The sequence below is a fragment of the Primulina tabacum genome, chromosome 2 (genome assembly GCF_025594145.1).
Source record: "Primulina tabacum isolate GXHZ01 chromosome 2, ASM2559414v2, whole genome shotgun sequence".
Taxonomy (NCBI): domain Eukaryota; kingdom Viridiplantae; phylum Streptophyta; class Magnoliopsida; order Lamiales; family Gesneriaceae; genus Primulina; species Primulina tabacum.
In genome coordinates this window covers 22033010-22105098 of record NC_134551.1, presented here as the reverse complement: position 1 = coordinate 22105098, position 72089 = coordinate 22033010, and positions in this window count along the sequence as shown.

The following is a 72089-nucleotide window of genomic DNA, read 5'->3' as shown; positions in this document are numbered from 1 at the left end:
TGCACTCCTGAGGAATTGCAGACTTACAAGGAATGGTGTGACCATGACTTGAAAGCCAGGTGTTATATGCAGGCTTCTATGAATGATGAGTTGCAGAGGCGTTTTGAGGATGCAAAGAGTGCTGCTGACATTCATTTGCACCTCAAGGAGCTCTTTGGTGAGCAGACTCGGCCTCTTAGGCATGCTACTGTCAAGGAGCTGATCACTTTACGCATGCGAGATGGGGCCTCGGTCCATGAGCATGGCTTAAAGAATATTGGGCTCATGGACAAGCTCGTTGGCATGGATTTGATGTTGCCTTCGGAGTTGACCACTGACGTGTTACTGTTGTCATTGCCTAGCTCATTTGATCCTTTTGTGGTGAACTTCAACATGAACAAGATGGAGCCGACCCTTGAGGAGTTGGTGAACATGCTTGTGACCTTTGAGTCCACCATCAAGAAAGAGAAGCCGGTTCTTTTTGTGGGCTCTTCATCTGGTACAAAGACCGGTCCACCTGGGAAAGGAAAGAAGCGTTCTTTCCAACGTCCCAAGAAGAACGTGCCCTTGAAGAGTCAGACTCCGTGTCCCATTGTGGCAGCCACACCAGTGAAGGCTGACAAGACTGTTAACATCTGTCATCACTGCAAGAACCCTGGACATTGGAGGCGTAACTGCAGGGAATATCTTGCCCAAAAGAGTTCTGGAGACAGTATGTTCTATATTGAAGTAAACATTTCAATTAACTCTACTTCTTGGGTATTGGATATCGGTTGTGGCTCACATCTCGGTAATGATTTGCAGGTGATGGGAAGAAGTAGGAGGCTCAGAGAAGGTGAGACCTTCTTGAGGATGGGTAATGGAGCAAGGGTTGCTGCCAAGGCCGTAGGAGATGTTTATTTGCATTTGAACAATGATTTTAAGTTTGTTTTGAGAGATGTTTTGTTTGTACCAGACTTGGTGAAAAACATTATTTCCATTTCTATGCTTGATAAAGATGGATTTTCTTGTTTATTTAGCAAAGGTGTTTGCAATATTTACAAGAATGAATGTTTAATTGGTACTGGAGAACTTGAAAACGATCTCTACAGCTTAAAATTGAAAGATATTCCACTTAACAATGTCCAAACAATGACAACAACAAACAAGCGAAAACAAGATACTCTAAATTCGGCACAATTATGTCATGCTCGATTAGGACATATTTCCCTAAGAAGGATGAACAAGCTAGTGGGAGTGGGCATGTTTGATATGTGTGATATTAATGCTCTCACGACTTTTGAATCCTGTCTGAAAGGAAAGCTGACCAAAATTCCCTTTAAGGGCCATGTGGAGCGAGCCAAAGGGTTATTAGATTTGATCCATACCGATGTGTGCGGTCCGCTTAGCATCACCACTAAGCATGGACATGCCTACTTCATCACCTTTACCGATGACTTTTCGAGGTATGGGTATGTTTATTTGATGAAATACAAGTCTGAAGCCTTTGAAAGGTTCAAAGAATTCAGAAGTGAAGTAGAGAAACATTTGGAACGAAGCATCAAGACACTTCGATCGGATCGAGGTGATGAGTACTTCAGTGCCGAGTTCCAAGAGTATCTTAGGGAGAATGGGATTCTCTCGCAGTGGAATCCGCCCGCTACACCACAGTTGAATGGTGTTTCGGAGCGTCGTAAGAGGACTTTGATGGACATGGTTCGGTCTATGATGGGGTTCACGGAGTTGCCGCCATCCTTTTGGGGATATGCGCTTGAGACAGCGGCACTGTTGTTGAACAATGTCCATTCAAAGGCAGTTGATAAGACACCATATGAGATATGGATGGGTAAGCCTCCCAAATATTCTTATCTTAGAATATGGGGATGCTCTGCTTATGTGAAGAAGATAGTGGGAGATAAATTGGTTAGTCGATCCATTTTTTATGTTATTTTGTGGGATATCCAAAGAATTCGGTTGGATACTACTTCTATCATCCCCAAGAAACAAAAGTGTTTGTTTCTAGGAATGCAACCTTTTTAGAAAAGAAATTTCTATTAGATAGTAAAGGCGAGATGATAGAACTCGAAGAGGTTCGAGAGACACCCACGATTGTAGAACCCACACCCGAAGAGCCAAGAGAGGAGACCCAAGCTCCTGGAAGATCCGACAGAGTCTCGAGACCACCTATGAGGTATGGTCTGCTTCTTGAAGAGGGCCATGATGAGCCTAACCATGGATGTGATCCGAGGACCTTCAAGAAAGCGTTATCTGATGCCGATTCATCAAAGTGGCTTGAAGCGATGGAATTTGAGATGAATTCCATGCATTCAAACCAAGTGTGGAATCTCGTGGATCCGCTTGAGGGAATTGTTCCCATAGGATGTAAATGGATTTACAAGAGGAAACTTGGGGCGGATGAGAAGGTATTGACCTTCAATGCGCGATTTGTGGCAATAGGATATATTCAAAGACAAGGAGTTGACTTTGAGGAAACCTTTTCTCCAGTTGCAATGTTCAAGTCCATAAGGATATTGCTAGACATAGCTGCATGGTATGACTATAAGATATGGCAGATGGATGTCAAGACAGCATTTCTTAATGGGGATATTTAGGAAGAGATTTACATGTCTCAACCTGAAGGGTTTACATCTGTCGGAAGTGAGCATATGGTATGCAAACTTCAAAGATCTATTTATGGTCTAAAGCAGGTATCTAGGAGTTGGAACCTTAGATTCGATAGTACAATCAAAGAGTTTGGTTTTACTAAGAATCCTGAGGAACCCTGTGTTATGAAGGTCAGTGGGAGTGCTGTGACATTCCTGGTGCTGTATGTTGATGACATTCTACTCATTGGGAATGATGTAGGAATGTTGCAATCAACTAAGATATGGTTAGCGAGTAAGTTCTCGATGCAGGACTTGGGTGAAGCATCTTTTGTATTGGGAATACAGATCTATAGAGATAGATCAAAAAGATTGCTTGGTCTCACCCAGTCCACATACATTGATACCATCGTGAAGCGGTTCTCAATGGATGAGTCCAAGAGAGGACATCTACCAATGTGTCATAGCTTGTCCCTATCGAAGTCTATGTCTCCCAAGACTGATGCACAGATAAAGGCGATGACACGCATTCCGTATGCATCTGCGATTGGTAGCATCATGTATGGGATGATATCTACACGTCATGACGTGGCTTTCGCACTAAGTGTAGTGAGTAGATATCAATCGAACCTTGGTCTTCCACATTGGAAAGCTGTGAAAGACATCATCAAGTATTTGAGAAGGACCAATAAATTGTTCTTGGTCTATGGGGGTGGAGAACTGAAATTGGAAGGCTATACCGACTCTAGCTTCCAAAGCGATATCGATGACTCGAAGTCAACCTCTGGATTCATATTCTCATGCTCAATGGTGCTGCTGTCTCTTGGAAGAATTCTAAGCAAGACAGTACAGCGGATTCCACCACTGAGGCAGAGTATATTGCTGCATCAGCTGCAGCAAAGGAGGCTGTTTGGATAAGGAATTTCGTCCAAGAGTTGGGCGTCATTCCTAATGGAGTTGCTTTTGTCCCGGTGTTTTGTGACAACACGGGAGCCATTGCTCAAGCAAAGGAGCCATGGTCTCATCAGAAGTTCAAACATATACTGAGAAAGTACCACATCCTCCTAGTCGATTCAGCCGCCGCTAAGAAGGATATAGGCCGCTCGAGTTCGAGACTAGTATCTGCGATGTGAGTACCATGTTTCATTGGTAGGGGATATTGTTGTGAGGCCCGGGGCCGAAGAGGGCAGGGGGTGATCGCCGGTGCCATCAGTAGTTGCACGGACAATGAGCGGCTCCTGGCAGGCTTCTAGGTGAAGGGAACATGAATGAACCGAACCCACACGGGAATGAGAGGGATTCCGAGACTGTTCAATGTAATGGACTGTACAGTTGAAGAGGGCTTAAAAGATTTGATTTGTACTACTCATATCACGAAGGTGCATCTTCTTTTCGGTAGCTCATCACATAAGAACTCCAAAGTTAAGCGTGCTTGACTTGGGGCAATTTTGGGATGGGTGACCTCCTGGGAAGTTTCCAGGGTGCGTGTGAGTGAGGACATAAGCACGCTGGAAAGACTCGTCTTGATACAGTGAGGACAGTCGTCGAATCTGGGGCGTTACAAGTGGTATCAGAGCCGACCTCTCTTAGTACGGTGTGGTTCGGGGACGAACCAAGCGGAAGCTGGTGGGCATGTGAGGCCCGGGGCCGAAGAGGGCGGGGGGTGATCGCCGGTGCCATCAGTAGTTGCACGGACAATGAGCGGCTCCTGGCAGGCTTCTAGGTGAAGGGAACATGAATGAACCGAACCCACACGGGAATGAGAGGGATTCCGAGACTGTTCAATGTAATGGACTGTACAGTTGAAGAGGGCTTAAAAGATTTGATTTGTACTACTCATATCACGAAGGTGCATCTTCTTTTCGGTAGCTCATCACATAAGAACTCCAAAGTTAAGCGTGCTTGACTTGGGGCAATTTTGGGATGGGTGACCTCCTGGGAAGTTTCCCAGGGTGCGTGTGAGTGAGGACATAAGCACGCTGGAAAGACTCGTCTTGATACAGTGAGGACAGTCGTCGAATCTGGGGCGTTACAAGTGGTATCAGAGCCGACCTCTCTTAGTACGGTGTGGTTCGGGGACGAACCAAGCGGAAGCTGGTGGGCATGTGAGGCCCGGGGCCGAAGAGGGCGGGGGGTGATCGCCGGTGCCATCAGTAGTTGCACGGACAATGAGCGGCTCCTGGCAGGCTTCTAGGTGAAGGGAACATGAATGAACCGAACCCACACGGGAATGAGAGGGATTCCGAGACTGTTCAATGTAATGGACTGTACAGTTGAAGAGGGCTTAAAAGATTTGATTTGTACTACTCATATCACGAAGGTGCATCTTCTTTTCGGTAGCTCATCACATAAGAACTCCAAAGTTAAGCGTGCTTGACTTGGGGCAATTTTGGGATGGGTGACCTCCTGGGAAGTTTCCCATGGTGCGTGTGAGTGAGGACATAAGCACGCTGGAAAGACTCGTCTTGATACAGTGAGGACAGTCGTCGAATCTGGGGCGTTACAATTGTGATGTCCGAGCATCCAGATAGGTGCTCCTTGTAGAGTACACTGAACAACCCTCCATAAAGGACTTTCCAAGTGGTTCTCACTTATCGAGTGGAAAAGTCCTAGTTTATGGTTGTACACCATTAGTCCTTATGACCCGGGACAACGTTGAGACTCTATGTGCTAGAATTACACTTTGACTTGTTTACCGACTCTCATGGGGTCATCAGGTGGCAAGGTTGGGTGTTCTGTTGAAAAATATAGGAGTCGATGCATTGTAGCCGGGGATTCACCGCTTACCTTCGGGTTTGGATATCTTATGTGTTCTCATGTATGTGTAGTATGAAATATCTGATCAGAGTATGGTGGTAATTATGAAAGGGGTTTCATGGATTACACCATCGATGCAACTACAACATGACACATATTATTGATTCATTGACAACTCTCGATATCCTAATGGTTGTCGAATCTGTCGGGATATATATGATGCAAATGTGGTTGATCAAGCACCAAAGAAAGCATGGGAGTCGTTGGAGTTGCCTGAAGGACCTATAACGAGGGGACGAAGCAAGAAGTTTAAAGATGCACTTCAAGGACTCATGATGTGCTTTCAAGGAAGTCCTACAAGTTGGATGTCTAAATTAGAGGAGGTTGCGAATCATGGGAATCATATTGGAGGTTTTTGGAATGTTATTCAAGTGCAATTTGCCGAAGGTGGAGCGCACCCGCGCCAGTTCAGGGACTGCACTCGCGGTCCATGATAATCAAATTTAAGAGAATATTGCCGAAGCTATACCGCACCCGCGGTCAAGCAAGGATCGCACCCACGGACAGCAAGCGCACCCGCGCTCCTACAATGACCGCACCCGCGGTCCTTTTATTTGAACTTAGCCGAAGCCACACCGCACCCGCGGTCCAGTATGCAGCGCACCCGCGGTCTATTGTCAACTTCCGTGTCAAAGTTGCTAGTTATCTTCTTTAATGCTTTCTACACTACTTTTTATGGGTTTTATTAATTATATAATGCATTGTATTGACCAAAAACGATATAATTGAAGATTGATATCAAATACATTGAGTTCTCTCAATTTTCAAAGCTTTTAGCTTTGTTCTTCACAAGAAGAAAACCGAATCAAACTTATCAAAGATTTTCATCTTTGTGGCGTTTGTAGATTGTTCTTCGTACGGATTGTCAAAACAAGTTCTTTGAAGGTTCGTTTGAAATTCAATTGTTTTATCGTTGATATTTGTTGCTAAGTTATAATCGTTTAGAGGTGAATATCATAAAATCGTTACTTGTTTCAAAAGATCGGAACAATATAATCGTTCCTTGTTTGTTATTGAATTGGGGGTGCGATTTCTATATTCGTGCTTGCCTTTCATTCGTACGAGAATTCGTATCATTTGGTATCAGAGCTTTGGCTCATTGAATTCAAGTAAGTATCGTTGTTGTTATTTTTCAGATCTGTCTCAAATTTCATTCTGTTTTCAGATCTGTGGTATTCTTTTGTTTCTATTGTCATATCTACCAAAAACAAAAGCAAAAATTTTTTCTGTTTCAAGTTTTGTGTTATCCTTTGTTCTATTTTAAGATCTGCGTTTTTTTCTATCATCTTTTAATAATCCATAATTCGCGAAAAAAATTGTTCTGTGTTACTCTGTCGTTCTTGTTTTTGTGCAATCCATGTGAAACAGTTGCAAGTGTTCACAAGTTGAATCTTGTTAGTTTGATAAAAAAAAATAATATATATATAAATATTGAGCACACCTTTGAGAGAACTATCAAATTCTAGTGAAAAAACATTTGAGTGCGAGTGTTATTTCTTTGGAGTGATAGTGAGAATTTGGGTGAGGAAAATCTTTTATTTCTACTAACATTTTATTGCAGGTACAAAATCTGAAATTAAAATGGAGAGGGAAGTAGGAGAGAGTTCGATCCAAGGGTTATCTAAGGTTCAAATGGAGGCGTTATTTGGGCATTTTAGTAGAATGTTGAGGGCCGAGTTGGATCCTTTATATGAGAGGTTGGATAGGCTTGAAGTTAGTACGAGTGAAAATAAATCTAAGCCTAAAGGTTTGGGTAGAGTGGATGAAGAAGAGAATGATTATGATTTGGAAGGAGAAGAGGAGAGCCAAAACGAGAATTGGGATAGAAGCGGAAGAGGTAGAGGATTTGGTAGGGGAAGAAGAGAAGCCTTACGTGGTAGGTACGATGATGGGAATAAGGAAGATAATAACATAGGCAGCATTAAGATGAAAATTCCGTCGTTCCATGGTAAGTCGGATCCAGAGGCTTATTTAGAATGGGAAAAGCGAGTTGAATTTGTGTTTGATTGTCACCATTATTCCGAACAAAAGAATGTTAGGTTGGCCGTGGTTGAATTTGTTGATTATGCACTTATTTGGTGGGATCAATTAGTGACCACTAAGAGAAGATGCAATGAGAGGCCTATAGAAACTTGGGCGGAGATGAAAAGCGTAATGAGGAAGAGGTTTGTACCAAATCACTACTATAGAGAAATGTTTAAGAAATTACAAACTTTGAGACAAGGTGTGAAGATTGTTGAGGACTACTATAAAGAATTAGAAGCAGTCACGATTAGAGCAAACATAGATGAGGATAGTGAGGCTACTATGGCTCGTTTTTTGTGTGGTTTGAACAGGGAAATTCAAGACCAAGTGGAGCTTAGACATTACTTGGATCTAGATGAAATGGTGCAAATGGCGATAAAAGTGGAGCAACAACTCAAGAGGAAAGGAGTTGGTCGTACCACACAAACTAGGAATACATCAACACCTTGGCGTTCCAACGTTGTTAAATGTGAAGAAAGTAAGGTAGTGGTCAAGCCCAAAGTTGACATTAAACAGGAGGCGTCTAAGCAGGGAATGCAAGGTAAACCTGAAACTCCTATTAATCGTTCTAGAGATATTAAATGTTTTAGGTGTCAAGGAATTGGACATATTGCTAGCCAATGTCCCAATAAAAGGGTGATGGTGTTGAATAATTATGGGGAGTATGAATCTCATAGTGAGGGAGATGATGGAGAGGATGAAGATGAGATGCCTGCATTAGAGGATCCTGATGAGGGATATGAAGCAGTTGTGGGTGAGGCATTAGTGACTAGGCGTATCATGAGTGCCCAAGTCAAAGAAGAGAAGACGAATCAGCGGGAAAACTTGTTCCATACTAGATGTTTTGTCAGTGGCAAAGTTTGCAACGTTATTATAGATGGAGGAAGTTGTACCAATGTTGCTAGTCTTGAGATGGTTGAAAAATTGAGCTTGCCTGCTTTGAAACATCCTCAACCATATAGGCTACAGTGGTTGAACGACTGTGCTGAAGTGAAGGTGAACAAACAAGTTTTGGTTGCATTTTCGATTGGGAAGTATGTTGATGAGGTATTGTGTGATGTGGTATCAATGCATGCTTGTCATATTTTGTTAGGAAGACCATGGCAATATGATAGGCAAGTGACACATGATGGGTTTAGAAATAAATATTCTTTTGTATTCAAGAAAGAACCCATTGTTTTACTTCCTTTGTCCCCAAAACAAGTGTTGGAGGGCTAATTGAAAAAAAAGAAGAGAGATGAGACCGAAAGATAGAGTGAATTAAAAAGTGAGATGGCCTTTGAAAAGAAAAATGAAATGGCTAAAAACAAAAGTGATAAAAAAATTGAGATAGCCATACAAAAGAAAAATGAGGAAAAAGAAAATGAGAGGAAAGAGACCAAAAAAAAAAAATATATGGTCCAAAAGAGTGACATGAAACAATCGTTGCACACACATGATACACTTGTGTTGATTCTTTACAAAGAGATTCTCTTTAACACAAGTGATATAGCCGGAAATCTTCCGAGCATTGTTGTTTCCCTTTTGCAGGAGTTTGATGATATATTTCCGGAGGAGCTACCTCAAGGAATACCACCATTGAGGGGGATTGAGCACCAAATTGATTTTGTGCCCGGAAGTGCAATACCAAATCGTCCAGCGTATAGAAGCAATCCGGAGGAGACCAAGGATCTTCAACGGCAGGTAAGTGAATTAATGATAGGGGTTTCGTGCGTGAGTCCATGTCTCCTTGTGCTGTACCTGTTTTATTAGTTCCTAAGAAAGATGGCTCATGGCGTATGTGTATAGATTGTAGGGCGATGACTTGAAAAGTGGTTATCACCAAATTAGGATGAGAGAAGGTGATGAGTGGAAAACGGCTTTTAAAACAAAGTACGGGTTATATGAGTAAATGGTCATGCCTTTTGGCTTAACTAACGCTCCTAGCACTTTTATGAGGTTAATGAACCATGTCTTGCGTGCATACATAGGAAAATTTGTTGTTGTTGACTTTGATGATATCCTAGTATATAGCAAAGACTTGGATGATCATGTTAATCACTTGAGAATTGTGCTAATCATACTAAGGGCTGAAAATTTATATGCTAATTTAAAGAAATGTGATTTTTGTACAAGCAAACTTGTCTTCCTTGGTTTTGTGGTAAGTTCGCAGGGGATACAAGTGGATGAGGACAAGGTAAGTGCTATTCGAGATTGGCCAACGCCTGATTCTGTTGGTCAAGTTCGAAGCTTTCATGGTCTTGCAAGCTTCTATAGGAGGTTTGTAAAAGATTTTAGCACACTGGCGGCACCGATGACGACGGTGATTAAGAAGAACGTTCCATTCCATTGGGGCGAAGAGCAAGAGAAGTCTTTTAATATTATTAAACAAAAGTTAATTAATGCGCCTTTACTTGTTTTGCCTGATTTTTCTAATACTTTTGAAATTGAATGTGATGCTTCAGGTGTAGGTATTGGTGGTGTTTTGATGCAAGGGGGACGACCAGTGGCGTATTTTAGTGAGAACTCAATGGAGCAGCGCTGAACTATCCAACGTATGACAAGGAGTTGTACGTGCTTGTGAGGACTTTGGAGGTGTGGCAACACTACTTGAGGCCTAAAGAGTTTGTGATTCACACGGATCATGAGTCTCTTAAGCACCTTAAGGGGCAGCAGAAGTTGAACAAGCGGCATGCCAAGTGGGTTGCATTCATAGGTACATTTCCCTACATCATCAAGTACAAACAAGGTAAGTAAAATGTAGTGGCTGACGCATTATCACGGAGGTATGTACTAATCTCTACTTTGGAGTCTAAAGTTTTTGGGTTTGAGCATGTGAAGGAATTATATGTGTTAGATGAGGATTTTAAGAATGTATTTGAAACATGTATGCATGGTCCACATGACAAATTTTATTTGCATCATGGTTTCTTGTTTAAAGAAGATCGGTTGTGCGTCCCTAGATCATCCATTCGTGAATTACTTGTTAGGGAGGCACATGGGGGTGGCTTAATGGGGCATTTTAGTGTGGCTAAAACTTTAAGTGCATTGCATGAACATTTCTATTGGCCACACATGAAACGTGACGTTGAGCGTGTTTGTGATAACTGCATTACTTGTAGACAAGCTAAATCTAAAACACAACCACATGGCTTGTATACACCACTTCCCGTCCCTAGTGAACCTTGGGTTGATATTTCTATGGACTTTGTTTTGGGGTTGCCTAGGACAAAGAAGGGGAGGGATTCTATATTTGTTGTTGTGGATAGATTTTCTAAGATGGCTCATTTTATTGCTTGTCACAAAACTGATGATGCATCTCACATTGCGGATCTATTCTTTAGAGAAGTCGTTAGGTTGCATGACATGTCTAGGACTATTGTTTCGGACCGTGATGTTAAATTCTTGAGTTATTTTTGGAAAACGTTATGGGCTAAACTTGGCACAAAATTGTTGTTTTCTACTACATGTCATCCTCAAACGGATCGGCAAACTGAAGTTGTCAATAGAACTTTAGGAACACTTTTGCGTGCTATTCTTAAAAAGAACTTAAAGAATTGGGAGGATTGTTTACCATTTGTTGAGTTTGCTTATAATCGTAGTGTGCATTCTACTACGAATTATTCACCATTTGAAATTGTATATGGTTTTAATCCTTTGACTCCGTTGGATTTGATGTCTTTACCTGTGAGTGAAAGGTTGAATATGGATGGCAAGAAGAAAGCTGAATTCGTTAGAATTTTGCATGAGAAGGTCAAGGATAACATCGGGAAGAAGAATTTACAATACACGAAGCAAGCCAACAAGGGAAGGAAAAAGAAGGTTTTTGAAAAGGGAGATTGGGTGTGGTTGCACTTAAGGAAGGAAAGATTTACAGAAAAGCGACGTTGAAAACACTTACCTAGGGGTGACAGACCATTTCAAGTGCTTGAAAAGATCAACGACAATGCCTACAAATTAGACCTACCAGGTGAGTATAATGTCAGCTCTACTTTTAATGTTAGTGATTTTTCGTTGTTTGATGTAGGAGATGATCAAGATTTGAGGACAAATCCTTTTCAAGAAGGGGAGAATGATGCAAATGTGGTTGATCAAGCACCAAAGAAAGCATGGGAGTCGTTGGAGTTGCCTGAAGGACCTATAACGAGGGGACGAAGCAAGAAGTTTAAAGATGCACTTCAAGGACTCATGATGAGCTTTCAAGGAAGTCCTACAAGTTGGATGTCTAAATTAGAGAAGGTTGAGAATCATGGGAATAATATTGGAGGTTTTTGGAATGTTATTCAAGTGCAATTTGCCGAAGGTGGAGCGCACCCGCGCCAGTTCAGGGACTGCACTCGCGGTCCATGATAATCAAATTTAAGAGAATATTGCCGAAGCTATACCGCACCCGTGGTCAAGCAAGGATCGCACCCGCGGACGGCAAGCGCACCCGCACTCCTACAATGACCGCACCCGCGGTCCTTTTATTCGAACTTAGCCGAAGCCACACCGCACCCGCGGTCCAGTATGCAGCGCACCCGCGGTCTATTGTCAACTTCCGTGTCAAAGTTGCTAGTTATCTTCTTTAATGCTTTCTACACTACTTTTTATCGGTTTTATTAATTATATAATGCATTGTAATGACCAAAAACGATATAATTGAAGATTGATATCAAATACATTGAGTTCTCTCAATTTTCAAAGCTTTTAGCTTTGTTCTTCACAAGAAGAAAACCAAATCAAACTTATCAAAGATTTTCATCTTTGTGGCGTTTGTCGAACTTTCTTCGTACGGATTGTCAAAACAAGTTCTTTGAAGGTTCGTTTGAAATTCAATTGTTTTATCGTTGATATTTGTTGCTAAGTTATAATCGTTTAGAGGTGAATATCATAAAATCTTTACTTGTTTCAAAAGATCGGGACAACATAATCGTTCCTTGTTTGTTATTGAATTGAGGGTGCGATTTTTATATTCGTGCTTGCCTTTCATTCGTCCAGGATTCGTATCAATATGAGTTGAAGGGACCGTACTGTACGCTAACCATAATTGAATGGTTCTTGCAGGCACTATCATTTGATACCTAGAGAATCATGTAAGCGATGCTGCTGACGTTTAACATGATTGGTTGGGTACTATCAGACTTGAGTTCTGACGTTCTTATTATCAAGGAGTTGATAAATAAGAATGGAGCAATTGGGGTATGCTCATATAAGGACATGTTTAGCCCGAATCACATTGAGATGTGAACCCACGGCTAGTTGTATCAATGAACCATTGAGGGCCACACAAGTACTAGCTTTCTAGATCCCGTTGAGAAGTAAAAAAGTTCGATGTGTTGAACAGCTTATAAATGAGTTTATAAGTATAAGGAAAAATAAAAGTATGACTTCTATGAGGGAAAAATGTAAATTTTAATTTAGGGAAGTGTTCCTAAATTAAAAGTAGGCCAAGTAAATAATTTATTTGAAAATTGTGATTTTCATAAACATTATTATGAATTAAGTTAAATTAATTCAAGTGTTGAATTAATTAAACACTAGTGGGTTTAGTAGAGTCCAAATAATTAAATTAATTCAAGTGTTGAATTAATTAAATAACATTGGGCCTTATAGAGCCCAATTAGAAATAATTATTAAACTAGTGGACTTGAGTAAAATCAAGTAAACTTTAAATGGACTCAAATATGTTAGGGACATTTCAATAAAATTTCATGGGCTTTGTAAATGTTACAAGCCCACTTAAAAAGCATGCTAGGAAGGTGAAGAGTTGGGGATTACTTTTTATTAAAAAATTGCATGGCATGCAAAAAGTTGGTCTCTACTTTTTCACACACCAAGACAGTCCATTCACTCACCCTCCCTTCTCACTTTTTGCCGAAACTTGAAGCTTCAGTTTCTCTCAATTTTTGTTCTTCAATTGTTCAAGATTTCTTACACTTCTCAAAGAAAAATCCTCATATTTTTCTAGTGCAAAATATGAGTGGATCTTCCTTGTTGGTGGTGGGCTTGATTTTTGAACAAGGAGTGTTCAAAGGAAGCTTGTAGAAGTTCATCCTTTCAAGAGCCAAGTTGTTTACAACTTGGTTGGAGCCATCATCAATCTTTTAAGATTGATAGGTATATTTTCTAAACACCCTATGAATGTCATATTGTGTTTTTGTATATGTTACATACTAGTACATGTGGTGCTCGAATTTCTTTTGCAAAAACCGAAATTTTGTTGCTTCCGTTGCCTTTCGAGCACCTAAAACCGATCCCCTTTCAAATGAGCCACATGTATAGCCATGCATATCACCACACCAACTTCCCTTCATTTTCAGAAATATTCAGCCAAGAGAAACTGAGAGAGCTCCAGGAAAAATTCTCAAGTTCTTCCTTGAATCTTAGAATTTATTTGCGCAAGATCCGACCGTTCGATTTTCGATCCAAGAATAGTTTCATGTTCTTCTCGACAAGAGCTTCAAAAGTATAGTTGGTATTGAAGGTTTTGAAGAACGATCAAAGCCAGATTGAGATTTGAGTCAACCGAGATCTACGAAAATAAAGATATAAATCAATGTTAAACCGGGAAGATACAACTCGAGTAAGAGATGGCTTGAGTTTACCAAAACCACATACTTTATTGTAATTGCTTTGATTTATTTGCAATTCTTGAGATTGATATGCTTAGTCTATAGAGTTATAGCAAAGCATGCATTAAGAGTCTTTGGCAGATGTGCCAAGTCACTGGACGTTGGTGTATATCAATGTGCTTAGGAGCAGATCGACTCCTATTGTAGAGATTCGATATAGTGGGCCAATGTATGGGAATAAGAATGTACCACCATCTAGCTGGGAAGAGTAGGTGGGAGACTTGTTGCATTCTTATTCAACCAGGATCCCTAGATAAGAGTCGAGTCAAGATTATGAGTCAAGAGTTTGATTTATTACTTGTATCGATTTATGCTTTCGTAGACTACAATGCATATTGTTTTCCATATGTTATATGCTTTTGTATATGTTTATATGAAATGCATGTATACGTTGTTTATACTGGGAATATATTTCTCACCAGAGTTATCCACCTGTTGTTGTGTTTGTATGTGTGCATGACAATAGGTGGGACAGGATTAGGGTCGAGAAGAGGATGAGAAATCGAGATAGAGTGGAGATCCGGGCCTAGAAGTTGATTGGGCTTCCAACACTTGATATGTAGTTGTTGAACCCTAGTTGTGGTGATTGTATATTATACAAGACTTGTACTTTTGATCTTGTTGTAGATATTACACTTTATTTTGTAATTAAATAAGATAATGCATAACTTGTTGTAGTATTTGGTACACTTGAATTTAAAGTGTTCAACTTAAAAAAAAATAATTCCGACCTAGTTTAGTAATTGATTCACTTAATCCCAAAGAATATTGAAGAAATGAATTAGCGTCCGGGTCCCCACACGACTATTGTCTTATCAGTTAACCAATTCAGTATCGACATTCCTCATAAAGAAATGCATATTATATTCTGAAAAAAATATGATGGTTATAATAATGCGTAATTATAAAAGAAATCTTATTCTTAGAAGATGGATCGTCAGGAATAATGTTTGCATCTCTTCAGATGCCTTGGAACTCGGCTATAAATAAGAGTAAATGAGTTAGTCACAATATCATTGAAAGCATATCAGGAGATAAAATAGATTAAAGAAGTAGCAATGGATACTGGAGGAAGTTCAAATCAGCCGGACTTAGCTGAAGAGTTTATGCAGTCAGTTGTGGCTTTGAGGAATGTAATGCCCGAGATTTGAGGTGTTGTTAATATAAAATGTGTTAGAGTAGGTGCACGTCGAGCCAAGTGTTGGCCGAGTGTTCACAATGAAACTCTATGTATAAACAGTCTTTATTTTAATAATATTTGAATTTATCGTTTTGGCACTTCTTTATCTGTATACCCATGCTAGTTGCATAGATAAAGCCCTTGATTATACAAATAGTAGAAAGAATATGAGATGCTCATATGATGAGTATCATGAAACTCATATTTGGAATACTGTATATTCTAAACAGTTCCTAGTCGATTCAGCCGTCGCTAAGAAGGATATAGGCCGCTCGAGTTCGAGACTAGTATCTGCGATGTGAGTACCATGTTTCATTGGTAGGGGATATTATGATGTCCGAGTATCCAGATAGGTGCTCCTTGTAGAGTACACTGAACAACCCTCCATAAAGGACTTTCCAAGTGGTTCTCACTTATCGAGTGGAAAAGTCCTAGTTTATGGTTGTACACCATTAGTCCTTATGACCCGGGACAACATTGAGACTCTATGTGCTAGAATTACACTTTGACTTGTTTACCGACTCTCATGGGGTCATCAGGTGGCAAGGTTGGGTGTTCTGTCGAAACATATAGGAGTCGATGCATTGTAGTCGGGGATTCACCGCTTACCTTAGGGTATGGATATCCTATGTGTTCTCATGTGTATGTAGGTTGAAATCTCTGATCAGAGTATGGTGGTAATTATGAAAGGTGTTTCATAGATTACACCATCGATACAACTACGACATGACACATAATATCGATTCATTGACAACTCTCGATAAACCAATGGTTGTCGAATCGGTCGGGATATATGAGTTGAAGGGACAGTACTGTACGCTAACCATAATTGAATGGTTCTTGCAGGCACTATCATTTGATACCTAGGGAATCATGTAAGCGATGCTGCTAGGCGTTTAACATGATTGGTTGGGTACTATCAGACTTGGGTTCTGACGTTCTTATTATCAAGGAGTTGATAAATAAGAATGGAGCAATTGGGGTATGCTCATAAAAGGATATGTTTAGTCCGAATCACATGGAGATGTGAACCCACGGCTAGTTGTATCAATGAACCATTGAGGGCCACACAAGTACTAGCTTTCTAGATCCCGTTGAGAAGTAAAATATTTCTAAGTGTTGAACGGCTTATAAATGAGTTTATAAGCGTAAGAAAAATAGAAGTATGACTTCTATGAGAGAAATGTAACTTTTAATTTATGAATGTGTTCCTAAATTAAAAGTAGGCCAAGTGAATAATGTATTTGAAAATTGTGATTTTCATAAACATTATTATGGACCAAATTAAATTAATTCTAGTGTTGAATTAATTAAACACTAGTGGGCTTAGTAGAGTCCAAATAATTAAATTAATTCAAGTGTTGAATTAATTAAACACTAGTGGGCCTAGTAGAGTCCAAATAATTAAATTAATTCAAGTGTTGAATTAATTAAATAACATTGGGCCTTGTAGAGCCCAATTGAAAATAATTATTTAACTAGTGGGCTTGAGTAAAATCAAGTAAACTATAAATGGACTCAAATATGTTTGGGAGATTTAAATAATAGTCCATGGGCCTTGTAATAGTTACAAGCCAAAGTCACATTGCATGCTTGGAAGGTAAAGAGTTTGGGAATACTTTTGATTAAAATAATGCATGGCATGCAACTTTTTGGATCAACTTTTTGCACTACCAAGACAATTCTTCCCTCCCTCATTCTACACTAGCTTGGCCGAAATTTTTTTTGGTTTTTCTCTCCAAGTTCTTCCTCTTCTTTTCTTCTTCATGTGTTGAGGAAGAAATATTCTTCTCCTTGAAAAATCCTCTTAATTTTCTAGTGCAAATTAAGAGGGGATTTACCTAGCAAGTGGTGGGCTTGATTTTTGAACAAGGAGTGTTGAAAGGAGGAATCTTGTAGATTGTCTTGCCTTGAAGAGCTTTATTGTTTGACAACAAAGTTGGAGCCATTACATCAATCCTTGAGATTGTAGGTAAACTTCTCAACACCCTATATATGATATTTGGTGTTTGTTGTATTTGCTACACAATATTATGAGGTGGCCGAAATATTCCATGAAAAATCAAAATTTTTAACTTCCGTTGCGCTTCCGGTCACCGTAACCGATCCCCTTTCAAGTGGTATCCGAGCTAAGGTTACGATTTTGTGTAGCAATTACAAGATATTATATTGAGATTGATTTCTAACCGCATGAGACCAAAATTTTGCAACAAAAGAGGCCGAAAATTTTCATGTTTCGGGCAGCTTGTTGCTGCCTGTTTCGGGCAGCCCGGGCTGCCCATTTCGGGTAGCAAGGGCAGCCCGAGGGGTGCCCGAAGGTTCTTTTAAAAAAAAAAAAATTTTTGTTGCCGGAATCCGGCGACGGAGCTCTAGCGACGGCGATGACGACTAGGGTTTCCAAAAGTGTTTTGGAATATCAAAGTGTCATGGGCCTTGAGTTGTTGGGCCATTGGATGGCTAACATATTTGTGAATTTTAAATGAGCCAAAATGTTTTTGGTGAAAAATAAGTTTTTGGGCCCTTAAGTTTAAAATTACAAAAGTTGCAAATATTTTCTCATGAAATAAATATTTTAAGTTGGACTTTAAATATTTATAGTAAAGGGTGATTTACAAGAAATTCGGTTATAAATAAATTAATTTGAAAGTAGACAAAGGTGTTTGTATACTTTGTTAATTTAGTTTTTAATCGTGGCGGTTAGTGATTGGATCAAGATATATAATATTGGATCAATTAATTATTGTGATAATTAATTGATTGTGTATGATATGTGATATTATGCATGAAGGATGATCAAAAGCCCAAGCCCAATTTGCTAGGTGTATGCTAGGATATTTTGTGTTGAATGATTGTAATAATTATCAATTTATAAAGTGGGCTTGGTTTATGGCCCGTTCCCACCCCCATGAGATGTATCCCTATTTGCCATGAATATTTATTTGTAAATATTAGTATAGTGGATGATCAAGATTGGAAGATGGTGGCCATGATGATTATGAAGATCGAAGACATGTAAATATTGGAAGCTAATTTAATAGTTGCATTTGCATCCCATGCATTTCCCTAGGATTGGACCTAGGCCCGTGTTTAGCTCACACGGGCCATTAGTATTGGGGCGATTGATCATCCTTGCTTTGTTTACTGTTTATAATATATGCATGATATGTTATAAATAATGAGTATGTGCGTTATTATTATGATAATAACAAAGTTGCATGAATCCGGCATACATACGATCAAACATGGAGAGCTTTTAAATAAAATTAATGATGAGACCTTTCAAAATTAAAAACCCTCATTTTGAATAAGATTCAAAATTAATATCAAGCCCGAAAAGGGGAATTATAAATTTGTTTATAATTTCCATGTCTTCCAAAGACAATGGGTGCATGATGAACGCTACCCGTACTCGGGGCTCGGCTCATATTATTGGGGGGCCCTGGGTGCCGGAAAGCTGTGACATCCATTGACATGGTGATGTGAACTACGTGGAACTCCCATGATTTCGGCTCATATTATTGGGGGAACTCATGGCCACCGTCCATTAAGGTTCAACATCGATGGGTAAGGCTTGACACGTGAAGATGAACGACATCATATTATTGGGTCCTAATCAAACGTGAGACAAAAGTTTACGTAGAGGTTGCATTGTGATGCAATTGGAAACTACCTTTTAGGAATTGTGATTGGCTGATATTATTTGGGATCATAATTCGCTAATTGGACCTTACGTACCTACTGAGGAAAGGAGTTTCCCGTTTTCACTAGAGGGTAGTGAAAGATGTCAAAACAGTGGGAGCAAATATTTATGAAGTAAAAGTCCAAACTTCATATCTTACTAAATATTTTAAAATAGTCATCAACATTTATCTGTTTTTACATTTCAGTACAAATTGACAACGTCTTCGATTCGCAATCCGATATCTGCAATACTCGACAAACACATATTAACTGGACTTAATTACCTCACTTGGCTAAGAAACCTGAAAATCGTCTTGAATTCGGAAAGGGTAGCATATACACTGACTGAGTCGCCCCCTGTTGAGGCTCCGACTGACTGCACTCCTGAGGAATTGCAGGCTTACAAGGAATGGTGTGACCATGACTTGATAGCCAGGTGTTATATGCTGACTTCTATAAATGATGAGCTGCAGAGGCGTTTTGAGGATGCAAAGAGTGCTGCTGACATTCATTTGCATCTCAAGGAGCTCTTTGGTGAGCAAACACAGGCCTCTTAGGCATGCTACCGTCAAGGAGCTGATAACTTTGCGCATGCGAGATTGGGCCTCGGTCCATGAGCATGGCCTGAAGTTGATTGGGCTCGTGGACAAGCTCGTTGGCATGGATCTGATCTTGCCTTCGGAGTTGACCACCGATGTGTTGCTGTTATCATTGCCTTGGTCATTTGATCCTTTTGTTGTGAACTTCAACATGAACAAGATGGAGCCGACCCTTGAGGAGTTGGTGAATATGCTTGTACGTTTGAATCAACCATCAAGAAAGAGAAGTTGGTTCTTTATGTGGGTTCTTAATCTGGTACGAAGATTGATCCACATGGGTAGGGAAAGAAGCGTTCTTTCCAACGTCCCAAGAAGACAGGCCCTTGTTGAGGCAATCTCCGAATCCCGTTGTGGCAGCCACACCAGTTAAGGCTGACAAGACTAGTGATGTTTGTCATCACTGCAAGAAGCCTGGACATTGGAGGCGAAATTGCAAGGAATATCTGGCCCAGAAGAGTTCTGGAAACGGTATGTTCTATATCGAAGTAAACATTTCAATTAACTTTACTTCTTGGGTATTGGATACCGGATGTGGCTCACATCTTTGTAATGATTTGCAGGCGATGGGAAGAAGTAGAAAGCTTAGGGAAGGTGTGACCTTCTTAAGGATGGGCAATGGGGCAAGAGTTGCTGCCAAGGCTGTTGAAGATGTTTACTTATTGTTGAACAATAGTTTTAAGTTAATTTTATGAGATGTTTTGTTTGTACCTAATTTTGTGAAAAACATTGTTTCATTTCTATGCTGATAAAAATGGATATTCTTGTTTATTTTGCAAAGGTGTTTGCAACATTTACATGAATGAATGTTTGATTGGTACTGGTGAACTAGAAAACGATATCTATAACTTAAAATTGAAAGATATTCCATTAAATGTCCATTCAAAGGCAGACACCATATGAGATATGGATGGGTAAGCCACTCAAATATTCTTGTCTTAGAATATGGGGGTGCCCTGCTTATTTGAAGCAGGTAGTGGGAGATAAATTGGATAGTCGATCCATTTTGTGTTACTTTGTGGGATATCCAAAGAATTCGGTTGGATACTACTTCTATCATCCCCAAGAAACAAAGGTGTTTATTTCTAGGAATGCAACCTTTTTAGAAAAGAAATTTCTATTAGATAGAAAAGGCGAGATGATAGAACTCGAAGAGGCTCGAGAGACACCCACAATTGTAGAACCCACACCCGAAGAGCCAAGAGAGGAGATACAAGCTCCTAAAAGATCCGAGAGAGTCTCGAGACCACCTATGAGGTATGGTCTGCTTCTTGAAGAGGGCCATGATGAGCCTAACCATGGATGTGATCCAAGGACCTTTAAGGAAGCGTTATCTGATGCCGATTCATCCAAATGGCTTGAAGCTATGGAATCTGAGATGAATTCCATACATTCGAACCAAGTGTGGAATCTCGTGGATCCACCTGAGGGAATTGTTCCCATAAGGTGTAAATGGATTTACAAGAGGAAACTTGGGGCGGATGAGAAGGTATTGACCTTCAAGGCGCGATTGGTGGCAAAAAGATATACTCAAAGACAAGGAGTTGACTTTGAGGAAACCTTTTCTCCAGTTGCAATGTTCAAGTTCATAAGGATTTTGCTAGCCATAGCTGCATGGTATGACTATGAGATATGGCAGATAGATGTCAAGACAACCTTTCTTAATGGAGATATTAAGGAAGAGATTTACATGTCTCAAACCTGGAGGGTTTACATCTATCGGAAGTGAGCATATGGTATGCAAACTTCAAAGATCTATTTATGGTCTAAAGCAGGCATCTAGGAGTTGGAACCTCAGATTCGACAGTACAATCAAAGAGTTTGGTTTTGCTAAGAATTCTGAGGAACCCTGTGTGTATAAGAAGGTCAGTGGGAGTGTTGTGACATTCCTTGTGTTTTATGTTGATGACATTCTAATAATTGGAAATGCTGTAGGAATGTTGCAATCAAATAAGATATGGTTAGCGAGTAAGTTCTCGATGCAGGACTTGGGTGAAGCATCTTTTGTATTGGGAATACAGATCTATAGAGATAGATCAAGAAGATTGCTTGGTCTCACCCAGTCCACATACATTGATATACCATCGTGAAGCGGTTCTCGATGGATGAGTCCAAAGAGGTACATCTACCAATGTGTCATGGCGTGTCCCTATTCAATTCCCTGTCTCCCAAGACTGATGCAGAGATAGCGGCGATGACAAGCATTCCTTATGCATCTGCGATTGGTAGCATCATTTATGGGATGATATCTACACGTCCTGACGTGGCTTTCGCACTAAGTGTAGTGAGTAGATATCAATCGAACCCTGGTCTTCCACACTGGAAAGCTGTGAAAGACATCCTCAAGTAGTTGAGAAGGACCAATAAATTGTTTTTGGTCTATGGGGTGGAGAACTGAAATTGGAAGGCTATACCGACTCTAGCTTCCAAAGCGATATCGATGACTCGAAGTCAACCTCTGGGTTTTTATTCATGCTCAATGGTGCTGCTTTCTCTTGGAAGAGTTCCAAGCAAGACAATACTGCGGATTCCAGCGCAGAGGCCGAATACATTGCTGCATCAGATGCAGCAAGGGAGGCTGTTTGGAAAAGAAATTTCGTCTAAGAGTTGGACGTCATTCCTAATGGAGTGGCTCCTGTCCCGGTGTTGTGTGACAACACGGGAGCTATAGCTCAAGCAAAGGAGCCAAGGTCTCATCAGAAGTCCAAACATGTATTGAGAAAGTACCACATCCTCCGAGAGATTGTGGAAAAGAGGAGAAGTGTCGATTGACATAGTCGGCTCCACAGATAATGTTGCTGATCCACTAGCTAAGCCTTTACCTGGACCATTATTCGAGATGCATAGCGAATCAATGGGATTGAAGCATATGGGTAGGTGGCTCTAGTGCAAGTGGGAGATTGTTAGAGTAGGTGCACGTCGAGCCAATTGTTGGCCGAGTGTTCACAATGAAACTCTATGTATAAACAGTCTTTATTTCAATAATATTTGAATTTATCGTTTTGACACTTATTTATCTGTATATCCATGCTAGTTACATAGATAAAACCCTTGAATATACAAATAGTAGAAAGAAATATGAGATGCACATATGATGAGTATCATGAAATTCATATTTGGAATATTGTATATTCTTAACAGTTCCTAGTCGATTCAGCCGCCGTGAGTACCATGTTTCATTGGTAGGGGACATTGTGATGTCCGAGCATGCAGATAGGTGCTCCTTGTAGAGTGCACTGAACAACCCTCCATAAAGGATTTTCCAAATGGTTCTCACTTATCGAGTGGAAAAGTCCTAGTTTATGGTTGTACACCATTAGTCCTTATGACCCGGGACAACATTGAGACTCTATGTGCTAGAATTACACTTTGACTTGTTTACCGACTCTCATGGGGTCATCAGATGGCAAGGTTGGGTGTTCTGTCGAAACATATAGGAGTCGATGCATTGTAGTCGGGGATTCACCGCTTACCTTAGGGTATGGATATCCTATGTGTTCTCATGTGTATGTAGGTTGAAATCTCTGATCAGAGTATGGAGGTAATTATGAAAGGGGTTTCATAGATTACACCATCGATGCAACTACGACATGACACATAGTATCGATTCATTGACAACTCTCGATAAACCAATGGTTGTCGAATCGGTCAGGATATATGAGTTGAAGGGACCGTACTGTACGCTAACCATAATTGAATTGTTCTTGCAGGCACTATCATTTGATACCTAGGGAATCATGTAAGCGATGCTGCTAGGCGTTTAACATGATTGGTTGGGTACTATCAGACTTGGGTTCTGATGTTCTTATTATCAAGGAGTTGATAAATAAGAATGGAGCAATTGGGGTATGCTCATAAAAGGACATGTTTAGTCCGAATCACATGGAGATGTGAACCCACGGCTAGTTGTATCAATAAACCATTGAGGGCCACACAAGTACTAGCTTTCTAGATCCCGTTGAGAAGTAAAATAGTTCAAAGTGTTGACCGACTTATAAATGAGTTTATAAGCGTAAGGAAAAATAGAAGTATGACTTCTATGAGAGAAATGTAACTTTTAATTTATGAATGTGTTCCTAAATTAAAAGTAGGCCAAGTGAATAATGTATTTGAAAATTGTGATTTTCATAAACATTATTATGGACTAAATTAAATTAATTCAAGTGTTGAATTAATTAAACACTAGTGGGCCTAGTAGAGTCCAAATAATTAAATTAATTCAAGTGTTGAATTAATTAAATAACATTGGGCCTTGTAGAGCCCAATTGGAAATAATTATTTAACTAGTGGGCTTGAGTAAAATCAAGTAAACTATAAATGGACTCAAATATGTTTGGGCGATTTAAATAATAGTCCATGGGCCTTGTAATAGTTACAAGCCCAAGTCACATTGCATGTTTGGGAGGTGAAGAGTTGGGGAATACTTTTGATTAAAATAATGCATGGTATGCAACTTTTTGGATCAACCTTTTGCACTATCAAGACAACTCTTCCCTCCCTCATTCTACACTAGCTTGGCCGAAATTTTTTTGGTTTTTCTCTCCAAGTTCTTCCTCTTCTTTTCTTCTTCAAGTATTGAGGAAGAAATATTCTTCTCCTTGAAAAATCCTCTTAATTTTCTAGTGCAAATTAAGAGGGGATTTACCTAGCAAGTGGTGGGCTTGATTTTTGAACAAGGAGTGTTCAAAGGAGGAAGCTTGTAGATTGTCTTGCCTTGAAGAGCTTTGTTGTTTGACAACAAAGTTGGAGCCATTACATCAATCCTTGAGATTGATAGGTAAACTTTTCAACACCCTATATATGATATTTGGTGTTTGTTGTATTTGCTACACAATATTATGAGGTGGCCGAAATATTACATGAAAAATCAAAATTTTTAACTTCCGTTGCGCTTCCGGTCACCGTAACCGATCCCCTTTCAAAATGATTCGTTAATTAATTGATGAGAGTATAGACGAAACGGATCAGATTAGGATATCCGAAAAGGAGATTGAATTATGAATTGAAAATGATATGACATGGAGAGGACATGGGATAGCATGAACAAAGATTGAAAACCAGTAGGCATCATGCACATGCGCGGAGAAAGGCGCGCATATGCGCGAAAGATCCTTCGCGAGGACAGAACACCTCGCGCATATACGCGAGAAGGGGCGCGCATATGCGCGAGGCAAGTATTTGGGGTGATTGCCGAGACAGTAAGTCTCGCGCATATGCGCGAGACATGACGCGCATATGCGCGAGCAAGTGTATTCAAGAATGCCGAGTCCAGAGAGTTGGGCGCATATGCGCGGAAATGTGTCGCGCATATGCTCTAGCCGTTGGGAAGACACGCGCCGAGACTTAAGGTCTCGCGCATATGCGCCGGTTGATGTCGCGCATATGCGCGAGACGTGTTGCTTGAAGGATGTGCCATTTGCCTTGCTGCATGTACATGTATGTATATATATATATATGTGAATTGCAATTATCCACGAGAATTCAGAGAAAGAGTCGAAGGATTGGGAAAGAAAATCCTTATGCCTTTTTACAATTTTGTTTTGTGATTGTGAAAGATTCGCCCATCCGATTTTGAATCCGACTTCGGTACTATGTTCCTATTGACGTAGGCTACAACTGGATGTAAGTTTTGCTACGTTTTGATATGTTTTGAAATTATGGTATTGTCAGAATCTGATATGATTCATATATGATGTTCTTGTCATATTAGACATAGTATAATCGAAACCGGACTGGAGAACAAATACCTTATGGAATTGTTATGATTTTCGGAGTAGTTTTGGAGTCGATTTGATATCAGAATTGAATTGTTATCAATTACTAGGTATTGGGAGTGATATCTGATTGATATGGTAGTACTGGGTATATTGAAATTATGACGTTATGTTGTTGAAACAGAATTTGATTGAATTCTGATTATATCTAGTATTGATTGAGTGGTGTATTGATATCGTACCCTCGATATCGTTATTGTCAGATTGAGTATTGACAGGCTTGGGGTTCGAGACTTCGACAGAGTCAAAGTATCAGAAAGAAATGTATAAATTAATGTTGAGTTGGGATTGCACAACTCGAGTGAGGTTTGACTCGAGTTTCCCTAAATCACATACTTAGTTTATTGCATTGATATTTGTAATTGATGAGATTGATGTTTGTAGTCTATTGATTTATAGCCACTGCATGTATTGACTACTGATTCGTTTAGTCATTGGCTGATTCGCCTAGCTACCGGCTGATTCGTCTGGTTATCGACTGATTCGCCTAGTTACTGGCTGATTCGTCTAGTCATTGGCTGATTCGCCTATTCTCTGACTGATTCGTCAATTCTGCGGCCGATTCGCCCAGACACTGGATATATGAATTATATCGATGCCTTTTAGGGATTGATTCATTCCTATCGACTGAGATTCGGTATATTTATCATTATTCAGACACCGGGATCCCTAGATTAGAATTGAGTCGAGTCTGAGACGACGCGTCAGTTGAGTCGAGTCTGAGACGACGCGTCGGTTGAGTTGAGTCTGATACGACATGTTGATTTACAGTGTTTATATCATTCATGTTTGTTGAGTTGCTACATGTTAATGATATCTTATTTATGCGTTTATATATGTTTTTATATAATTGCATGTTTACATTGTTTATACTGGGATTTATTCTCACCGGAGTTATCCGGCTGTTGTCTTGTTTTGTATGTGTGCATGACAACAGGTGGGGCTGGATCATGGTCAAGAAGAGGATGAGAGAAGACAGTTAGCGTGGAGATCCGGACTTAGGAGTATATCTGTTATATCACCTGAGATGTAATGAAGAAACAGTAGTTATTATGATTTATGGTTGTACAGGATTTGTACTTAGATCTGAATAGGTGATCTTGTAAATTAGATAAGACTTATTTCATATGCTGCGTACTCTCGTATTTAAAAAAAATTAGACCCTGTTTATTTTAATTGATTAATTATTCCCAAAAAGTGATTAAAAATGGAATTAAGTTCGGGTCCCATCAAGGAAGCTAGCTATGGAGAACAGTGTCTATTAAAAGATACTGTTGTCCTGGATGAAAATCCAGGACCTTCGGTCCTTCTCTGAGGGAGGACTAGTAGCTACCCATAAAAGGGTGGCAACTCTGAGGAGGTATCGGCGGCGTCTCCATGTCGCTGATAATGCAGACTTCTATCTGCATTGATGAATGTGTCTACCTTCTGCTTCTCCTCAAGGATTGCCTTCTCAGAAGACTTGCTATGGACCTCTACCGGAGGAATAACCATGTGGTTGTCCTCCTGTAGGTTCGCAATGAAAAAAAATTACTCGTTTACGCTCCGTTTATAATAAATAAATTTTATTAAGTTTATTGTTGTCTTACTGCTTTTTATTTACTGCATACAAACTGGTGACAACTTAGTGAACAACAAGACAATAAAATAAAGAGAATAATATTAAGAAAAATCAATTAAGCCAAGAATATTTCGAAAGTAAGAAAACTTAGTCTCGGGAAGTGTTTTAGTGAAGATGTCAGCAGCTTCTTGTTGAGTTGAAATGTACTCGAGCTTTATTTCCTTCTTTAACACATGATATATAATGAAGTGATGTCTGACTTCGATATGTTTGGTCCTTGTGTGAAGAACTGGATTATATGTAATCGCAATTGTGCTTGTATTATCACAAAAGATTGGTAATTCTTTTGCAATGACTCCATAGTCTTTCAGTTGTTTCTGAATCCAGAGCACTTGAGCGCAGCAGCTTCCAGCCGCAAGATATTATGCTTCAGTTGAAAACGTTGCTATGGATGTTTGCTTCTTCCTGAACTATGAAATCAGTTTGTCTCCAAGAAACTGACATGATCCACTGGTGCTTTTACGATCAAACTTACATCCTGCATAATCTGCATCCGAATAGCCAATTAAATTGAAAGCCGAGTCTTTAGCATACCATAAGCCCATATTTTGTGTGCCTTTAAGTTATTTCAATATGCCTTTGGCAGCTAATAATGTGATTGCTTAGGATTAGCTTGAATTCTTGCACACATGCAAATAGCAAACACAATATCAGGACGACTAGCAGTTAGGTATAATAAAGAACCTATTAAAACTCTGTAAAGTGCCGTCTCATCTAATATTCCCCCCTTCATCTTTATCTAATTTAATCGATGAGCTCATGAGAGTATTTGCAGCATAACATGTATCCATGCCAAATTTCTTACGGAGTTCCTTCGTGTATTTTGTCTGACTGATAAAAGTGCCAGCCTCCAGTTGCTTCACTTGGAGTCCAAGAAAGAATGTCAGTTCACCCATCATGCTCATCTCGAACTTTTCATGCATTAAATTGGCAAATTTCACCCATAATTTGGGGTTATTTGACCCAAAAATAATATCATCAACATATATTTGCACAAGTAAAATATAATCATTCTTTGAAAATTTGAACAGAGTCTTATCAACTGATCCAACGGTAAAATCATGATCAGATAGGAATTTTGAAAGTGTTTCATACAAAGCTCTTGGAGCTTGTTTAAGACCATAAAGTGCTTTGTTCAAATGATAAACATGATTAGGAAGGGAGTGATTAACAAAATTTGGTGGTTTTTCAACATATACTTCTTCCTGTAATTTACCGTTTATGAATGCCCTTTTTACATCCATTTGATAGACTTTGAAGTCTTTGTATGAAGCATAGGCAAGGAAAAATCTGATTAATTCCAGTCTTGCAACTGGTGCATATGTTTCATCATAATCTATTCCTTGTTCTTGCATGTATCCTTGTGCTACAAGCCTCTCTTTATTGCGCACAACTGAAGCATCTTTGTTCAATTTTTTTCTGTACACCCACTTTTTGCCTATAATGGTTTTAGAAACTGGTTTTGGAACTATGTTCCAGACATTGTTATGGGTAAACTGATTCATCTCTTCTTGCATAGCATTTATCCAGTTAGGATCGCAAGAGTTTCATCAGTTTTCTTCGGTTCCAGTTGGAAAACGAAAACTGAATGAACAAATAAATTAATCATTTGATTTCGAGTTCTTACTGAATCAGATGGGTTACTTATCACCGATTTTGGTGGATGAGATTTCTTCCACCTATATTCACCATTTGTTGCATCAATCTCAGTAAATGTTTCTGTTGGCAACTGAGTATTCTCTTCATTTTCAGTTGCTGGTGCTTCACTTGGTATTTGAATATTATCATTTAGCACTATCAACTGATTATCAGGAACAATTTCTTCTTCAACTGATTGATCCAGCACTTCTGGTTCTGGTGTTTGAAGGATATTTTGATTGTTGTGATTTTCTTCTTCACTATCATCCTCCAAACTTATATCTGTAAAGCGATCAACTAGCTCAACTTGATAAGTTGTCTTGTCAGTTAGCACAAATTCATCATATACCACATGAATTGACTATTCGACATTCAACGTGCATTTTTTAAATACTCGATAAGCTTTACTAACTGATGAATAACCAATAAATATTCCTTCTGCAGATTTAGCATCAAAAGCTTTTAAATGATTTTTCCCATTATCGTGAATAAAACATCTGCAGCCGAATATTTTGAAATAAGAAACCACACTTTTACGTCCATGCTAGATCTCATATGGCGTTTTCAAATGATTTTTATTAATCATATATCTGTTCTGAGTGTAACACGCAGTTTTTACTGCTTCTGTCCAAAACCTCTGAGAAATACCAGAATCAGCAAACATTGTTCTAGCAGCTTCTTTAAGGGTTCTATTTCTTCTCTCAGCTACACCATTTTGCTGAGGTGTTCAAGCTGCTGAGAGCTCATGCTTGATCACAGTTTTTTCTAAAAATAAGATTTTGATTTATGAATTCAGTCCCTTGATCAGATCTTATTCTATTAATACCAACTGATTTTTCATTTAATAATCTTTTGAAAAGCATAATCAGTTTTGCAGCAGTTTGGTCTTTAGATTTTAGAAAGATAACACAAAAAAATATTGAAAAGTCATCAACAATCACTAAGGTGTATTTCATTCCTCCTAAACTCATGACTGGTATAGGACCAAAAAGATCCATATGCAGCAGTTCTAAGCATCTGGCGGATGATTTACTCCTTTTTTTTTTAAATGAAGATCTTACTTGCTTACCAAACTGATATTACGAACAAATTTTATCCTTTGAAAATTTTATTTTGGGCAAACAAGTTACAAGATCATGGTTAATTAGATAAACAATAAACTTAAAGTTTAGGTGGTTCAACCTTTTATGCCACAACCATTTTTTAGAAGATTTTGAAGCTATAAAACAAACTGGTGCATTAGTTGATCCGTCCAACTCACTTTGTAAGTGTTCCCACAACGATTGTCAGTTAAAATGATCTCATCAGTTGAGTTTCTAACTGTGCAAGTGTATGTTGAACTGAACTGAGAAATTATTGTCGCATAACTGACTGATACTAATCAAATTATAATTCAAATTCTCAATTAGTAAAAAATCTTTGATAGTAAAATTACCATGGATAAGGTTATCCTTACCCACAGTTTTACCTTTAGAATTGTCTCCAAAACTGATATTTGGACCAGTTTATTTGATTAGTTGGGATAATAAATTTTCATTCCCTGTCATGTGCCACAAACATCCACTGTCCAAATACCAGATTGATTCTTTGTTTGTACCTGTCACCTACAATCACAAACAATGAATAATTTTGGTACCCATATCTATTTGGGTCCTAAACTGATTAGTCCTTTAGGAACCCAGACTTGGATCAGTCTAACTAACTTTCCAGTTGCTATGTTCCAAATGGTTTTTCTCGGCTTGTGTGTGCTTGGTGTGTTGTGTGCAGATGAAGCAATATTTGCTTTAGCCTTGTTTAAATGGTTGTTCAACCGATATCTTTTCTGAACCGGTTTACAGTTATGGTAATTGGAATAGCCATTTGGAGAGATCGGGTGTTTATTGCTGAACCTTTTACGTGGCCAGCTACGCGAATCAGTTGATGTTTTAGGACTATAACCAATTCAATACCTTTTATCATTGTTCTTATTTTCAATAGGTTGTTCAACTTGTCTACTTGGATCATGTTGTTCTTGTACCACAACTAATTTGAAAAAGTGAATATATTTCCCTTTGCACATGTTTAGTTTTGGTTGAGTATCACTGGTAGAAGTCTCATCTTGGTTGTTGAACCCTAAACCAGTTTTATCTGAGATAGATTTTGGCATATCTTGCATTTCAGCTAATGCAACTGATGATTTATTCCATTCTTGAATAAGATCAGTTTGCTTCGAATTCTCAAGCGTTAACTACTGAATCATAGATTGATTCTTGCTTCTTTTGGCATTCAGCTCAGCAATCTACCGTTTAAAGCTCAACAATTCAACTGATACATCAGTTTCAGTTTTATTGTCATTGGAATCACTTTGCTTTGCTTTGGCCTTCTCAACTGAGAGAGCAAGCTTGTGATACTCTTTGACCATGTCATGTAATATAGAAATAAGTTCATCACGTGTAAAGTCGATTGAACTAAAATCAAATATCTGCTCATTAGTTGATTCTAGTTCTCTGTCATCAGCCATCAGACACTTGACTTCCTCATCATCACTGGAGCTGCTCAAGCTCTCAAGTTCTGATTCATCGCTGTCAAATTCAGCCCAATTGGATTTACTTTCTTCAGCAAGAAGAACTTTTTCTTTCTTTCTGAATGATTTCTTATCATCTTTGGTTCTTTTCCTGTGCTCATGAGATTTCTTTCCCTTTTCAGCTGACAATCAACTATCCTTCTTGGGCTTAGGACAGTCAGCAATGAAGTGTCCAGTTTTGCCACAGTTGTAGCAAGCATTCGGTTCTTCTTTGGAGTTATTATTTTGATTGCTTCGTTGGTAAGAACCCTGATTTCTTCTCATGAATTTTCAAAATTTCCTTACAAATAACGACATTGCTTCGTTGCTTAGCTGATCAGCAGATTTCTCAACTGAACTTGTAGGTTCCAGTTTATGAGAACTTAGACCGGTAGTAGCTGCTGGTTTAGAAGGTTCTCCTTCCCTTGTTTGCAGCTCAAACTCGTAGGCCATCAGATCAGCGAATTGATCATGTAACTCGACCTTATTCAGGTCCTTTTATTCTCTCATTGCCATGGTCTTAGCATCTCATTTATTGGGAAAACTTCTGACTACTTTCAAGCGTTACTTCTTTATTTGAATACACATTTCCAAATGCATTCAATTCATCTATTATGCCGCCGATTCTCTCATCATAATCCCGTAGAGATGCTCCAATTTTCATTTTAATATTATTGAATTTTTGAACAGCAACTGAGAATTTATTTTCTTTGGTTTGCTCATTGCCTTCGCAGAGCTTAGTCAACTTCTCTCATATTTCTTTTCCAGTCTTGCACATCTTTATCTTGCTGAAAGTGATTTTATCTAGCGTTTTGTAAAAGATGTCTTTAGCCACATTGTCCAAATTGGATTTTCTTTTGTCTTCAGCTGTCCATTCTTCTCTTGGCTTCTCAATTCGGTTTGGAGCACCATCAGTTATGGCAATAACAGTATTTGCTTTCAGTATTCTCATGGGTCTGTCAGTAATGACATACCACATGTCATCATCTTGTGCAGCTAGATGAGCTTACATCCTAATCTTCTAGTCATCGAACTCTTCTCTTGAGAACATAGGAATTTTGTTGAAGGAATCCATGATGATAAGATTTTGTAGGTAGGAATATTCAGGAACAAGATTCAACTTCTCTGATACCACTTGATAGGATCGGTTGGTAAGAGAAAGAGTGTTTAGATGCGAGGGTTGAATAAACACTTGACAATTTTATCACTTTATCGAATAATGGGTTAGTTTAGTGATAAATTGAATTCGCGAATCTTGTTATATCAATGTCAATCAGTTAACTAATGAAAGTGCGGATATAAACTGAATGACAGATAGAATAAAACTAAAAATAAAAGACACAAGATTTATGGATGTTCGGAGATTTCAAACACTCCTACGTCACCTCCTCTATATCGAAGATATGATATTTACTAAAAGACTTTGATCTATACAACGATTTGTACAAATCCATTCAGTTTCTACTTGCCACTGGCAAGACTGAAACTCTTAGTATCAATACAGTTTATCAGTACTCAACTGATATGAAACTTCTTAGTACAACCGATCTATATAAGATCAAATAATACAACAGTAAGTGTTTTTTTCTTGTAAGCTCAAAGTATAGCCTTGAATGCTATGAATGTATATGCTAAGTGTGAGCTTTTGAAATCTATGAATAAAAATTGAAAGCTTTGTGAGGATTTCAGCAAAGTAACAGCTTGGTTGATTGAATATGTTGTATATTTTTTCTCAGTTGTTCTTCTCGTCCTATTTATAGACTTTGCTTCTAATGGTAACAATGAATGCATTTTGAATCTTTATATCCGTTGTTATCCATGTCAACATTCCTCTAACAGTCGTACACTGTAGCATTTCTGAAATGTTGCGTTCTTGCTACTCTTTGTACAATCTCTCGGTTGTTAGGTTACGTCTTTTTTACTGAAGACGTGTAAAACTGATGAGCCAATCGGATAAGCTGATGGTTGACTAACTGATAAGTTTCAACTGATCGTTCAGTTATCTGCAGCTTTTAGTTAGCTTATATCAGTTCAGTTGCCTTGATACACATTAATTTTCAGTTCGGGCAACTATCAGAAAATTTCAGTTCAGTTGCCTTTAGTTTTCTTGATCAGTTGTTCAATCTTTTCACGCTTAGTTTGTCAAACTCCAAAATTAAGTTTCCAACAGATTGGGTTTTAAAGTTTCTATTCTTTTCGGTGATCAAATGGTCACTACAAGTATTGTGAAGAATCTGGAGCTTCGTCTATATAAAGATGTGGTTCGGGCAGATCTTGTTGTACTCTCTATGCCAGAATTCTATATTATACTTGGTATGGATTGGTTATATGTGAATGGAGCTTCGAAGATTTTCGATAGAGGACAGTGTCTATTCGACCGCCTAGTGGGAGATCTTTTGTCTTTGAGGCGGTAAGGAACAAGCAAATGCCGCACATTATCTCATGTACTTGTGCGAGGAAACTTATGAGACGAGGTTGCCAAGCTTTTCTACTATGTGTCACTACAGTACATGCTCCTATCAGTCATAAGTTAGAGGATGTTGATATTGTCAGAGATTTTCCTATTGTCTTTCCTGAGGACATTTCTGGCATTCCATATGACCGTGAAGTGGAATTTTCTATTGAGTTTATGCTGGGCAGTGTACCCATTTCTAAAGCACCTTATCGTCTAGCACCTGCTGAAATGAAAGAACGAAAAGATCAAATTCAAGAATTGCTAGAAAAGGGTTTCATTTGCCCTTGTTGTTCTCTGTGAAACGCACCGGTATTGTTTGTGAAGAAGAAGGATGGTACTGTGCGACTCCGTATTGATTATCGAGAGCTGAATAGAGTCAATATAAAGAATAAATATTCCCTACCAAGAATTGAAGACTTATTTAATCAGTTGCAGGGAGCATCGATATTCTCAAAGATAAATCTTCGTTATGGATACCATCAATTGAAAGTGAAGGGGTCCGACGTTCACAAGACTGGTTTTAAGACTCATTATGAGCACTATGAGTTTATGATCATGCCATTTGGGTTGACCAATGCGCCAGTGATCTTCATAGGTCTCTTGAATCGTGTGTTTCAGCCGTATCTGGATCAGTTTTTGATAATCTTCATCGATGATATTTTGATCAATTTGAAGAGTAAAGAGAAGCATAGTCGGCATTTGAGGACAAAACTGCAAGTACTGCAAGATAGGAAATTATATGCAAAGTTCAGCAAGTGTGAGTTTTGACTTGATAGAGTGGCGTTGTTAGGCCACATCATTTCTAGTTATGGATTGGAGGTTGATCCGATTAAAGTAGAGGAAATGAAAGAATGGCCAGTACCGAAGAGCGTAACCGAGATCCGAAGTTTCTTGGGACTATTTGGCTATTATCGAAAGTTTATTCATGGATTCTCATATATTGTGGTACCCATGACCGCCTTGACAAAGAAGAATGCAAAGTTTGTATGGGGATCCGAGTGTCGAGTGAGTTTTGAGAAGTTGAAGCAAACTTTGATCTCAGCGCCGGTATTATCGATGCCATCGGGGCAAGGAGAGTATGTTCTTTATACCCACTCTTTGAAACTTGGTTTGGGTGCAGTTCTGATGGCAAATGACCGAGTTATAGCCCATACATCGAGACAGTTGATAGTTCACGAGAACCACTACCCCAATCATGACCTTGAGCTTGCAGGTGTAGTTATTGCATTGAAGATTTGGAACATTACTTATATGGGGAATAGTGCAAGATTTTCACCGACCATAAAAGTTTTAAATACTTTTTCACACAAAAAGAGTTGAATATGAGACAACAAAGATGGTTAGAGTTGGTGAAAGACTATGACTGCGACATTAGCTACCATCCAGGTAAATGGACTGAAAAAGAGGATATTTATAGAAAATTTACGACAGTTTTTGGGGTAACTGTCGCTATTAGCGACAGTAATTTGGTAAAACGTCTCTATTTATGACGGTTAGTCAAACACTGTCGTTATTAGCGACGGTTTTTTATTAATCTGTCGCGATTAGCGACGGTTAAGCAAAAACTGTCGCGAGTAGCGACGATTAAAAAGAAACTGTCGCTTTATTATTAAACCTTCGCTAAGTTAAAACTTTTTAGCGACGGTTTAATCAAAATATTCGTTAATTTAAAAATTGCGATGTTTTTATTAAAATAGAGACGGTCTTTTAAAATCGTCGCTAATTTAAGAATTGTGACGATTTTGCTAAAATAGTTACTAAATTAGCAACAGTTTAAAAAACTGTTGTTGTTTGTCCAAAAAACACGCTGATTAAAAACGGTTTTATAAAAGAATTGTGGATTGTGAAAAAAACACGCTAATAGACAACAGTTTATAGAACCGTTGTCTTTGACCCTGAAAAAACGCTCTTTGACCCCAAAAAGACAACGGTTTTCTAAAAATCATTGTCTTTTGCTTAAAAAAACGTTATACGATAACCGTGTTGTTGAATGACAAATTTCTTGTAGTTACATGTCAACAAGTTAAAGCCGAGCATCTGAGGCTAGTGGAAAAACTTAAGCCACTTCCTATTCCCGAGTGGAAATGGGAAAATTTTACTATGTACTTTTTTGTTGGATTACCGAAGACTATCAAGGGGTTTAATGCTATATTGGTGATAGTGGATCGTCTTACAAAATCAGCGTATTGTCTACCTATCAAGACGACATTCACTATGAGACAGTATGCCGAGTTATATATTCGAGAGATAGTTCATCTGCGTGGGATTCCTATATCTATTTTTTCTGACAAGATCTGAGGTTTAAATCGTCTTTCTGTAAGAGTCTGCATGAAGCGATGGGGACTAAGTTATTATTCAGTATAGCATTCCATCCTCAAACCTATGGTCAGTCTAAAAGAGTTATTCAAATTTTGGAGGATCTACTTCGAGCGTGTGTCATTGATTTTCAAGGAAGATGGGAACCGAAGTTGCCTCTAGTGGAGTTTACCTACAATAATAGCTATCATTAATTTATAGGGATATCTCCTTATGAGGTGCTATAAATGTAAATCACCTATTCATTGGGATGAGGTTGGCGAAAGAAGGGAAATTGGTCCTGAATTGATCGAACAAACAGCCGAACTAATAGTCAAAGTCCGGGAGAGGATGAAGACTGCATAAAGCCGATAGAAAAGCTATGTAAACAAGCGACGAAGTGAGCTATGGTTTGTAGTGGGCGACCACGTATTTGTGAAAATAGCACCTATGAAGGGTGTTATGAGATTTGGAAATTATGACAAACTTAGTCCATGATTCATAGGGCCTTTGAGATTTTGGAGAGGATTGGAACATTAGCCTATAGAGTGGCGCTGTCACCGATGCTATCTGGAGTACATAATGTGTTTCATATCTCGATGCTGCGAAAGTACATGTCGAACCTTTTATATTTACTAAATCACGAACATCTGCAATTGACTCCAAATCTAACATATGAGGAAAGACCCATACAAATCTTGGCTGGGCAAGAAAGAAGACTCCGAAACAAAGTTATACTAATGATCAAGGTCAAGTGGCTAAATCACTCGGAGGAAGAAGCTACTTGGGAGACCGAGAGGGACATGAGGAGTCGTTACCCGGAATTATTCGGTAAGTTCTAATTTCGAGGAAAAAATTTTATTTAAGGGAGGGAGGAATTGTAAGGTTCAGAAATAAAACGACGTAATCTAACTGCATGGGAATCTAGGGAAAATGGATAATAGCTAATCAAATGATTTTAATTTCTTAAATTAATTATGTTGATATGTTTATATGGTTATGAAGTAGTTTCTACTTGAATGCATAAAACTGTATTTATAGAGGTTATTTGGGATTCGATCGAGAAACGGAGATCGAGCGCTACAAAATGGAAAACTTTTTATTAAATAATTTTTTTAATTATTTAAAATAAGGTTGACGCTTTATGATGTTTTTGAAAATAAAGAGTTTTGAAGTGATTTTATAAGCCGATACGTAATTTTTAACGGTATTTGATTTTCAACAAAAATATGAACTTTTTGATAACTCGGCTAATAATTTCACGAACTTTCCTCAACGAAATATTTTTTAATGCACTAATTGGCTTATTGGGCCCAATCTTATATAGCATACTAATTGTAATGCCCGAGATTTAATTACTGTAATCAGATGTTGATTAATTGACAGAATTGGGATTACCGGGGCTAAAGTAAGATGTGAAAGGAGAAGCCGGGCGTTGGTGCATGACAAGCCAAGGAGTGGGCAGAACTATCGTCGCCCGAGCGGTAGGAAAAGATCGCTTGAGCGCCAATGCACCACCAGTTTAGATTTGGACAGAAGGTTCAGCGCCCGAGCTGTAGTTTTTGACCACTCAAGCGCTAGTGCGTAATAGAACAAGTGCATGAACAGAGAATGCCGTGCTCGAGCGGTTGTTTAACACCGCCTTGAGTGCCGACCGAGATGCAAAGAAATGTTTTGGGCAGAACATGCCGCCCCCGAGCGGAAGTTTTTGACCGCCCGAGCGCGATTGTAGATTATGTGAGGGCCGAACGTTCCGCGCCCGAGCGGAAATTCATGACTGCTCGAGCGCGAGACGTGTTACTTGAAGGATCATGCCACGTTTTCTATACATGCATGGGATATATATATATATATATATATATATATATATATGTTACATTCCTTCCTCAGCAATCAAAAAGGAAGAAACGAAGGGGAAAAGCTAAGTTCTTGATTTTAATTTGAAAGCTACACAAGATCCGATCCGTCGGTTAGATTTTGAATCCGACTTCAGTACTGTGTTCCTATCGATTCAGGCTATAACTGGACGTAAGTTTTACTACGTTTTGATATGTCTTGAAATTATGATATTGGGGGAATTGTGATTTGACTGATATATTGTGTTCTGGGTATACTGATTAGTATATAATTGAAGTCAGATTGAATAACAGACTGTTTATACAATTGTTATGATTTTCAGAACTGATATGATCGAGATTGTACAGATTTGAGATTATGATCTGTTATTGTTGAGATTATGAGTTATAATGATATTGATTATGATTCGTATTGATATCGATTATAAGTCGTGTTATTATATCTGTGATGTTGAGATTGACGGGGTTATTGAGATTGTATTGTTTTGCCGTCGAAACATCAGTAGATTGATTTTTATCAGATTCATTATTGATTGAGATTGTATCATGATATCGTTGATATGGATCAGATTATGTTTGAATTGAGTATGGATCAAAACAGGTCTTGAATTTAGTTATACATTGATTGATTTGATGTTGGATGCGGGATTCACAACTCGAGTTTGATTTGAGTTGAGTTTCCCAAAATCACATATTTTACCTTATTGCATTGATATTTGCAATTGAATGAGATTGATATTTTTGATCTATTGATTTATGTATTGAGTCATAGGCGGATACGCCTAGTCGTAGACGATTGGTCTCGTGACAAGGGTGCCTGATAGTGATGGAATCTTTATTGGGCCCATTGCAGATTGTCACAGAGGTTTGGCAGGATATGCCAAGGCTATATGCCTAGTTAGTGGCTAATTCGCCAAGTCGCCGGACGTTTGGTTATATCGAAGTGGATAGAATTGGAGTTTCTTCTATTACTGATGTTCGATATGGAAAGAGCCAAAGTCCGCGAATAAGAACGTACCACCACCGAGATCGGGAGTGTAGGTGGGTGTATGTTCTTATTCAGATCGGGATCCCTAGATTTGGATGAGTCGAGTCAGAGTCTAAGAGTCACGGAGTGTGATTTAGAGTGTGTATTGATTCATGTTTCTGATTTTGATACATGTTATGAATATTTGTTTCATGCTGTTATATTTGTTTATATGAAATGCATGTATACATGATTTAAACTGGGAATGTAATTCTCAACGGAGTTATCCGGCTGTTGTCTTGTTTGTATGTGTGCATTACAACAGGTGGGACATGATCAGGATCAGGAAGAGGATGAGATATTATAGTTAGCGTGGAGATCCGAGCCCAGAAGCAGAATAGGATTCAGCATTGAATGTATAGTCGTTGAACCTAGTTGAGAGAGAGACATGTAGTACATGACTTGTACTTTGATATTGATATGTATATCTAATATATTACTATTACGTTTCCGCGTTTATATTTTAAAAAGAAAAAAAAATTTAATCCACTTTTCTTAATTGTTATATTTGACATGAATTCGCGTCCGGGTCCCCACAGCAGGTGGTATCAGAGCGATAGATCCTTTAGATTGAGATAGAAGCTAGTGAGCGGGGTAGATTGAGTTTTCTTTCCTTGCTTTTACATGCTAGCAATCTGTTATGATTTACTGCTTTGTAGTACATGTTACTTGATTTATCTGATTTGATTTGGTAATATGTATTATTTAAAGTGAATCAGAACCGATTCTTGATCAGCAGTAAGATGATCAGAGGAGGACTGAAACAGGTTTGTTGCATATGGTTACTAACTCTTTTGATAATCAGATTTATCTCCTCGAAGAATCCCAGAACCTGAATAGTATCTTGATTGATCAGATGGATGTGTCAGAAACTCCGATGGAAATAATGTTGAAGAGGTTTCAATCATTTCAACCGCCGATTCTGAGGGGTACTGAGACGACTGTTGATTGTGAGAGCTGGATAGATGATATAGAGATATTATTTCATTCACTTGAGTACTCGGATGAATGTAGAGTTAAACTGATTGGGCATCAGTTACAGGAGATCGCAAAGAGCTGGTGGATTGCAACCAAAGAAGCCTTAGAACAGCGTGGTACAATGATTACGTGGGAAATCTTCAAAGTGGAATTTGATCGAAGGTTTTTCCCAGGTTCTGTAACGCCCCAGATTTCGATGACTGTCCTCACTGTATCAAGACGAGTCTTTCCAGCGTGCTTATGTCCTCACTCACACGCACCCTGGGAAACTTCCTAGGAGGTCACCCATCCTAATATTGCATAAAGTCAAGCACGCTTAACTTTGGAGTTCTTATGTGATGAGCTACCGAAAATAAGATGCACCTTCGTGATATGAGTAGTACCAATCAAATCTTTTAAGCCCTTTTCAACTGTACAATACATTATATTGAACAGTCTCGGAATCCCACTCATTCCCGTGTGGGTCGGTTCATTCATGTTCCCTCCACCTAGAAGCCTGCCAGGAGCCGCTCATTGTCCGTGCAACTGATGGCACCGGCGATCACCCTCCGCCCTCTTCGGCCCCGGGCCTCACATGCCCACCAGCTTCCGCTTGGTTCGTCCCCGAACCACACCGTACTAAGAGAGGTCGGCTCTGATACTGTAGCACCCGTAAATCAGTAGACGTTTAAGCCATGCATAATTCTAGATTTCTAAATTTAATTGACTTCATTGCATAATTATTTTAAATCCATTTATTTGAAGTTAATTATTCATTATTTCAGTTCAGTAGTTTGATTTTTAGCATTTCAGTTATTTCAGTGAGGCCGGACCGGAGTCGGAGTTTTGAGGTAGAATTTAAGATTCGAGAAATATTTCCAGAAGTTAATTTAGCTAGCAAGTAAGTTCATTTAAGTTAGTAAGGGAGGTTTGAGGATTTAATTTAATTATTTGAGGTGATTAAGAAATGAGCTCATTTAAGTTATTTAATTAAGGGGTTAGCTCACTAAATTATTTAAAGGATTAGTAAGGCTTTCAAGGATTATTAGTTGACTAGATAACCATCACTTCCCACTATTTTATTAGCATAATTTCGGCCCCTTAGTTGCTAGGCAACTCAATTGCCAACTCATCAACCTTTTGACCATTTCTTTGCATGTAAGTTGTAGGATAATTCTAGGATTTTTGGGAGCACAATTTAATTAATTAATGGACATATCCTAGTCTAGAAACAAGAGAGATTTCGGCCACTTACATTCTAGAACCATCCCACATATCATTTGATAGAAATTCAAATTCAAAATTCAAATGCATGAAGACTTGGTCTTGATATGATCCTTATATCTTGCACCATCCTCCTCACCCCTCATAACCACTTATCTCCCCTCCCTCACCACCGAAATACCTCATCATTCAGATCCATTTTCAGTGTATAAAAATCGTGAGTCTTAGCTAGAGGGAAGGCAAGAAAAATCGAGAGCAAGAAAGGTAGACAAGAAGCGCTCCATCTCCTCCGTGCCGCGTCGTCGTCGTTTCGTTCGTTTTCTTTCGAAACGAAACCAGGCATGTCTAGATTCTTTCTAAACCTCAATCAAGTCATATTATCATTTATTTTTCAGTACATGATCATGTTTATTCAAGCAAAAATCGAGATCCATGTCAAAACTTTTGAAAACAACACATGCAGAATTTTTGATATTTCTTGGCAAGCTTCACGTTTTTCTTGGTTTGTGAGTTTCAGGTGATTGGTTCGACTCCAGGCTCCCAATGCGACTCCTAGACACGTAATAGGATGCATTAGGACCATTTTGGCCCATTCATTCAGCCCCCATGCTTGCTGGAAAACCGAAATGACAGCAAGTTTCCCATAGGCGCAGATTGGTGTTCAAAATTTCAGTTTTTATGTCAAGGTGTTGGATCTGATCTTGGCTGCCCTAAGGGCTCTTATCCATGGTTGGATCACTCCCCTAGCATGTATAAGACCTGACTAAGTTGCCCTTTTGGTGTCTTGGTCCATGGCTCATCGGTTTTTAATAAAAACATCACAACAGCCCCTATACCCCTTCGGCTACTTCGGTTGGACAGCTTTTGGTTCGTTTCTTTTGGTTGCTTGGTATGGATCTTGGTTGGCCTATGGCCCTTAGCCATGGTTCATATCATGATCCTAGATGTCTAGATCGTGCCATGGTCAATCAAATGGCCACTGGAACGACGCAAGACATTGATCTAAGCAAAACACTACACACGCATGCACGTTGGCTCTCGGTTAGACCCTTCGGTTGAGTTTTGGTGTGATGCGGATTGTGGCTGGCCTAGGGCCCTTAGCCATGGTTCAAATAATTCCTTGGGATGTTGGTAAGAGTCTCTGGTCGGTGGTTCACGCCCCTAATGGCCGATAGTCTCGAAACCAACGCAAGTCTTGTAGTTGCGCAGCTGCTGGAAATTTCAGCATGTTGCTGTGTCGTTTAGAAGGCTCATTTGAGTTCTTGGTTGGCTTTTGGCCCATGGCCTTGGACTGGACAGTGCCTCATTGAGTTGGGAAGGTCATGTTTTTGACCGTTCGTCATTCGGATCATTTTTGAGGTCGTACGAGAATTTACGGTGCAATGTGCCAAATTGACTCTCGAAAAAGCGTTTCGTGTTTTGGCCTCCATTCCACCTAGATTTCGACCCTATCATTTTTAGGAGCACTATTTTACGATTTTTCAGCGTATTTTAATCATGACTATACGTCGGTTCGGTGTCGGTTCAGGTTGGCTCGGAGTCATGATTAAATGCGAAGTCATTAGGCGTCATAGTCGCATCTTTTGAATGTAAATTGCATAGTTGGTCAAGTTTTAGCATTTGCATGTTTTTCATGGCACAATTAGGTTGCAGCGAGCCTGGGGACGATCCAATCCAATCCAGTTGGTAAAATTACAGGAATTTTCATGACGCCAGTTAATTATTTTACGTGCATTAAATAGAAAATGATTATTTTTGAGATTTATGCGATATGGCTTGTGGTTCATTCACTATGTGGGAGTGTTATTTTATACGGTCGCCAGTGACCGATCAATTCAGTATGGTACCACCCGGTCGCCAGTGACCGGCCAGCTCAGTTCAGTTTCAGCCTCCCCGGTAGCCAGTTACCGATCAGTTCAGCTTAGTGCAGTGGCCACAGGCGTAAAACATAATCTCAACAGAAAATTTTATCAGTTATTTCAGTACAGGCTCCAAGGAGCAAACATTTTTACTGTGATTATCAGTTCATTTATGCACGTATTATAATTGCTCAGTACAGATTATTTTCAGCATGCCTCAGGACATGATATTTTATCCCATGCATATTTTAAATTCAGATTTTTACTCGTTACCTGCGATATATGCATGCTGAGTCTTTAGGCTCACTAGACTTGATTGTTGTAGGTACTGATGAGGCCAGGGCCGAGGGCGGGGACCAGTGAGCCAGCTTGGGTCGGCAGTAGTGGCACCCGAGGACCTCAGTGCAGCAGTTGTTATTTTATTCCGCAAACAATTTTTATCAGTCGTGGGATAATTTTTAAGTTGTTATTGTTGGCAAAACTTTATTTTCTTCCGCTGCTATTATTTTAAACATTGAACTTGATTCCCCAGTGATTTTATGAATGAGGCCATTTAAGTTCTTTTAAAAAGAAAATTTTTAATTTTCCGCAAATTTCAAGAAAGGAGTTTTAGGCCCTTTATAGATACCAACTGTAACGCCCCATATTTCGATGACTATCCTCACAGTATCAAGACGAGTCTTTCCAGCGTGCTTATGTCCTCACTCACACGCACCCTGGGAAACTTCCCAAGAGGTCACCCATCCCAAAATTGCCCTAAGTCAAGCACGCTTAACTTTGGAGTTCTTATGTGATGAGCTGCCGAAAAGAAGGTGCACCTTCCTGATATGTGTAGTACCAATCAAATCTTTTAAGCCCTCTTCAATTGTACAGTACATTGTCCGTGCAACTGATGGCACCGGCGATCACCCCCCGTCCTCTTCGGCCCCGAGTCTCACAGGTTCGTACCGAGAAGAAAAGAGGAAAGAGTTTGAAAATTTGAAACAGGATCAGCTAAACATTGAAGAATATGTTGCTCAATTTTCTACCTTGCTACGGTTTGCTCCCCACGTGGCAGAGAATCATGAAGCTATGACTGATCAGTTTTTTAAGGGATTGAATCCTGAGATATTGACATTGGTAAACACAGGGCGACCCTATAATTTTGTTGATGCTCTGAGTAGAGCCAAGAGAGCCGAAGCCAGTCTAATGAGATAGAAAGGAGCTTCGTTTGTGCCTCCAGCATCGAGACCACAGCAACCACCTCTGGACTTGAGACTGGTAGTAGCAGTGGTGGAAAGAAAGACTATTTCAAAGCCCGAAAGAAACAGTTCAAGAATGTGGGGACCCGGGCTCTAACTCAATTCTTTTTTGGATTAATTGGATTTTGGCTAGAAAATGTGGGTCAAAATTTTGCTTTTAACATTAAATCAAGTGTATATAAATCAAGCAAAGATCTTTCTCTATTTTATTTCAACAAACATAAATACATGTCTTGTTTCAGTACATTCATACAACTAGTGTTCAATACAAACTACAGATCATATGTAAAATCACTAGTAATCTTCTACGCCCCAAATCACCACGCTATCTCGATCTCTCATCTCGTCAAGTTCTTCTGGACCCTGATCCTGTCCCCCCTGTTGTTATGCACACATACAGACACAACAACAGCCGGATACTCCGGTGAGAACAAATCCTAATATAAAACATGTATACATGCATATACAAAACATAAATCATGAAGCATACTATCATGAATAAAATCAATAACCACATGTCCCATAGTCTATGAAACATAAACAATATAAGACAAGTAATTTAAATCAATTCATATCTTGGACTCGACTCGTATCTAACTCTAGGGATCCCGGTGTGAATAAGACGTCACAGTCTGCCACCTACCCTCCAAATCACGGTGACGGTACGTCTTATTCCTAGACTTTGGTCCTGTCTGTATCGGATGTCTAAAATCAGAGTACATCTGCTCCTATGCGTCGATACCACCGAACATCTAGAAATTTGGAAATTCTGCCAATGACTCTCCTATCTTAAATGCTTGAATATAAATCTATAAACAAAGCACAAACATATCAAAATATAAACAATCTAGTATGTGATTTTGGGAAACTCAAATCAAATCTAATTCGAGTTGTATCTTCCCTAATCAACATGAATTATACCTTCTTGTCATACAATCTTTGTCGAGATCGAAGTCTATATCTGTCGAAGCTTGTCTATATCAATCTAAAATGACAATTCCAGATGCATTCTATCAATCCCTAACTCAAATCAATACACATATGTATCAATATTCAATCTCGGCACATTTCGACGGCATAACGGTGTAATCTCGCGATACCGGTCAACTCAATTAGTGTATATATGATATCAACACGCCACAATTCTCAACAACCATCAACCACAACTCATAATCTGCATAATCTCATACATATATATGCTGGAAAATCACAATAATCGCATATCCTATCCGTTTTTCGTTCCGGTTGCGAATATACGTTACTTATAATCTCAAGAACATCTAATAGTAATCATATCTGATTTCTCCCAACATCTTAACTTCAAAACATGTTGAAATGTAAAAATACTTACATCCTTTTGTAGCTGGTAACAAGAGAAGTACGGAACCAAAGTCGGATCGAAATTTGGGTGGTTAGATCTTGTACAAGCTAATTTCTAAGCTAGGATGTAACTTGAGAAATTCTGGAGCTTTTCTGGTTTTCTCTCGTCGATATCAAGCTGAAGAATGAAGACTAGTACATGATATATGCATGGCTAGGACAAGTGTCTAATTCTTCATTCTGCACGTCCCACCGCGGGTGCGCTACACATTGCACCGCGGGTGCGCTAGGCGTATTGATCCAAACTCAAATTTCAGAAGCGGCGGCCGCGGGTGCGCTAGCTCTTGCCCCGCGGGTGCGGTCTTGTCTCTGTACATTTACCGCAGGTGCGGTGGCTTTTATACCGCGGGTGCAGTCAAGCTACTGTCAACTTTCAACATTTTATGATAAGCGAGTGCACTGTCTTTTAGACCGCAGGTGCACTGTCTCTGCTGTCCCAACAATATATTTTGCAACTAAAATCGAATCGCAACGTCGCTTCCTCGCCCTTCGATAAATACATCAAGTCATGCATTAATAAGTTCTGCATACCAATTCACATCTCGGGCATTACAAAGAAGTTAGGAAGCGGTTCGTCTAGTTCCAGTGGTTCTAGTCAGAGTTACACCGGGGTTTATTGCGGAAATTGCGGAGGGAGACATCCCACTGAGCAATACCAAGGAGTAATTGGTAGTTGATGTATCTGCAAACGATCATGACATTTTGTGAGAGTATGTCCACAGAGAGGTTCCCGAAGATTCTAGGGAGCAGAATCATCGGGATCAGTGACTCAGACTGATAGACCATCATCTGTTGTTCGCTCTTTCCAACCACCCCCTACTCTGTCACAACCAGAGCCAGAAGGAAGGCAAAGTGGTGACAGTAACCGAGGAACAGACCCAGGATGCACTTGATGATATAGTGGCAGGTAACTGTTCTTTCATGATTATTCCGTGTATGTATTGAGAGATTCTCATACAGCCTATGTATGATTTCTGAATGAACTGCATTGACGTATGCTTTATTTGCTGAGTCAGTTTCTACTGTAGTATTTTATCTCTTTACCGTTTGGGGAGAGTTTTGATATCAATGAATTTGATGAAACATCGTATACTACAGTGAGATGAGAATGAGACTCAGTTAGCTTGTATTGTACTTGTATTGTCCGAGTATGATTGCATTACTGATATTGATATACTGACCAAGTACAGAGCTACCGTAGATTGTTTCCAGAAGATGGTAAGATTTGGACTTGTAATGGCCGAATGATATCGATTGAATTGAAGGATTTGAAAAATCAGGTAGAAGATTTACTAGCCGAGAGTTACATCTGATTTAGTGTTTCTCTTTAGGATGTATCAGTTATGGTTGTGAGTTGATAAACTCTGTGTTCAGAATATTTTGACGATTATCTGATTAGTTGATCTATGATATTCTGGTATATTAGAAGAATATGACTGATTGTGTTGAATATTTGAGTATTGTATTGAATATTTGAGAACCGGAAAATTTTATACAGAAACTGTTGAAATGTGCATCTTGACTGAGACAGATTGTATTCAGGGCTTGTTATATCTGAAAATGATATATCTGTTGATCCTAGCACAATGAAGCCGTGATTAGTTGACTGAGATTGATATTAGTGTCAGAAATTTATAGATGCATGAGTTTAGCAGGCTATTATATCTGACTGTTGTTTTAAATCTGATTGAGAATTATTATTTTCTGGAGCAGTAATTGATACAGATTGTATACAGTTGAGATTCGATACTGTTCAAGCCAAACCAGAGCTGATTTTGAGGGTTAAAACAGTTCAGAAAGTTGATCAGAATGGGCAGAACTTGATTATCGATAGACAGAGCAAGGTACCGATCAGAATATCAGGTATGTGATATTGCATTGTATATGAATAACCGTTGGGTTATGCAAGATATTTCGGATTTCATATGATAAGAAATTGTCAGAAGTGCACAATAATCGATTCAACATTCCTACTGATGACTGAAAGATATATGATAATTTGAAAAGACCGTGTTGATAGGAACAGATGAGATCAGATATAGAAGAATTTGTACTAAAATGTCTGAATTTCCGACCGATAAAGACAGAAAGAAAGAACTAGGAGATTGGTTATATAGCTTATCGATTCCTGAATGGAAATGAGATCACATTTCCAGAGATATCGTGATGAAGCTACTGCAATACTCTCGAGATTGAGTATCGACTTGAGTTAAGAATGACAGACTGATCAAGTCTTCAAGTTTTATTTCGTACATGTAGACTTACCGATATGACTAGATTACTGAGATATCTGTCAGAAAATTGATCAGATTACATAGAGTGCCTAGAGTTGATTATATCAGACCGTGATTTTCGGCTGATTTTGTACTTTTGGGCAAAGTATACAACAAGCTCTTTAACTTATCACCCACAGATCGAAGGATAGTCATAGCAGACTATCTAGACATTGGAGGATATCCGTGGAGTTATAGTGCTTTAATTAGCAATAGTGGGCAAGAATTTTTGCCACTTTGAGAGTTTCGTACCACAACAGCTATCAGATGAGTATTAAGATAACTCCATTCGAGGTATTGTACGATGAGAAGGGCAGATTCTTTTTTTATTTGAGATAATATCTCTAAAGTTCCTGAGATTGGACTTGATATGAGCAAAGATAGGACTGCAGAAATGAAGCTGATGCAGAAAAGAATGACGACAGCTCTGAATAGACAGATTGAATATGCCAACGTCAGACGACGACCGATGGTATTTGATATAGGAGATTGAATATTGAATTGATTTAGCCTAAACAAAATTGATGACAGATGACAATGTTGATCTGTTATGAGCTGTTGATTGATGAGAATCAGAATCAATAGAAGAAGGATACTTCCGGATAAAGACTATTCCGTTGTTGAAAATTCAAAGGAATGGTTAGGGCATCAGGGAAGCTATTTTGAAGACATAATCTGAGATGAGATGAAGATTTCAGAATTGTTTTATTGAGGTGAATTTTCTGTTGGCTTCTGTATATACCTCCTTTGGTATCTGATTTGATATCTGACTTGATTGCCTGTGATTTCGGAGTTGATTGCCTGTGATTTCGAGAAGGAAATCAGATCTTAGGGGGGGAGAAATATAATGCCCGAGATTTAATTACTGTAATCAGATGTTGATTAATTGACAGAATTGGGATTACAGGGGCTATAAAGTAAGATGTGAAAGGAGAAGCCGGGCGTTGGTGCATAACAAGCCAAGGAGTGGGCAGAACTATCGGCGCCCGAGCGGTAGGGAAAGACCGCCCGAGCGCCAATGCACCACCAGTTTAGAATTTGGACAGAAGGTTCAGCGCCCAAGCGGTAGTTTTTGACCGCTTGACCGCCAGTGCATAATAGAACAAGTGCATGGACAGAGAATGCCGCGCCCGAGCGGTAGTTTAGCACCGCCCGAGCGCCGACCGAGATGCAAGGAAATGTTTTGTGCAGAACATGCCGCGCCCGAGCAGAAGTTTTTGACCGCCCGAGCGCGATTGTAGATTATGCGAGGGTCGAACGTTCCGCACCCGAGCGGAAATTCATGACCGCCCGAGCGCGAGACGTGTTACTTGAAGGATCATGCCACGTTTTCTATACATGCATGGGATATATATATATGTTACATTCCTTCCTTAGCAATCAAAAAGGAAGAAACGAAGGGGAAAAGCTTAGTTCTTGATTTTAATTTGAAAGCTACACAAGATCCGATCCGTCTGTTAGATTTTGAATCCGACTTCAGTACTGTGTTCCTATCGACGCAGGCTATAACTCAACGTAAGTTTTACTATGTTTTGATATGTCTTGAAATTATGATATTGGGGGAATTGTGATTTGACTGATATATTGTGTTCTGCGTATACTGATCAGTATATAATAGAAGTATGATTGAAGAACAGACTGTTTATGCAATTGTTATGATTTTCAGAACTGATATGATCGAGATTGTACAGATTTGAGATTATGATCTGTTATTGTTGAGATTATGTGTGGGGACCCGGACGCTAATTTATTCCTTAATCGTCTTTAGGAATAATTCAAATCATTATAATAAACAGGGTCTAAATTTTTTTTTTAAAATACACAGCGGAAACGTAATGTAATTCAATTCAAATTACATATTAAACATAAACATAGAAATCTTGTATTATTTACTAAAATTCAACTAGGTTCAACTATATATCAGTGCTGAATCCTAAGTTACTTCGAAGCCCGGATCTCCATGCTATCTAGTCCTGCCTCTTTCTCTTCTTGACCCTGATCCTATCCCACCTGTTGTCATGCACACATACAAACAAGACAACAGCCGGATAACTCCGGTGAGAATTACATTCTCAGTATAAATCCTGTATACATGCAATCATAAAAACAATATAAAAGCATATAACAGATATGTCTAACATGTATTCAAATCAGAATATAAATCCATATCAAGAATAAATCATATTCTACACATGTACCATCATCAGGAATATAAATCAATATGTACCATATCAAAGAACATAATCAACATAACTCAATATAAACTCATGACTCCAAATTTAAGACTAGACTCAATCCTAGTCTAGGGATCCCGGTTTCCAGAAGTTAGCATTCCCATATCGACCAACAGTAATAGAAAAGACTCCAGTTCTATCCACGTCGATAGGGTATCGATCACCAGTAATAGAAGAAATACCAATTCTATCCACATCGATATGGTATCGATCACCAGTAATAGAAGAAGCTCGTATTCTATCCACATCGATATCGTATCGATCACCAGTAATAGAAAGAACTCCGATTCTATCCACATCGATATAATATCGATCACCAGTAATAGAAGAAGTTATGATTCTATCCACATCGATACGGTACCGATCACCAGTAATAGAAGAAGCTCCGATTCTATCCACATCGATATAATATCGATCATCAGTAATAGAAGAAGTTATAATTCTATCCACATCGATAGCCAATCATCCGGTGACAGACTTTGGCACAATCGCCAATACACTATCTTGTGACATCGTGCAATGTGCCCGTGGCGATCCCACCACTATCAGGCACTTCTGTCACAAGATTACTCGTCTAATACCTGCTGTCTATAAATCAAGAGAACAAGTACATCAATCAAATCAATACATAAAGGTAAAGTATGTGATTTAGGGAAACTCGAGCCAAACCTCACTCGAGTTGTGCAATCCCAACTCAACATTAATTTATACCTTTCTCTTCTCGCTCTGACGAAGGCGAAGTCCTGCATTCAATCCTGTCCATTCTCAATCTGGTAATAACAATACCGAACAGACACAATATCAGTATATAACTCAATTCAACACCTGTTCTGATCAATACTCAAATCAAAACATAATCTGATCAATGCCAATCGACTTACGATACCACAATACCATCTAAATCAATACCGAATCTGATCAATATCAATCAACTGATGTTTCGACGGCAAAATAATGCAATCTCGATAACCCCGTCAATTCCAACACCACAGATATAATACCAGAACTCATAATCAATATCGGTGCAACTCATAATTTCAATAACGATACAAATCTGATATCGAATCTCAATTAATCAATTCCAAAAATCATAACAATTACATAACAAGTCTGTTCTTTAATCTAACTTCGATTCTATGATGTCTAACATGTCAAGAACATCATATATGATTCCTATTCAATTCTGATAACATCATATTTTCAAATCGTATCTAAACGTAACAAAAGTTACGTCTAGTTGTAGCCTGCGTTGATAGGAACACAGTACAGAAGTCGGATTACAATTCGGACGGGCAGATTTAATCCTCGACCCTTTTCTCGTTTCTTCTTGCCAAATTTACGTTTGTATGTATATATATATATAGATAACTCGTGCATGATAGAAACGTGGCATGTTCTTTTTCCGCATGACTCGCGCATATGCGCGCTCAAAGTCCGCGCATATGCGCCTGAAGCCTTATCCAGCTACTGGACTACTCGCGCATATGCGCGCACTGACATCGCGCATATGCGCGAGACCTACTGTCTCCGCATATATCCCGCACATCGCCTCGCGCATATGCGCGACTCATCTCCGCGCATATGCGCGAGACTCTCTGGAGTTACTCGCATAGGCTTCGCAACTACTAGCGCATATGCGCGCCTCAATCCGGCGCATATGCGCCAAAGCTTCTGTTCCAAAACGTTGGCTTCTGGACTGCTCGCGCATATGCGCGCACCCAAGTCGCGCATATGCGCGAGACTTGCTGTCTCGGCGTTTCGATACTCGTGCATATGCGCGCCCATTTCGGCGCATATGCGCCCAAGGTTCTGGACATTCCGCGCATGTGCGCGCTTACACGCCGCGCATGTGCGCGAAGGCACACCCTCGCACATGTGTTTCGCATATGTTCTCGTCTTTCCCGGTCCACTCCGTTCCGTCTATAATCACTTCAATTAATCAAGAAATCATCCCAGATTAATCTCAGATTACGGTAAATCTACCCAAATCATTTCCGATTACTGTAATCAAATTCTCGGGCCTTACATTTCTCCCACTCTAAGATATGATTTCGTCCTCGAAATCACAGGCAATCAAATCAGATAAAGAAGAAATGTATACTAGAGGTTACTTCAGAAAATTCATTCTATCAAACCATTCTGATAAAATTACTTGCAAATACTGGCTATACAACATCCTTATATACCAATCAACAGCTCATACCCAATCAATATCATCAGCTGTTATCAAATTCAATCTCAAATATCACCGTAATATCATTCTCATTCAGCGGAAATCCGCAGTACTCACTGTACAATACCTCGACTAGAGCTATCTCGATACTCATCTAATAGCTATTATTGTACAATAATTCATAAAGTGACAAGACATCAGGTCACTAGTGCTAAAATCCAGCACTACAATTCCTGGATATCCTCCAGTATCTAGATAGTTCGCTCCGACTATCTTTCAATCTATAATCAATAGATAAAAATCATACTATACATTCTGCCAAAAGTATAAAATCAACCAAAAATCACGGTATGATATAATTAACTCTGGCATTCAATACGATTTGACCCCTTTTCTGACATACCTCTCAGTCTTCTTGTCATATCTGTACATCATCCGGTACAATATACATATGCCGATTTGAACAATCGTTCAATCATAACCACATCCTGGTACGTTCTTGGCACCATTTCGGTAAGTCTATTACCAGATCCCTAGAATTATACTCCTATTTCTATTCAGGAATCGGTAATCTGTATATTCAATCTCCTGATTTCTATCTTCCTGTCTTCATCTGTCAATGATTTAGACATTTCAATACAAATTCTGACAAAACTGATTTCCTTTCTTTACATCACAACTGTCCGTTCGTATTATCACACATTTTTTTTACTAGAATAATACGGAATCTACTACTGTGTGCCTCTGCCAATACCTGTCATTTCAAATTCGAAATATCTTGCACAAACAAATCAGCTAATTATATAAAATAAAGCATTACCTACCTGGTATTCTGATTGACACATTGTTCTGACTATCGAAATCAAGTTTTGAACAATCTGATCACTGTCTCAACTGTGCTATAATCAATCAGTATACTATCTTCAGATATCACAGACTCTGAATGTAATCTGTTGCAATCAGGATTCATAGCCGAACAATTCTGTATACAACAATCTCAGTTCCCAGAATATTCAATACAAATTTCAACTGTTCGATTCAATCAATCCTACGCTGCGAATATATCACAATATCATAGATAAAACGAGCATAAAATCATCAGGACACTTCAGAACACAGGATTTATCAACCTATACACAGAACTGAAGTATTTCCCAGAGAAACACATAATTAGATGTAACTCTAATTCTCAGGCAGTAAATCTTCTAACTGACATTTCAATTCTTTCAATTCAATCAATATCATTCTGTACAGAAGTCTAAAATGAAATCCATACCTGATATCAAATCAAGGCTGAAGTCACTCTCCCTGATATAAGACAAATCCGAAATTCATTTGGAACGACTATAGCAACTCTCCTGCTACTGACAAATCATTCCCAGATAGGCTCAACTTCAGTAATCAACTGAATACATAAGGAATTACTCCATTCTTTTCGATAATCATCGAATCATACATAATACGGATATCAAGGAATTCAAAATCGAGAATCCTTACCGTATATCATTCGTTCATCGGCCATTTCAGGTCCGAATCTTACCATCTCCTGGCAAGAATCTATAATAGTTCTGTACTTGTCAGCATATTAATATCAATAATGTAATCAGAATCAGATAACACAAGTACAATACAATCTAATTCAATCTCATCCTCTTTTTACTGCAGTACACAATATATCACAGAATTCACTGATATCAATTCCTTTCCCCCAAAAGGTACAAGGATCAATACTACAGTAATACAGACCCAGCAGGTACAACATATATCAATACAACTCAGTCAAAGATAATCGTAGGGAATGCATTAGTATATATCAATACATATGCAACATAATCATAAAAGATTATTACCTGCCACTATATCATCACGTGTGTCCTGGGTCTGTTCCTCGATCACTACCGCCAGATGATTCTGCTCCCTAAAATCTTCGGGAACCTCTCTGTGGACAGACTCTAGCAAAGTATCCCTGCTGTTTACAGATATGGCACCTACCAGTCACTCCATGGCACTGCTCCATGGGATGTCTCCCTCCACAGGTTCTACAATAAACTCCGGTGTATGATAGAAACGTGGCATGTTCTTGTTCCGCATGACTCGCGCATATGCGCGCTCAAAGTCCGCGCATATGCGCCGGAAGCCTTATCCAGCTACTGGACTACTCGCACATATGCGCGCACTGACATCGCGCATATGCGCGAGACCTACTGTCTCCGCATATATCCCGCACTTCGCCAACTCATCTCCGCGCATATGCGCGAGAATCTCTGGAGTTACTCGCATAGGCTTCGCAACTACTGGCGCATATGCGCGCCTCAATCCGGCGCATATGCGCCAAAGCTTCTGTTCCAAAACGTTGGCTTCTGGACTGCTCGCGCATATGCGCGAGACTTACTGTCTCGGCGTTTCGATACTCGCGCATATGCGCGCCCATCTCGGCGCATATGCGCCAAAGGTTCTGGACAATCCGCGCATGTGCGCGCTTACACGCCGTGCATGTGCGCGAAGGCACACCCTCGCACATGTGTTTCGCGTCTGTTCTCGTCTTTCCCGGTCCACTCCGTCCGTCTATAATCACTTCAATTAATCAAGAAATCATCCCAGATTAATCTCAGATTACGGTAAATCTACCCAAATCATTTCCGATTACTGTAATCAAATTCTCGGGCCTTACATTATGAGTTATAATGATATTGATTATGATTCGTATTGATATCGATTATAAGTCGTGTTATTATATCTGTGATGTTGAGATTGACGGGGTTATTGAAATTGTATTGTTATGTCGTCGAAACATCAGTAGATTGATTTTGATCAGATTCAGTATTGATTGAGATTGTATCATGATATCGTTGATATGGATCAGATTATGTTTGAATGGAGTATGGATCAGAACAAGTCTTGAATTTAGTTATACATTGCTACAGTGTATTCGATATTGTTATTGCCAGATTGATTTAACAGGCAGTGAGTTCGAGACTTTGATAGAGTCAGATCGACAGAACGAAACGAAAGGTATAAATTGATGTTGATTGCGCGATGCACAACTCGAGTTTGATTTGAATTGAGTTTCCCAAAATCACATACTTTACCTTATTGCATTGATATTTGCAATTGAATGAGATTGATATTTTTGATCTATTGATTTATGTATTGAGTCATAGGCGGATACGCCTAGTCGCAGACGATTGATCTCGTGACAAGGGTGCCTGATAGTGATGGATTCGTCACTGGGCCCATTGCACATTGTCACAGAGGTTTGGCAGGATATGCCAAGGATGATATGCCTAGTTAGTGGCTGATTCGCCAATACGCCGGACGTTTGGTTATATCGAAGTGGATAGAATTTGAGTTTCTTATATTACTGATGTTCGATATGGAAAGAGCCAAAGTTCGCGAATAAGAACGTACCACCACCCCGATCGGGAGTGTAGGTAGGTGTGTTCTTATTCAGATCGGGAACCCTAGATTAGGATGAGTCGAGTCAGAGTCTAAGAGTCACGAAGTGTGATTCAGAGTGTGTATTGATTCATGTTTCTGATTTTGATACATGTTATGAATATTTGTTTCATGTTGTTATATTTTTTTATATGAAATGCATGTATACATGATTTATACTGGGAATGTAATTCTCACCGGAGTTATCCGGCTGTTGTCTTGTTTGTATGTGTGCATGACAACAGGTGAGAATGAATCAAGATCAGGAAGAGGATGAGAGATTATAATTAGTGTGGAGATCCAGGCCCAGAAGCAGAATAGGATTCAGCACTGAATGTATAGTCATTGAACCTAGTTGAGAGAGAAACATGTAGTACATGACTTGTACTTTGATATTGATATGTATATCAAATAGATTACTATTACGTTTCCGCGTTTATATTTTAAAAAGAAAAAAAAAATTAGTCCCACTTTTCTTAATTGTTATATTTGACATTAATAATGATTAAGACATGAATTAGCGTCCGGGTCCCCACACTAATTGGCCCAATCTTGCTTATAAGTTTAATTATCATTAAATAAGCTAGTAAACCCCTACCTCAAACCCTTAAACACACGCCCACTTCCCTCACAAGACACAAACTCTTTTCCTCCCCTCAAACACACAGCACACATAAATTCTTCAAGGGAAAAGATTGGTTTTCTTAGAAAAAATTCAGCCAAGGTTTACGTCGCCGTACTTCGCATCGTCGATTCGTTTTCGAGTGTAACAAAGGCACACCTTAACTATCTTTTTCTCATCTATCATACCATATTATTGTTTTGAATTATGTTTGCATGAAAAACATGATTTTCCAATTATTATTTTGTTTTTATGCATTCATATATGATTAATGTGTGATTTAAGGTGCCAAAACTTGATCTATATGTGCGTGAAGGGGCTGCCATGATGAAGGATCATAGAAGGCGTTGGAAACTTAATTTCAGAGTTTGATAAATTGAGCGTGAAAATGATGAAAAACTGATCAAGAAGACTAAGAGTAACTGAACTAAAAATTCGTAAATTCATAGTTGCTTGAACTGAAGATTAGTGCGTATATAATCAAAGTCAACTGAACTACGTAGACAACTCGATGATAAGTTGGAACTGGTCAGTTAAACTACAAACAGTTGAGAGCAATCAGTTAATCATATCGACTTTGTCAACTAATAAATTAGTTCGACACATCATCAATTAAGGAATGTAGCTTTCAACCGTCAATTGTACAAGAGCTGACTGCACAAGAGATGACTGCAACTCATAGTGGGACCTCCGCATTTCAGAAAAGCTACAGTGTACGATCGTCAGAAGAATGTTGACGTGGCTATACAACGGATATAAACATTCAATGGATTTATTGTTACCATTGAAAGCAAAGCCTATAAATAGCCGAGAAGATCAGCTGAACAAGAGCAATCCTAAAATCGAACAATCAAGTTATCAAACAAAACTCTGTGCATACTCTTTCAATTCTAAATCTCTCAAAAGCTCATGCTTAATATACATATTCATAGCATTCAAGGCTATATATACTTATAGCTTAAAAGCACAAACATTCACTAGTGTATTATTCGATCATTAGATATCAGTTATGCTGAATAGTTACGTATCAGTTGAGTACTGATAAACCTTATTAGAACTAAGAGTTTCATTTTTGGCATTGTTAAGTCCAAAACTGAAGTAGGTTTGTACAAATCATTGTATAGATCAAAGTCTTTTAGTAAATATCATAACTTCGAGATAGAAGGGGTGATGTAGGAGTGTTTTAAATCTCCGAACATCCACAAATCTTATGTTCCCTAATTTCAGTTTTTATTATATCTATCATTCAGTTTATTTATGCCTTTTCATTAGTTAACCGATTGATATTAAGAAACAAGATTCTTGAATTCAGTTTACTACTAAACTGATTCATTATTCGAAGAAGTTGTGAAAATTGATAAGTGTTTATTCAAACCCCCCCTCCCTTCTAAACCCCCCCCCCCCCCCCCTTCTAAAAACTTCTTCAATCCCAATCGATCCTAATAGAAGGACGATTTTTACACGAGTTTAAGGGCCACACGAAGCACGTTAGAGGTTACACACGAAACCGCAAAAACCTGAACGAATTACAGTGTGTACTGATGTCAAGGATTCGAGTAAAGGGTTCAACACTGCATGGTTCGGCCAGGGCTAGGCCTGACTGAATGTACTGTGGTGAGTGGGAGAGTCCTAGCCATGCTAGGACTCAAGCTCTTCGGCTAGGGAAGAGTCCAAGCAAACTAGGACTCTTCCCAAAGCCACCCGAGAGTTCAGTCGTGGGCAGAGGAAGTTCGCGGCTGGGCTAGGTCTAACAGGGTACTGTGGTGGTCCAGTGAGGGTCACGAGGGTAAGGGCTTGGGTGGTGGCTCGGGCGTAGATTCTTTGTTGATCGAGGAATCCTAGGCGCAAGTAGGAAGGCGCCGCGCAGCTCTTGTGCTGTCAAGGGGCTGTAGCATGGGTTATGTTGAGTCAAGGGTCTAGTAGGGTCCATGGGGGTCTGTTCAGGGGTTGGCTCAAGGTAGCTTGGTCTTGGCTCGATGAAACCGAGAGTTGGCTCAAGGGTTTTTGGTTAAGGGTTCGAATAAGTGGTTTAATTGGCGAGGGCTCGAACCGTGGGTCCACGGGGTGGTTCATGGTTCACAAGGGTAAATTTGGCAATAAAAAGTATATAAGTTTAAAATTTGGGAATTTAATAATAAAGTTTGAAATTATTTCGGGATTAAAACGCACTACGAATTAATAATCACGAAATAAATAAAAATCCATGAATTTAAATTAAATAAAAATAATAAAAAATTTATTTAAGCTTAATTAATTATTTGGGATGGTCTAGTGTCAACGAAAGTAAGAAAAATTCAAAGTCGAGAAATTTTACGTCTAGTGGTAAAACGATCATTTTACACATGAAAAAAAGTAAACGTCTTGTCAGTGCCCTGAATGCTGTAAAATATGTTAATATGATTATTTTAAATATTTATGGAAATTTATGATGAAACGTTAACTCTAAAAGATTTGTTGCATGCTTGGTTTAAAAAGAAAAATGATTATTTTATGAATGAATTTTATAAAGTGATGAAAACATGAAATGTTGAAGGAAGTAAAGTAATTGTGACTAATAGGATGATACAATGATATGATAATAGGATGTATGTAAGACCAAGGCTCAGTTGAAGGGTGAGATTGACATTGATGCCCCCGCCGCGTAGTACTGTGGTAACAGGTATCCATCGATTTTCAGCTAATACGAAAGTCACAATTAACGATCTAAATTCAATGAAAAGGAAAATGTATATGTATATGATGAAATGGAATATGTTTATGATAAAGGGAAAATATTTATGTTTATGCATATTCATGAAATGTTATGTTGAGTAAAAGTATTTTCACTGTTGCATGTGATTGTATACGTATTAGTTGTTATTATGGTTATGGTTTGATAAGTCAATAAACTCACTAGGTTGATCGATGCAGGTGAGCATGATGTTGATGTTGTTGAGGGACCTGATGGTTGATCTTGCTGGACTGAAGGTGCAGATAACCCGAGGACCAGCGTTAGTTTTCTGTATTTATGATTTAAAGTTTATGTTAAATATTTTTACGACTGTTATTTTGCTTTTGAGTGGTTTTTGAGAGGGTGTTAGAGTTAGCTTTATTTTGAAATATTGCTAAGTTAGTATTGACAAACGTTTGACGATTTTATGTTTTGAACTCTTTCCTTTGAATTTTCAAATATAATTGATGGTTTTATTTTTAAATGGTGCAAAGTATTTTTAAAAAAGTGTTGTTTGAACATTTCATGTTCGCAATCTTGATTTTGATGTTAACAAAACTTGTTATTATTTTTCTAACATATTTACTCAAGTGTGAAGTTATTAAAACAAGAAGAAAAATGAAACTGAATTCTGCACAAACTGAATTTCTGATAAGCTTTGGTATTTTGATGATATCGCTCAACTGAATAATTCAAATTACAATCCGCAAACTTGACCGATCCGAAAAGTCAATTTGAAACAAGTCGTATTTCACGTCAATTGGGCAAATTCAGATGTTATCAAGGTCTAACTGATCGCTGAATTACCACTGATTGCACGAAAATAGCAATCAGTTGGGTATGAGCAGTTGTGGTATTTTTGTCATATCTTTCATCTCGGTTATTAGAATGAAGCGGTTCAGTATGCGTTGGAAAGATAAGACGATGTCTATAAATCATCTTCAGAAGTCAAAGACTGAATCGAAACTTAAGATGCTGATAAATGACGATAAAACTACTGGTTCTGCACAAATTGAAATTAGCCTAGCTAATTTCAGTTGACCAACTGAACTGAACCTGTTGCTGCTGACCAACTGAAATGAACTGAACCAGCATCTGACCAATTGAAATGAACAGAACAAGCAGCTGGCCAACTGAACTGAACCAGCAGCTGGCCAACTGAAACTAAACCAGACCAGCTGAAACTGAACCGAATCAGTTGAACTGAACCAGTTGACCAGAGTTGATGTGGGGACCCGGACGCTAATCAAGTTCTTAATCATCATTGAGACTAATTAATCAATTAGTAATACAGGGTCTAATTTTTTTTTTAAAATGCGGAACGTAGTGAAATAAAACATATATACATCTCAGTATAAAAGTACAAGTCCTGTACTACATACATTTATTCAACTAAGGTTTAACAGCTAATATCAAGTGTCCAACCCTATCTCTAATCCAAGTCCGGAGCCTCCACTCTAATCACGATCTTTCCTCATCTCCTCGACCCTGAACCTGTCCCACCTGTTGTCATGCACACATACAAAACAAGACAACAGCCGGATAACTCCGGTGAGAATAACTCCCAGTATAAACAATGTAAACATGCAATCATATAAAACATATACAAAAGCATATAACAATTATCATTCACATGCAGCCAATCAACAAACATGTATGATATCAAAACTGTAAATCGACTAGTCGTATCAGACTTGACTCAAACAACGCGTCGTCTCAGACTCGACTCATTCTTAATCTAGGGATCCCGGTTCTGAATATTGAGAATTATATCGAATCTCAGTCGATAGGAATGACTAAACCCTAAACGGCATCGATATAATTCCTATATCCAGTGTCTAGGCGAAACATCCACAGAATTGACGAATCAGTCAAGGATTAAGCGAATCAGCCAATAATTAGACGAATCAGTCAGGGACTAGGCGAATCAGCCGATGACTAGGCGAATCAGCCAGTAGCTAGGCAACTCGGCCGATAGCTAGACGAATCAGTCTATGACTAAACGAATCAGTAGTCAATACATGCAGTGGCTATAAATCAATAGACTACAAACATCAATCTCATTAACTAAAAATATCAATGCAATAAACTAATTATGTGACTTAGGGAAACTCAAGTCAAACCTCACTCGAGTTGTGCAATCCCAACTCAACATTAATTTATACCTTTCTTTCTGATACTCTGACTCTGTCGAAGTCTCGAACTCAAAGCCTGTCACTACTCAATCTGACAACAATAATATTGAGGGTACGGTATCAATACACCACTCAATCAATACTGGATATAATCAGAATTTAATCAAATTCTGTTTCAACAACATAACGTCATAATTTCAATATATCCAGCACTACCATATCAATCAGATATCAATTCTAACATCTCATATTTGATAACAATTCAATTCCGATATCAAATCTCAATCAACTCAAATCTGAAAATCATAACAATTCCATATGGTATCTATTCTTCAGTCCGGTTTCGATTATACGATGTCTAACATGTCAAGAACATCATATATGAATCCTATCAGATTCTGACAATACCATAAAACTTACCGCCCGGGCGCCACATCTTCTGTCCGAAGCATACTTTGTTGAACATTGGCGCTCGGGCAGTTACTTTCTACCGCTCGGGCGCCAATAGTTCTGTCCAAAACTTGTACCATTCATATGCTTTGCCCAATATGGTCTCGAAATGGCCCGGCTATAATCACCTCAATTCTTAATCAATAATCTCAGATTAACAGAATCAAAATCTCGGGCATTACAGTTGATCACTCGGGAAAATGTCCAGCACGTTGAATTTGACCGTTCCTATCTAAAAAACAATACAGAAACTTTCCAAACGGTCATATTCTTGTGTCTAGCATAATATCATTGTTGGAACCTATAAATACAACATATTAAAGATCAAACAAGAGCTTTTGAAGATAATCCAAAGAATGGGCATTTAGCATGAATATATCAGCTAGTTGAGAGCACATGCCCTTGTGTGATGATACATTTGAGATGTACACTGTAAATGATAAATTTTGTGTGATGATACATTTGACGATTTATAAAAATTTGTGCATGATGTCCCTATATTTTGTAAAAGCCAAAAACTCAAGCAACAACATCTATACATACGTATAATAATATTTTCATATGCAACATACACAGTATCGTTATACATATAGTCATAAACATCGTGAAACTTGTTTCAAACCCTGACATAAAAATCCATTATAATACATATGCGGAAGCTATACAATAAGACGTCCAGGTTCTAGTCGAGGTAAGGAACGTCACAAGCATCCATTGGCGAACCGACATCCTATGTATCTTCTTTACCTGATCCTGTAATACATAACCTACGTGAGTTTATAAAACTCAATAAGTTAGCACTTATACATATCAATATGCGTAGAATGAACATACATATCAAGTCGTGATCAACAATTAATCTTTAAACCATGTCATACCATAGCATATATTCATTTTCATTTCTGTATTTGATCCTCCTTAGTTGATTTGTACTACTGTGATTGCTTTATTATATAGCTACTACTTTGTTGGACGTCAGGGTGCCCTGTGACAACCCCACGCCACATGAACATATATTGGCCAGTAGGTTTGGTAGACTTAAAACCACCCATGATGTCAACAATCTCATATATCATACAAAAATCAGTCATTTTCATGTTCTTGTTCATGACATAGCACCTATCTTCAATATTCATGACTTTCTTTCATATTTAATATATAAAAATGTAATATGGTGCTATGTTTTCATCAATAAACATACTAACAATATACATATATCAATAATCAATGGAAAGCATTTGAAATTCGTAATATTATTCATGTATTACTTCAAGAACATGCCAACTTACAGTCCACGCGTACGAATACTGGTTTGAGACGATGTTTCTCGATGCTATACTGTCAACTATATCATGTCACTATGTCTATACTAGGTGAAAGTCATCCCTTTATGCTCCTCTACATATATAACAACCATTAAAGATGAACACTTACAACTCTAGGATGATCTTAAGGTAGATGATTAAATTCTAGCTTCAAAATGAGGAAAAAGAAGAATAAAATCACTTGGAGGAGGTTTTCTCGAGTTTCTTGTTGTGAAAGGAAATAGACGAATAGTGGAGATGCTAGAAAAAGTCGAAACTTTTCTTTTTATATGCAAAGCGACGCTCGGGCGGCAAGATCTTACCGCTCAAGCGCGGAACCTTCTGTCCAAATGCTGAAAATATCATGCAGTGGTGCTCGGGAGTTATATTCTACAGCTCGGGCGCAGAACTTTCATTAAACATACTGCATTTGTTGTGCAGGGGCGGGAACATCCTATCGCTGGGGCGCCACACATTCTGTCCTGAACACTGCTCGTCAAATATCTCTCCTAAAACGTCTCGTTCTTTCAAAATTTGAAAAAGTGGTAAACATGAAAATTGTAGCCCTATGTCGTGGCTTGCATCGCCAATTTCTTTCAAGTCATTTGGAGGTATGAGTCAAAAGTTATGCTCATTCTACCAAAACGTGTCATTGTAGGAATGACGATACACACGACACACTTCGTGGTGCTTTTGGCTTGTTTTTCACAATGATTTGAACAAAACCCAAAACCTGAAAGTTGTAACCTTATAAATTAGCTTTCTAATGGTTGTGGTCTCACACAATTTGGATCAATATCCAAATAATTATGCTTAAACCCGTAAGAATTGTCATATTTTTCATCTCATTTATTGAACTTCCTACCAACTTCCATTACACCACTTTATCTACACATTTTATTATCATTATTTAGATATATAATCATTCTCAATAAACCATGGACAATATAAATCATATTCAATCTCACTATCGAAACCTCAAGTAACACATGAAACTTAATGAGTCAAATAACCACATAATAAATTACATAAACGCATTATTAATCATTTGTACGAGTAACCGGACATTATAACACATTAACAAGAAATTTGAACTTCAAAGATTAGTTGAGTGAGTCTTGCAGAAGGACAATAAACTTGTATATGTAGTCTTTACATATAAGACATTAAAAATATGTTGATTGTGAGGTGCTGCCTACAATCTTGAGTGCTAGGAGTTCAGTTAGGCAATAGCATAAGTTCTAGCTTAATGGGTTCGTACAAAGAGTTGTATAAATCAAAGTCTTCTAGTGAATCCTTCCCGAGGTGGATGAAGGGTTGACGTAGGAGCATTTGAAGTCTTCGAACATCCAAAAACAAATTCATGTGTATTTGTTTATTGAATTTACTTATCATTTCCATTGTTTTAAGTATGCATTGTTGAATCATTTTATGTGTTGTTCAAATACAAAATTATTGTATATCAAGTGTTTGATAAAATGGTTCAACCAAAATAGTTTTTACTCATTCAACTTGAAATATCAGTACACGTAAAGCCCAAGCATTTATTTAATTGTTAAATCATTTATTTAAATTTAAAATGACTGTTAGCGATGCATGGTTTATTTAATTGCATTATTTTAATGTTAGGTGATGCACGTTAAAATGTTTTCTCAAGTTTCATATTTCAGGCGATTATTCGACGCGGGATCGAAGAAAAGAGACCGACGACGAGTTTGACAATTTTAAACGTAGTGTTTTATTTTAAGTTAAGGACGGGACATTTTAAATAATTTATTTGGTTTTATCATTTTTAAAACCCAAATTATTTATGTAGTATTTTATGATCTTTAAACTTTTAAAATTTTGGACACTTGTGCAAGTTGTTTTAAATTTGGAGATTTTATAATAATTAGGGGAGAGTTAGTATTTTTAAATTAATTGTTGATTACTAATCAAGCAATTTTATTCCCCTAATTTCTATTAAACACACACACACTCTTTTTCACACATTAGAAATCGGCAAAACACACACAAACTATCACAATTCAGATTTTTAATATTTTGGAGAGCACAAATGTAGAGGCCCGAAATTCGTATTTGAAAATTTGCGGAATAATTTAAAATTTTTCTTTAAAAGTAAATAACTTGCCTCATTCATAAAATTAACTGATAAAAAGTTTCAATGTTTAAAAGTAACAGCGGAAGTAAATAATTTTTCTAAAATAATAACTTAAAATAATTAAACAAAGTAAAAACCGAGTTTGGAATAACAATAAGAAAGTGCTGAAAATGAGGTCATCGGGTTCCTACTACTGCCGACCCAAGATGGCTCACTGGTCCCCGCCTTCGGTCCCGACCTCATCAGTACCTACAACAATCAAGTCTAGTGAGTCTAAAGACTCAGCATATGTGGGGACCCGGGCTCTAACTCAATTCTTTTCGGGATTAATCGGATCCTTGTTCAAAAATACGGGTCAAAATTTTGCTTTTAACATTAAATCAAATGTTTACAACTCAAGCACAAGATAATTCTATATTCATTTCATTGCAACAAACATAATATACATGCCACATTTTATTCATATTCTACAAACCAGTAATTAAATACAGTACATATCAAAAGTACAACTACTAGTTCATCTGCTATGCCCGTGATCACCACGCTATGTCCATCTCTCATCTCTGTCGCGACCCTGATCCTGCCCCACCTGTTGTTATGCACACATACAGACATAACAACAGCCGGAAATTCCGGTGAGAACAAATCCCAGTATAAAACATGTGTACATGCTGATACATAATCATAAATCATGAATCAAAGCAATAATGAGCTTCATAGTCTATGAAACCAATCTATATAAACATGCAATTCAAATCAAATCATGTCTTGACTCGACTCGACTCTACTCTAGGGATCCCGGTGTGAATAAGACGTCGCTGTCTGTCACCTACCCTCCCAATCGGGGTAACTGTACATCTTATTCCTAGACTTCGGTCATGTCTGTATCGAATGTCTACAATCGGAGTGAATCTGATCCGAAGCGTCGATACAACCGAACATCTAGTTTGGCAAGTCTGCCAATGACTCTCCTATCTCAAAGGCTTGAATATAAATCTATAAACAAGACAGCATCCTATCAAGAGATTTGAATATAAATCTATAAACAAATCAAATTCATATCAAAAGATAAACAACAATTCTAGTATGTGATTTGGTTGGGAAACTCAAATTGAATCTCATTTGAGTTGTGTCTTCCCGAAACAAAACGTGAATTATACCTTCTTGTCGTTAGAGTCAATCGAGATCTCGAAGTCGATTATAAAGTTTGTCACTTCAATCTGAAATGGCAATGTATAGATGTACTCTATCAAGATACAATTCAAAGCAAGTCTGATACAACTAATTATTCAATCACCATATAATCTCGACGGCATAATAGTGTAGTTCTTGATACAAATCAACTCACTTATCATTACTCAATAATAATCCACATAATCCTCAACACATCTCCATCATAGTTTCAGAATCTGCACAATCTCATACACATATAAGCTGGAATTTCATACAACTCGCATAAGACATCCGATAATCGATCTGTTACGATTCTACGACATCTATAATCTCAAGAACATATAATCACAAGTATATCAGCATTGGTCCAACATGTATATTTCAAAACATGCTGAAAAGATATAGAAAGTATACCCTTTTTGAAGCCTTGTCAAGAGGAACACGAATCTCGTCTCGTATTTAATTTTGGATGTGTAATTCTTCCAAAATCATAACCTTAAAGCAAAAAGAATTGAAGCTTCTCCCCACTCTCTCTCGTTCTCAGCTGATGGAAGTGGTGAAAGTGAAGACTCATCACATTTCTATTTATATATATTCCATGTGTCTTCCTAAGAATTAAGTGTGGCTTTCTCGCACAGGGCACCGCGGGTGCGCTCCGTCTAGACCGCGGGTGCGCTTAAGCTTCGGCACCACTTTTCATTTTCCAACATTCGCCGACCGCGGGTGCGGTGTCTTGTGGACCGCGGGTGCGGTCTTGCTTCGCATAAAATTTCCTACCCTACTGGCCATGCACCGCGGGTGCGGTACTTCTTCGCCGCGGGTGCGGTGTCACTTCTTTGAATAATCTCCAACTCTCTGTCCATCAACCGCGGGTGCGGTGACCCTACTGTAAAACGGCCAACTTTCTGCCTATCCACCGCGGGTGCGGTGCTTCTTTAGGCGCGGGTGCGGTCTCTTTCTTCAAGCAACACTTCATCTTTTCATTTTATCCACATACAATCTAGGGCATTACATTTCTCCCCCTCTTAGATATTAGTTCGTCCTCGAACGTGAAATCAATTAATCAAAGTATGTACGAACAGCAGTAAAATCAAAAGCTGAATAAATACTCACATCATGAGAATAACTCGGGATATTTCTCTCTCATATCTGCTTCTGTCTCCCAAGTCGCTTCCTCGGTGCCATGACGACTCCACTGAACTTTCACTAGTGGAATAGTCTTCGTTCTGAGCTGTTTCTCTTTCCGATCAAGAATCTGTATCGGTTGTTCAACATAACTCAACGTCTGATCCAACTCAGCTTCGTCAGGCCGAATGACATGAAAATAATCTGGCATGTATCTACGCAGCATCGATACATAAAAACGACATGTATCCCGGATAGAGAAGGAGGAAGAGCCAGTCGATATGCTCGATCGCCAATCTTCTCAAGAATCTCATATGGACCGATGTATCTAGGAGACAATTTCCCACGCTTGCCAAATCTGACAATGCCTCTGAAGGGAGAAATCTTCAAGAATACTCTGTCCCCTTTTTCAAATACAAGTGGTCTACGTCTGATATTGGCATATTTGGCTTGCCTATCCTGTGCTGTTTTCATTCTTTTCTGAATTATCTTCACCTTCTCAGTCATTTCCCGAATCATATCAGGTCCAAGTTCTGGTGCCTCATAAATATCATCCCAATATAGAGGAAATCTGCATTTCTTGCCATACAAAGCTTCAAACGGTGCCATTTCTATGCTCGTTTGATAGCTGTTGTTGTATGAGAATTCACACAACGGTAGTGAATCTTGCCAACTAGTGCCAAAATCTAGCACTACAGCTCTCAACATGTCCTCTAAAGTCTGGATAGTCCGCTCTGACTGTCCGTCTGTCTGGGGATGATAAGCAGTGCTCAGGTGCAATGTCGTACCTAAAGCCTGCTGCAGACTGTGCTAAAAGTGAGAAGTGAATCGTGGATCACGGTCTGATACGATGGACTTTGGCACACCATGCAATCTGACTACCTCTCTGACATATATCTCAGCCATCTGATCGTGTCGGTATGTCATTCTGTATGGAATAAAACACGCTGATTTGGTTAATCTGTCTATCACAACCCAAATCGCATCACAACCTCGGGATGATCGAGGTAACTTCGTCACGAAATCCATGGAAATGTGATCCCATTTCCATTCTGGAATAGACAAACTCTGAAGTAAACCTCCGGGTTTCTTTCTCTCAGCCTTCACCTGTTGGCAATTTAAACACTTAGACACAAATTCGGCAATGTCTGACTTCATCTGTTTCCACCAGAACTGTGTCTTTAGATCGTTATACATCTTCCTGCCACCAGGATGAATACTAAACCGACTACAGTGTGCTGCTGACAATATTTGTTGTTTCAACTCTGAAACATCTTGCACTACAATACGGTTATTCACATACAGGACAAAATCATGTACCTGATATTCAGACTGATGTCCTGATCTGACCATCTGAATTGACTGCTGTATATTCTGATCTGTTCTTTGAGCTTCTTTGATTTTCATAATCAAATCTGGCTCAACTTGAATCGTGGAAAGTCTTAATGGTCTACTATCTGTGTCAAATGCTAAACCAGACAAACAACAATCCTCAACTAAATTCGAAACACCTATCGTCGATAAGGATAGGGCACAAACCTTTCGACTCAAGGCATCTGCTGCTGCATTTGACTTCCCTGGATAGTACTTGATCTCGCAATCAAAATCTTTCAGTAGATCAAGCCATCTACGCTGCCTCATGTTCAACTCTGACTGAGAAAACAGATACTTCAGGCTTTTATGGTCAGAGTATATCTCAAATTTCTCACCATAAAGATAGTGACGCCAGATCTTCAAGGCAAATACGATAGCCGCCAATTCAAGATCATGAATGGGGTATCGAATCTCGTGTGGCTTCAGCTGTCTAGAGGCATATGCGATCACATGACCTCGCTGCATAAGAACACATCCCAGCCCTCTGTGAGATGCATCACAATATACAACGAAATCGTCAGTACCTGAAGGAATCATCAAGACAGGTGCACTGGTCAGCCTCTTCTTCAATTCTAAGAAGCTAGACTCACAATCCTCAGACCACACAAATGGTGCATTTTCTGTGTCAACTGGGTAATCGGCTTTGCAATACTGGAGAAATCTCTGATGAATCGTCGATAATATCCTGCCAGACCCATGAAACTGCGTATCTCAGGCACAGAAGTCGGTCTCGGCCAACTGATCACAGCTTCAACTTTACTCGGATCTATAGAAATACCATCTCCAGATATGATATGACCCAAGAAGACAACCTGTCTCAGCCAAAACTCACACTTTGACAGTTTCGCATATAATCTTTTATTTCTTAGTGTTTGCAACACAATTCTCAAATGATTGGCATGCTCATTCAGATTCTTAGAGTACACCAAAATATCATCAATAAAAACAATCACAAATTCATCTAAATACCTCTGAAAGACACGGTTCATTAGTCCCATAAACACCGCTAGAGCATTCGTTAAACCAAAAGGCATGACAATAAATTCGTAATGTCCATACCTGGTTCGGAATGCTGTCTTTGGTATATCAATATCTCGTACTCGCAGCTGGTGATATCCAGATCACAGATCGATCTTGGAATAGATAGATGATCCCTGCAACTGATCAAATAAGTCGTCGATACGAGGCAAAGGATATTTGTTCTTTATCGTTGCCTTGTTCAGCTGCCTGTAATCTATACACAATCTCATAGAACCGTCTTTCTTGCGCACGAATAGCACTGGAGCACCCCAAGGAGATACACTGGGTCTGATATATCCCTTGGTTAGAAGATCTTCTAGTTGTGCTTTCAATTCTTTCAACTCTATAGGCGCCATCCTATACGGAGCTCGAGATATAGGAACGGTACCTGGAATAAGATCAATACTAAAATCTACCTCTCGAGCTGTAGGTAACCCTGGAATCTCGTCAGGAAATACATCTGTAAACTCCCGTACTACTGGCAAATCTGCCAAGGCCGGGCTCGATTTCTGGAGATCTACAGAATAAATAAGGAACCCCTCTGCTCATTTTTGCAACAATCTATTCATAGTCAAAGCAGACACTAAGGGAATCCGAGATCTGGAACCATTTCCGTAGAATTTCCACTCTTCTGTCATTTCAGGTCTGAATCTGACAATCTTGTGAAAACAATCTACGGTAGCTCTGTACTTAGTCAACATGTCAATCCCGACAATACAATCAAAATCAGATAAACCAAGTACAACACATTCTAAATCGATCTCATGCCCTTCACACTGTAGTAAGCAATGTCTAACTGAAGTCACAGATATCAGACCACTTCCCAACGGAGAAGAAATAGACACTACAGTAGACAATAATTCTACAGGCAATGCATGCGTCAATGCAAAACGTTCTGATATGAATGTATGTGATGCACCTGTATTATCAATACATATGCAGGATAACCGCAAAGAAAACAGTTACCTGCAATCACATCGTCTGGTGCATCTTGGGCTTGCTCTTCGGTCAGTGCAAACACCCTTCGCTCGATTCAGCGCCTCAGAAAAAGTGTTGGGTCGCCCCGTGTTCACTAGGGTGAAGATATCCGGATTCAAACCATTTATGAATTGATCGGCAACTGCCTCATCATTCCCTGCTACATGAGGTGCAAATTGAAGCAAGGACGAGAATTTGGCAACATACTCCTCTATGTTCCATTGCCCCTGTCTCAAGTTGGCGAATTCTGCCCCTTTATCTTTTCGGTAAGACACTGGAAAGAAACGTTGATAAAATTCATCTTTAAAGACTTTCCAAGTAATATCAATACCTCGATGTTCTAAGGCTCGTTTCACCGTTAGCCACCAACTCTTGGCTACTTCTTGCAATTGATGCCCAATCAGCTTCACCCTACGTTCATCTGTATAGGCAAGTGATTCAAATAACATTTCTATATCATCCAACCAGCTTTCACAATCCACTGCATTTTCTGTGCCCTTCAAGGTAGGTGGATGGAATGATTGAAATCTCTTCAACAAAGTCTCCATCGGTGTCGCAGTCACATCCATCTGAGTACCCGACGTACAACCCTGTTCTGGCACTTGACCTGCAGCTGGTTGTGGTATTCTTCTAGGCGGCATATCTGATTATCAAACAGATTAGGATACAATCTATACAATCTTTCTCAGCCATCCTCTGATCATATATCTCTGATCCAGAATCGGTTCTGATTCAGTCTTTACAAGTATATGCTGTAAATCAACTCAGATACAATACAACATATAATAGGGAAAGCATTAAATCATGCTAGCACATCAAAAGCAAGGAAGAAGACTCGATCTACCCCGCTCATTCTATTCTTTTTCAGTCTACAGAACCTACTGCTCTGATACCACCTGTTGTGGGGACCCGGGCTCTAACTCAATTCTTTTCGGGATTAATCGGATCCTTGTTCAAAAATACGGGTCAAAATTTTGCTTTTAACATTAAATCAAATGTTTACAACTCAAGCACAAGATAATTCTATATTCATTTCATTACAACAAACATAATATACATGCCTCGTTTTATTCATATTCTACAAACCAGTAATTAAATACAGTACATATCAAAAGTACAACTACTAGTTCATCTGCTACGCCCGTGATCACCACGCTATGTCCATCTCTCATCTCTGTCGCGACCCTGATCCTGTCCCACCTGTTGTTATGCACACATACAGACATAACAAAAGCCGAAAATTCCAGTGAGAACAAATCACAGTATAAAACATGTGTACATGCTGATACATAATCATAAATCATGAATCAAAGCAATAATGGGCTTCATAGTCTATGAAACCAATATATATAAACATGCAATTCAAATCAAATCATGTCTTGACTCGACTCGACTCTACTCTAGGGATCCCGGTGTGAATAAGACGTCGCTGTCTGTCACCTACCCTCCCAATCGGGGTAACTGTACGTCTTTTTCCTAGACTTCGGTCATGTTTGTATCGAATGTCTACAATCGGAGTGAATCTGATCCGAAGCGTCGATACCACCGAACATCTAGTTTGGCAAGTCTGCCAATGACTCTCCTATCTCAAAGGCTTGAATATAAATCTATAAACAAGACAGCATCCTATCAAGAGATTTGAATATAAATCTATAAACAA